This window comes from Schistocerca piceifrons, chromosome 4 (genome assembly GCF_021461385.2).
Source record: "Schistocerca piceifrons isolate TAMUIC-IGC-003096 chromosome 4, iqSchPice1.1, whole genome shotgun sequence".
Lineage (NCBI taxonomy): Eukaryota > Metazoa > Arthropoda > Insecta > Orthoptera > Acrididae > Schistocerca > Schistocerca piceifrons.
The window spans coordinates 786,924,431-786,985,378 of NC_060141.1; the positions used below are offsets into that span (position 1 = coordinate 786,924,431).

General features: G+C 43.7%; 1 protein-coding gene across 1 annotated transcript; it reads right to left on the reverse strand.

Moving 5' to 3' along the window:
- Positions 1-4,801: 4,801 nt before the first annotated feature.
- Positions 4,802-58,984, reverse strand: LOC124796169 (cilia- and flagella-associated protein 299-like). Its single transcript, XM_047260260.1, has 4 exons — positions 58,842-58,984; positions 30,464-30,641; positions 19,883-20,080; positions 4,802-4,984 (listed from the first exon to the last, which is right to left on the reverse strand). Exons 1-4 carry the CDS (start codon positions 58,982-58,984, stop codon positions 4,802-4,804), a joined length of 702 nt encoding a protein of 233 aa, XP_047116216.1.
- Positions 58,985-60,948: the final 1,964 nt, after the last annotated feature.

Genomic DNA, 60,948 nt, shown 5'->3' on the forward strand with positions numbered 1-60,948 from the left:
CAAAAACAACACCCAGCTGGTGCAAATGTGAACTATCATAATTTCTTATACACCTATAATTGATAGAATTGTTATGCTCCTTTGATGTAAATGTACTGTGGCTTATGTTACGACATATCACCAGACGTTTGTGGGAAGTAATCAGGCTACTATTCATGTAAAAAAATAACATATTTCTAGTGGTAAGGGGAGGATAGATTTGATGCGTTGAATTGTGTTTTTAACGCATTGAGGAGTATATACGAACGTAAGGGGTGATAGATTCATTTCGTAAACAGACGCAAGGGAAGGTTCAAATGGCTATGTTAATGTGTATTAAGAGGATGGTTAACACGGCTGTAACGAAATGTATACACAGAATGTGCCCTCATCGCCTCCCCTAAGCAGATCCTGACGATCTCCTTGTTGCACTATCGACTCTGATGTTGATTGCAGTACACCAACTGATATCGGTGATGTCTTTGCAGTCCTCTCGTATGCGCGAGCGCTGTTGATTGTCCCATAGTGCCAAACACCTGTGCTTTACAACATTGGTTTGAGTGAGTCATGGCAGGATGCAGCAATTTCCGGAAGCGCCGACTGGACGACTTAAACCTCATATAACTTCGTAGGACTGAGGAGAATCGAGACAGCTAGCTCGTGTGGATGTGGGTATAGGATAATTTTTTCGGGCGCTGTACACAAATAAACGATAAGTGCATTCTTGTCTGAAATGTGTACACGTTGCAGTGTAAAGTTACTGTGGCTTATGTTCGAGCACGTGCAAAGAGACTGGCTATGTGTCCTATCGCGAGGGAGGTGTAGATCTGATGTGGAAAATTTCAACACATCAGTAGCCGCAAAGGTATGAGAGAGATTTTACGTGGAAAATTATGTGCACTATTGATATTGGTATTTCAATGTGAGATTAGTTCCAGAACCAAAGCCATGAAGAGGAGACATTTCCAGTACGTCGATCAATGTCAGACAGCAGCAACAATCGCAATATTTAATTGTAGTTGCACTGATAAACATGTGCCTGGTTTCCAATTATTAGTGAGTCTAGAGACAGCCTTAGAAAGCATAGCGGCAAGCGAGCACGTCGGGGCTGGAAGCGGTATCCCAGCGCCAGTGACCGCCTTTGTTCCAGGCTGAGGCTTGCCCATCCATCTTCTGTACACCAATTCGGAGAGACCGAGAAAGCTCCTCGTGTGCTCCTGATTATGACGATTTGGCTCGCGGCTCCCACTGGACAGGTAAATAGTGAACTAATATCCAGTTTGGATTAGGTGGCCTTCGTGACCACCTGCGGCTCAAGTCAACCAGTCAAATTCCAATTATCATTTCATACATCGCTGCTTCCAGTCATGACGTCAAATAACAATAGGTTTGGATTACTTACTGAAAGTTCTCGTAAAAAACGTAGCACTATTGTTTATGCACGCAGACTGGTGTACAGTGTCGATCATTTTTATCTCGGGTAGCTTTAAACTCTCTGGCTGTGTGTGTGTGTGTGTGTGTGTGTGTGTGTGCACGCTCGCGCGGGCGCCCGTGCGCGTCAGCAGCAAATTTTTTAAATTCTTATATTAACTATTTAATTAATATTTCCTTCTAAAGCAACATTTGTGACGCCTTCAAGATATGATATTCCACATCATATTTAATAGCTCCTAAAGCAGTTCGAAGAGTGCATCACAAGAAAGTGTACCAGGATGGCTGGGGCAGTTTAGAGTCCACGGCGGAATGAAAAAGCACGGCAGTTGTTTAAATATTCCCTGCTAATTCCTGCATGTTCCGCAAAGCAAACTACAGCTTTATCTCTCTCTTGTATACAACGTTTAGTTTAAGTGTATTTCGAGTCAGCCTGCTACTAGTTTTGTGACATCATCAATTTATAGGCGTGTGAAATAGCTTCCGTGTCTGCCTCATATCCCCTATATCACGATCATGTGACCAGAAATTACTAACTACAGCAGTATTTCTGGATTCCCAGTCGGGCATTTGTTTGGGAAGGAGGGAGTCTAAGGTGCGCTGGTATCCAACAGGTTGGTTCATGCATACAAACTATTTGCGATGGTAAAGGGAGCTGAGAGGATGTGTGCTTTTGTTTCCTGGGATTAGTCACAGTCGCTCCCCAATGCCAGGAGGTTGCACAGGTGGCAAGACGCGAGAAAGTTTTCCAGATACGTTTAAGCGACCTGTAAAAAGGGTAATTACATGTTTCCTTATGGGATTGGAATGAAAAAGGGCCACAATTGTTTAAATATGCGACATACTGTGATCAACTTCCTGACAAATTCTTTAAATAAACTGTATTCCATACACCACCTTGTATCCAATAAATTGTTTAAACAATATACCACACATTGTCTAAATTGTTTAAACAATAATTCATACACTGCAGTCAATAAATCAATATTTTCAAGGGGAGGGGCAAGGAAAACTGAAGTATATCGACTCATTTAATTAGTCAGTCAAATTCATACTGTTGCAAGGGGGGAGAGGGCTATTAGATTAACCTGGAGCAGATCGTGAATACCAAAAGTGGCACGATTCAGCTATTTCCTGCCAATGTTTTTAATCGATTGGACTAATTAGTCAATTAATTTGAAACTACAGGTGGTGCCAGATTTCGGCTGTGTCGGAGGGGAGGTGGATGGGTAGGTGTGACATGGAAAACCACTTAACGAAACAACAGGTTAAGAATGAATTATCCCCTGGGGATCAAATGGTTCAAATGGCTCTGAGCACTATGGGACTCAACTGCTGAGGTCATTAGTCCCCTAGAACTTAGAACTAGTTAAACCTAACTAACCTAAGGACATCACAAACATCCATGCCCGAGGCAGGATTCGAACCTGCGACCGTAGCGGTCTTGCGATTCCAGACTGCAGCGCCTTTAACCGCACGGCCCCCTGGGGATCGTATCTGCTTAGCGGAACAATACTTTAAGGACCTGCCAAACAAAAGAGAAAGATAGTTTTGACCCTGAATGTATGCTTGCACTTGATATATACAACCTGCACCAACGATTTGTGGTTTAGCCCCTTACCGTTCTACTCGTGTAACCACTGCAAATATTTATGACGTTATTAAAAGCGATTTACATAGGTGGCCTGACACTTCGGCTTACCCAGATACAAGTCCGCATCTCGTGGTCGTGCGGTAGCGTTCTCGCTTCCCACGCCCGGGTTCCTGGGTTCGATTCCCGGCGGGGTCAGGGATTTTCTCTGCCTCGTGATGGCTGGGTGTTGTGTGCTGTCCTTAAGTTAGTTAGGTTTAAGTAGTTCTAAGTTCTAGGGGACTGATGACCGTAGCAGTTAAGTCCCATAGTGCTCAGAGCCATTTTTACCCAGATACAAACGTTAATCGCACATGTCAATTAAAAAAAGGAAACAGTGGAAGGTGGATTTTTGGGAGAGATTATTATAGAAATCACGGAACTGAGACTTGAAATGTATCTTGATGCTGAGAAATAAAACATAATGTGTAAGGAGAAGGGTGTGAAACCTTCATTAGCAAAAGAATTAAGCATTAATGATTACCCAAGAGTGTGTGTTAAATGATAGTAAAGACCTGACAATGCAATATGTAATTTCATCTAAGCAGCACTTGTTTCGACCAGATTTGTGCTGAAAAACATAGTTCACTTTGATTTTAGTTTATCTATAAAAATTATTCACGTTATTAAATGTAAGAAAAAGTTATAATAAATGTTATATTTAGAGTATTTTAGCTTTGTTTTTCTCATTCCCTCTGCTATAAACTACGTTGTTCATGCTTAATGCAAGCAAGTATTAGAGAAACAGAGAGAGAGAGGGAGAGAGAGAGAGAGAGAGATGGAGAGAGAGAGAGAGTGAGAGAGAGATGGTGTTTGACATAGCTTTTGTAGAGTTGGCCGGCCGCTGTGGTCTAGCGGTTCTAGGCGCTCAGTCCGGAACCGCGCGACTGCTACGGTCGCAGGTTCGAATCCTGCCTCGGGCATGGATGTGTGTGATGTCCTTAGGTTAGTTAGGTTTAAGTAGTTCTAAGTTCTAGGGGACTGATGACCACAGATGTTAAGTCCCATAGTACTCAGAGCCATTTGAGGCATTTTGTAGAGTTGACATTCATCGCGTCTTAGCAGCTGCGCTTGCTATCAAACAACACATTGATGGCTTGAGGAGCCCTCTCTCTCTCTCTCTCTCTCTCTCTCTCTATCTATCTATCTATCTAACTCTCCCTCACTCTCTCTCATTGCAGTCTCTGTTGCGCTAGCTCAAGGTCTCTCTCTGTGTCAACCTGCCAACAGCAAAATTGAAGTCCATGTTCAAATTGAGGTTTGATGTGTGTGTGCGTTTTGCTGACACATTTCAGATCTGGAAATATGACAAGTTACACCCTTTTTGTAATTTCTGTGTGTTAAATGCTTCTGAACAAAACAAAAATATCAGGTCGTTCAGATAATTTTTTTCACAGCCAGGTTGGCTGATTTTGGAGCTACATTGTGATTTGTTGCTTCGTTTTCATGGTGTGTAAATTACTGGATGCCTGGCAGTTTCGTTTTAATGGCCGGTAAATACTTCGTTGCTATTGGAGGAAAAAGAGGGGAAGGGGCTCATCAGTGTCAGTGTTTCTTGTAACGTCGACGATGTTGACAAAACTGGATTATGCTTAATGGACGTTCATTCAGATAGGGGATAAGGCACTTAGTCTATATCATTTATATTCTTTATTTAAAATACAGTCACAAAAATTTTACATGCATCTTGCACGAAGAACTATGTACGGAAATCACCAACTGCAGCAGAGCATAGTCAACAAATCACGAAGGCGCTTTACGTCAGCTGCGTCGTCGCACGGGGTGGTCGTAGAGCACGGCCTGCAGGAACTGCGGCGAGCTGACCGAGGTGCGCACCGTGTGCTGGCGGCCGCCCGGCGACGTGGAGGAGCGCGCGCCCACGCGCACCAGCTTGTGGTCGCCCGTGTGCTCGTACATCAGGCCCTCGCGCGGCTCCGTGATCGCCTGCCAACGGGACAAGGGCCGTGCAGGGACGCCGGCTGTCACCCTCACAGCTACACAGCCACACTCGCTGGTTTTTGCTCCAGCTCGTGCGACTGCTTATGCACATGAGTACCAACGGAGATACGCTCCTATCGGAGCACGGAAAATGTGGATATGTTACTGCTTATTTAAATTAAAAGACACTGACTGAAACGTGGGGTACCTGCTGCCTCATTCCACCTACCTCAGCATCTATTTTTTTAAACATGCAATTCACCTCAAACTCCCAAACGCTCATACACACACACACACTGGTCTGTCGCTGTAAACCACTCACATCCATCCATCCACAGTTGCCCTCTCTCACTCACAAGGGGAGGCCGCCAATTGTGAAATTCAGATTCGATACATACTGCGCATAATAAAAGCTCATGGCCAGAGGTGTAATGTGGCAAAGTACCAAGATGCACTTCTCAGCCGTTGTCGAGAAAATCGACAGTTAAAAGAAACCTTTGTGGTGAAATACTCTCTACGATTAATAATTTTCCACAGCGTCGTGGCGCAGCGGTAAGCGCTCGGGTTCGTAATCCGAAGGTCGCCGGATCGAATCTCGCGCCATGCAACCTTTTTTTTAATTAGTAGTTTTTTGTAATTCAAATATATATATATATATATAAATTATTAATGAATTGCTTATGCATGTTGGTGAAGGCGGATCGCTCTCCAATTGCACCGCCTCCATTTTTCCGTTTTTTTAACAGGGTGTATCAAACCTCCCGTCCGCACTGATTTTCGACGATGTTATAAGTTGCGCTAGGGACCGCATCTACCTTCTTTCGTAGTTAGCAGGCAACTACGCTGTTATGCGGTGGCTCGTTTCGGCCCATTCAACATCTGTCCTTCAAGTGTAACGAGCGAGTAACGGAGTTTATATTTCATACCTGCCACAGCAAATTTGTGTTCGTGGGGTCTCTATTCTAATTCGAACGTTTGACTTACGCTATACGTATTCGTTTCGGAATATCGCTGCTACGTCTTCCGTTAACTATACGTGGTTAACATTATGAAGACAATTAATAACATTTGTGAAATAAAACTTTGTAGTCGCCAGTTTTTCCACGACAAACGACTTTCAATAGCTTATTGTATGCATAATTGTTGCAACTGATTGCCGGGAATTATATATATATATATATATATATATATGTATATATATATATATATATATATATATATATATATGAATTACAAAAAACTAATAATAAAAAAAAGTTGCATGGCGCGAGATTCGATCCGGCGACCTTCGGATTACGAACCCGAGCGCTTACCGCTGCGCCTCGACGCTGTAGAAAATTATTAATGGTAGAGAGTATTTCACCGCAACGGTTTCTTTCAGCTGTCGATTTTCTCGACAACGGCTGAGAAGTGCATCTTGGCGCTTTGCCACATTACACCTCTGGCCATGAGCTTTCATTATGCGCAGTATGAATCGAATCTGAATTTCACAATTGGCGGCCTCCCCTTGTCAGTCATTCAGCCGAACTCACTGTCATTATTTCTTTGTGTCTCTCCTTCATTGTCTCCTGTGTCACAGCCACAGTCCCCTTTGTTGTATTCTACTACTACAGTCTCCTCTCACTCTCGCAGTCACTGTCTCCCTCCTGCTCCTTCTTACTGCTAATATCCCATTACTTCCTTCCTACTGCTGTTGCTTTTTCTCACAGACACTATCACTCTATTCCTCATCGTCATTATCATATACTCGATATCTGATTATTACTGGAAATCACCCACTTCCAATTTTCTCTCTACTCCTCCCTCCCCCTCCCCTGGCATTGTCTCCTTAACTCTGTTCCTAGCACTACTCTGCCACCACGTCCCTCTCTTTCTCTCACACTGTCACTGTCTCCGTCGGTCTTTCTATAACACGGCCACTGTCTACCATCTTCCAGAACTTATTACTTTTCCGTCTCTTCGCCACTGCCACTGTCTTCTTCTTTCTCAGCATAAAAAAGAGAGCATATGTTCACATACCCAAATTTTGGGAAAAATTTTAAAGGTGTTGAGGAAGGAATAATGAGGTCTTTTAAATAAACAAGAACATAGTCGCATTTTTCCTGCTCCGACAGGAGCACTATTCTGCTGGTTCCCCTCTTTTTCCCTGCTGTAGCAGAGCATACAACTCATAAGAAAATAAATTTATCAGTCATTAAAATTTAGATAATTTATTTATGTGAAGTTAAACTAACGCATATCCAATTTTACACGGCAGACCGGATTTTACGTGCAAAAAACTCCATGTGCTTCAGTACTACAACATAGGGTTCCCAGATGATAACGGGAACATTTTACAGCATATTTCTCCTTGCAAAGTCACTTTGTAAACTACGTTTTAGCCTCACACCGGATTTTAATGCGTATTTTACGTGTACAAGTAGAGTAGCTTTCAACCTCTGTGTCTCGGAAACAGATAAAGATATCAACAAAATTTTCAAAATTGTTCGAGATCGGGATCTTAGAAATACATCGCACAAAATTATAGCTGTGCATAGCCATCTAGGATCCACGGCTGGGTTTTGGTACCCAAACAATAAGTTTTGGGAGTGTTTCCCGACAACGGATAAAGGTTTTTCAAAAGGGAGAGCTGTTTCTTCTAGATAAATGCCTAGAGAACGAATCGTTAAAATTTGAGCGATTTTCTGTGGCCATTTATTATTTGGATTTCGCCTCATACCGTATTTTACGTGTAGAAGTAGGATAACTTTGAACCTCTATATTTTGGAAACGGGTAAAGAAATCATCAAAATTTTCCAGGTTGTTCGAGATCAAGATCTTAGGATTCTACTTTAAAAATTTCAGCCATTTGCTGTTTATAGCCGTCCTAGAATCCTCGGCTGGGTTTTGATCCGCTGGTGACGTCAAAAATGCAATTAAAGAAACCGAGCAACTGCCCACCAAATATTGGTGCCTCCGTAACTCTCATCAAGCCCACCGTAGACCATATCAAATTCTAAGATAACTAAACGATTTGCTCCATTGGCCTTAGCAGGAGGACCCTTTACTGTAGGATAGTGACACTAAGACGTTCCGTCTGTGGGTATACAGATGGCCCGTAGGCCAAGGCCTATCCAGAGCACATGACCCTACCTTTTTACCACCAGTAGCACCCGAAGTATGAGCACCGGAAAATCCCTTTTTATGACTGGCCTTTTGGGACATATCAGTCACGCAAGCTGTCGCATGCATACCGATGTACTATTCAGCGTTCATGTATACTGCAGTTAAAAAAACTTATGACTTTGGACACTTCTACCCTGCAAAGAGGATATTATACCTTCGTTCAAGTAATCCCAGTCAATTTAGCTTCTCCTCTCACGCCAGTAAAGGCTCGGCAGATATACTGTAATACAACCTGTAGCTTCCCTGTCAGTAAACAGTAGCACGTGTTAGTGAGTATCAATGGCAAATTGTGATTTCAGTGCTCGTTGTGAAGTGTAGAGTTCTCGAGTGTAGAAGAGTTAGCATTTTTAGCTGGGATAGAAATAACATTGTAACACACATGTACGCACTTACAGTTACTACACTACTGGCCATTAAAATTGCTACACCACGAAGATGACGTGCTACAGACGCGAAATTTAACCGACAGGAAGAAGATGCTGTCATATGCAAATGATTAGTTTTTCAGAGCATTCACACAAGGTTGGCGCCGGTGCCGACACCTACAACGTGTTGACATGAGGAAAGCTTACAACCGATTTCTCATACACAAACAGCAGTTGACCGGCGTTGCCTGGTGAAACGTCGTTGTGATACCTCGTGTAAGGAGGAGAAATGCGTACCATCACGTTTCCGACTTTGATAAAGGTCGGATTGTAGCCTATCGCGATTGTGGTTTATCGTATCGCGACGTTGCTGTTCGCGTTGGTCGAGATCCAATGACTGTTAGCAGAATATGGAATCGGTGGGTTCAGGAAGGTAATACGGAACGCCGTGCTGGATCCCAACGACCTCGCATCACTAGCAGTCGAGATCTTATCCGCATGGCTGTAACGGATCGTGCAGCCACGTCTCGACCCCTGAGCCAACAGATGGGGGCGTTTGCAAGACAACAACCATCTGCACCAACAGTTCGACGACGTTTGCAGCAGCATGGATTATCAGCTCGGAGACCATAGCTGCGGTTACCCTTGACGCTGCATCACAGACAGGAGCGTCTGCGATGGTGTACTCAACGACGAACCTGGGTGCACGAATGGCAAAACGTCATTTTTTCGGATGAATCCAGGTTCTGTTTACAGCATCATGATTGTCGCATCCATGTTTGACGACATCGTGGTGAGCGCACATTGGAAGCGTATATTCGTCATCGTCATACTGGCGTATCACCCGGCGTGATGGTATGGGGTGCCATTGGTTACACGTCCCGGTCACCTCTTGTTCGCATTGACGGCACTTTGAACAGTGGACGTTACATTTCAGATGTGTTACGACCCTTGGCTCTACCCTTCATTGCATCGCTGCGAAACCCTACATTTCAGCGCGATAATGCACGATCGCATGTTGCAGGTCCTGTACGGGCCTTTCTGGATATAGAAAATGTTCGACTGCTGCCCTGACCAGCACATTCTTCAGATCTCTCACCAACTGAAAACCTCTGGTCAATGGTGGCCGAGCAACACACTCGTCACAATACGCCAGTCACTACTCTTGATGAACTGTAGTATCATGTTGAAGCTACATGGGCAGCTGTACCTGTACACGCCATTAAAGCTCTGTTTGACTCAATGCCCAGGCGTATGAAGGCCGGTATTACGGCCAGAGGTCGTTGTTCTGGGTACTGATTTCTCAGGATCTATGCACCCAAATTGCGTGGAAATGTAATCACATGTCAGTTCTAATATAATATATTTGTCCAATGAATACCCGTTTATCATCTGCATTTCTTCTTGGTGTAATAATTTTAATGGACAGTAGTGTATATTCGCCTATGTTTGATCTCCTTATATCTGTTCTTTAAATATTTTGGAAATACTTGAGCTATATCTCCCACGGGGAGATACTTGATAAGTATTGATAAGGCCCAGGTAAACGAGAACAACGGTTTATTACGACAACAGTAGAGATATTTAATGACAAAGGAAAACCCTTTTCAGCAAAAATACTTCTCAGACACTTAACAGGCAAACGCCTGGAACACACAGCGAATAAACGTAGTGGGACGTGAAGACAATGCCACTGATAATCCCTGCTAAGAGCCGACGCATCAATTGGGCTAGAGCTCCGGTGAAGCGAACTGTAACGTGTCCGCTGTTCACTGAAAATAACAAGCCCGTCGTTGGCTTGACTGTGGCGCAGGATAACCGTTTGGTACGCTATTGCTGCGGTATGTTGTGTTTTCGGTGATGCTTTGCCTCACTTTGTGGATTTTCCTCTTGTGTGGATGGCTAATTGTTTTGGTGGCGGAGTAATGTTTTTGTACCTTACAATGACGGTATCACAATATCATTATACTACACGTTGAAGGTGTGGTGGTGGGAGACTTGAAGTCCCACGCCACCCTCTGATGGTGTAAGTTCAGAGTTGCTGATAAGGGTGACACAACTGCAAAGGTAGTTAGAGTGAGGGTCGCACCAAGGACTGCACAGAATGAGTGGCAATATTAAAACCCATACTACAAGTTACCATACTGGGGCGACGGGGCTATTGTTAGCCATGATCCAATCTGAGTCCTCGAGGATGGTCAGAGGAACAGGGTGGTGTTCCCAATTCCAGGGAGTCGTGGTGCCAATGTGTTGCAATCCATTGACTGTGTCGTGCAGGGCGCCGACTTCGTCGTAGAGGCGCCTCCCCTTCTCTGAATGGACGTCTTTAGAGGGATCATGTTGGTTTCCTCGTGTAAAGTAACAGTCCTCGTGAGTGGAGGGGCATGCAGGCTCCACCAAAGCATCTTATTCTGCAGGCACTGGAGGGTCTGCATCCAGAAGGCACTAATCATGGCCAAAGCACAAGAGCCATGGGGGAAGACTGGACAGCCGTCTGGTACATCTGGAGCTTGGTGCCTATGGTCAGTTCCCTGCTGTAGCAGGAAGGGAAGAATACATTTATCAGCTTCTGCCCCTTTTGGGTGACGTATTCTGCATATCGATGGAAGAGCAGTTTTTATCCATCTGCACAACTAGATATTTGGTATCAGGTGACCATGGGACCAGGATGCCTGCAGTAGTGATGTTTTGGTGTAGGATAGGGCCCCGTTTGGTGGAGCAGACAGCTGCATTTTTGGCAGCATTGAGGGCAACCTTGTCTTAAAGACGCCAGGTGGCTGTTGCGTCCACCTCCCTCTGGAGATGAGCAGTGAGCTAGTCAGTGTTGTGGTAGGTGGTATAGAGCGCCGTATCGTCGGCGTATTGCATCAGGTGGCAGTGAGGGATGACTGGCAAATCATTAACATAAATATTAAAGAGTATGGGAGTTACAACAGAGTCTTGAGGAATACCCATCAACATGTGATGTATGCTCGAGTGTTCCCCTTGCTCAGAAAACAAGAAGATTCCATCAAGGAGAAAATCATCCATGTTCTTGATAAATGTCCAGGATGGTCGTCTGTGTCAGCAGTTTGCACACGAGATTGTCTTCCTAAATCCTGTAGTAAGCATTCTGTAGGTCCAGGAAAATCGGTGGCGACGACATCTTGGAGCTAATGCCCTTGCTGATGTGTTCTGTTATCCTAAGGGCTTTAGTTCACCTGACAGGCGGGATGTGAAACAGCACTGTTCTAGACGGATCGTCCCAGCCGCTGCCAGAGGCTAGGGAATTCGGTTCAGGATCAAAGATTGGAGGACCTTCGCCACAGTATTCAGAAGGCTAGTGGGTCTGTTGTTGGTAGGCACTGTAGGATCCTTTGAGGGCTTGGGAATGGCAATGACTTTTTGCTGCTTCCACTGTGGGGGGAAAAGGCCAGTTGTGCCACAGCAGTTCATAATGTTGATGAATGAGAGTAGTGACTTGTGCAGGAGCCGACAGAGGCGTTCATTTTTTTAAAAAAATGGTTCAAATTGCTCTGAGCACTATGCGACTTAACTTCTGAGGTCATCATTCCCCTAGAACTTAGAACTAATTAAACCTAACTAACGTAAGAACATCACACACATCCATGTCCGAGGCAGGATTCGAACCTGCGACCGTAGTGGTCGCTCGGTTCCAGACTGTAGCGCCTAGAACTGCACGGCCACTGCGGCCGGCGGTGTTCATTTAAGATTCTGTCCAAACCGAGAGCTGACTACCAATGTTACCACTGGAGGATCCTTTGGACTTTTGCTGGGAACATAATGTGAGGGGCAGTAAGATGTGGTCAATGTCTGAAAGTGGTAATGGCCGCCAGAATATCGTGTTCATACTGGAGTTCACCAAGTGTAAGCTCCTGGACGAGCAGTTGATTCTGGGCTTCAAATACATTGGCCAGAGTTTCCACAACACGGAGGGCATCATAAGTGAAACCACCCACTGTGGAGATGGGATGGTTGGTTATCAGTACACGCCTCAGAGCTCAGACAACAGGCCATTCCGACTTATATTGGAGGAGAAAGGCGAAAATCTTCACCTCCCATTGTTCTGTTTTCCTATCGGAGAGGTGGTGGCAGAACTCACCCTGGAGATGCCTCACGCAATGCTCAACCCAAGGGTCATAAAACTGTTTCCTCTGCTTGCATAGTGTTTCGTCTGTATTGTAGTTCATTCAATGGAGGAGGCTAGGCATCCAGTGGCGTTAGAGCCCTAGGTGCAATGGAAGCAGAGGCCTTAATTGCCTTCTGGTTTTCCTTCGTTAGATAATCAACAGCACTAACCAGATTCACAAGCATTGTCAGCCTGAGGTTTTCCCCAGTGGTATTGCTGAGGACCCTGACAACTGTGTCACAATCGGTGATGTTCAAGGTAGAACAGATGTCCGAAGACATAGCTACATCAGTAAGGTGCAGGAACACCAAGTCATGATCAGATCCCAGTTCATGGAGTGTTTCCAACGAAAACTGCTCCACAATATTCTTGAAAATGGGCACATACAAGGCCATAGACTGACAGAGCCAGAGTACCTCCTGTTCGAGGAGGAGTCTGCCCTTGGGATTAGCGATGCGAAAATGGCAAGCTGTATGTATGGTATTGAGGTATGCCCTACTGATGAGTCTGGAAAGCGAGCTCAAAAAATAGCTCAATTGGCTCTACCATCTGAGGACATCAGTCCCTTAGACTTAGAACTACTTAAACCTAACTAACCTAAGGATATCACACACATCCGTTCCCGAGGCAGGATTCGAACCTGCGACTGTAGCAGTAGCGCGGTTCTGGACTGAAGCGCTTAGAGCCGCTCGGCCACAGCGGCCGGCTGAAAACGCGCAGAGTGAAGCTTCAAGAAGAGGCAGGTTGGGCTCAAGTTTGCACAACAAGTGTGATAGCTCCAAGGTGGGTACAGACAGTTGCCGACATGGCCTCTATATGTTCCAGTGGTTGGAGAGCCTCGTGACTGTGGGAGAGTGCCTTCTGGAGGAACACTGCCATGCCCCTATCTTGGTGATGGAGCCGGTCTGTGCGATAGCAAACCATGCTGCATAGACGAAAATTGTCCACCAGTTTGAGATATGTTCCCAATACAAGTAAAATTTCCCCATGATGGTCAGAGATGGAGGTGTTCAGTTCAGTTTTCACCTGTTTAATACCATTAGCATTAAAATACAGACAACTACAACCTGAGAGGGCTGGAGGTTGTGCAATGGGTGATCTGCCATTACAACAAAATCTGACTGAGCCCTTCAACCAGCGTGACGACCTTTGTGGGCCCATCCTGTGACTAACGTACCTTCTGACCTGTTTTACAAATTACTGACCTGATGTGGGGATTTTTGTTGTTCTGTCACCAGAAGCCTGATGAGTGTAGTAATTCATTGCCTTCGACTTCACGAAGTTGAGTACTATGGGTAGTTATCATTTGGGTCAAGCAGGTATTTCACATGGTCTTTCTGATAAACTGCCAGCAATTGGCGTGTAAAAGGGGCTGCAGTTCAGTTTAATATAACTCGTGGGATTGTAAATCATGATAGGAGGGATCTTCTCCTTCTTTGGTGGTGGTGGCGGTGGATTCTGAGCAGTGGGGTCGGGAGGGGGACGCATTGCCTGGTCCATGGCACCAACACATGCGGTTTCTACTTGGTAGGGAAGCATCCATATCCGAATCACAGCCACTGCGATGGGTTCGAGCGGATGACCATTTAGATTTTCGGGCGCAGGGGGGAAAGACAGGGGTGAAGATCCCAGAAGACTAGAGGGACCGACCAGCTGGTGTAGGAGAAACACCACCCAATGGTGCCTCCACATGGTGGTTGATTGTATCAGTGTCTGGAGCTTAAAAGACGTGACAGGCAGTGGATGAGAGGTCTATCACTAGGCAACCATGACAACTGTCAGATGATAAGGTGGAAGATCAGTCGCTCATGCAGTGCTGTGGACAAGACATGTATCGGTATCACTGTCAGTGATTACTGGTGACTTGTGGTGGGAGGTACGTTGCGCACAGTCCTTAGACCATTGGACGGTGTCAGTATTGGCAGCATGCCAGGATGGATGTCCGTCAGAAGACTTCACATTGCCGCGTGGAAGGGTGGCCGAAGTTTCGTCTAGCTGTGGATTCCTGTCCTTGTTCCTGTTCATGTTTTGTCGCGGCCCGACTGACAAAAGACATAAATCCTGTCGCCTATAAATTCCAGGGAGACTGGGACACATATGAATAACAACAGTGCCTTAGAAGGCAAAAGACAAATCAATGGCGACTCAGGAACTACGAATAGCAACGCTGAGTGGAACTCGTGACCTTAACACCAGGAAGAGCACATACTGGCAAGTAAACGAAGTCATGGCTCCAACCTGGCTGAACTGTGCCAACATGTGGACTTGCGCCATCCTGTACAGCTGGGGTCCAGAGGAATTCGTGCCAATCCGGTTCCGCACAAGTGACACAGCCGAGGCAATAGGGCCCTGACACGGAGGACCTCTGGTGACTCTTGCCCTACCGTCTGTAGTCCCTATTGTGATCGACGCAATACCTTGTACACATCCAACCATGTGATGCTTCAGTGACTGAAGGGTTGCCGATCGCTTTCTCCACTTTTCGATGCATAAATACAAAAGTGTGAAGATATCAAATGTAACAGAAGATTGTTAAACTTACAAGATTTCTGATCACACGCTGAATAGGCAGTTGAATCCCCAGTTACAATGCCCTGGCTAAGGCTGGCACACACGCCTGCAACATCAGTTTAGAAGTAGCAGTGTCAGTGACACGACATATCGAAACCACACTTACAAACAATACAAGAAATCAACGTGTGAGCAATGGAGGTGGTTACTAACCTTGTTAATTGCCACTGATTAAGAACTTGGATGGACGGAAAAATACACAGGGTCTCTCGCCTAAAAGTCGTCAGGCACATTTTCTCTGAAGTTCCCTAAGATATTTGCAATTTTGTTTCTGCATTGTATAGCTAAGTCAGCCAAAACCAATACTGCTCATCACTTTTCCCATGTGATGCTCAGATCCATCATAATTTAGGCACGTCTCACACTGTGAAAATGATTCTGAGATGCGAGATAATAAATCGCGCTCACGATCATCGCGCAGTTGCGCTACGCTTTGTTCTCTTCTTTCGAGAGAGCGTGAAGCAGCTGGGCGAACACGCTGCAAACTTAGACGAGATTATCTGCCAATGGACGCCTGCGAGGCGCAAGACTATATACGGCACTCACGATCGGCCCTCAGTCAGGACTCTGTTTGGGTAAAGGTTTTCGAGGTTGGAGACAGTGCGTGGCACTCACGATCAGTACTCAGTGAGACAACAGGTGGGATAGGGCAGGCAGAGACAGAAAAACAGTGCCAAGTTCGCCTAGACGCTGATCGACATCGACACCCGCTAAATAGAACGTCAAATTCGTCTAAGTATTCAGAAGAAAATCCAGAAATAATTGTGAGGCATGCTGAACTTCCTTTGGTTGATAAAAAAAGTGCATTTACAGATAATCGTATGACTGGTCCTAAACTGTACATTTTGTGAGGTTCTAAAATGGCAAAAAGAAGCGATGCGAATGTGTTGCTTGGGTGGAAAAGTGCATATTGGAATTTTTCGGAACCCCCTGAGATCTTGAAATCTCTGCTGGGTTGTGGCGGTAGTCAAAAGAGTTTTGGAAACGTTCTTGCGTACAATATGCGTTTCAAATGACATTTGGCGCGAAACAAAAAACGGAAGGAGCATTCATCCTTACCTTTAAGGTTCAGAACCTAATTTACCACCTTACTGGTGCTTAGCCGTCTTTCGTTTCTAATTAAGAAGAGGAGGCAAATATTTGGAATCAAAATTTCCCACAGCTTAAAAACCATCTGACTGCTCTGCTTCGAAACATGCTGCATCAAGTGAATCCATAAATCCACGGTTTTAAAGCTGCACTAGAGTCTCTTTCGCGAGGACAAAATAATTATTATAAATTTGTCTTTAATGAAGATAAACAACCATCTGCTCGACGTCGGTGCACTGCTTCGGTTTATCAAGAAGTGAGCGGCGTAACATATTATTGCGCTCCCAAGACGATCGCCTTCATGTAACACATCAGTCTTACGACGCCCTACAATATCTCTTAATTCATTTCCATGCAGCAGGTGGTTGTAATTTTGGATTGCATCAAATCAACCCTACCACAAGATTGTCGAATACAAACAAAAAAAATCACCCAACAATTTTATTTTCACCTAGTACATGTAAGACGAAATCGTTCTGTCTTCCTACAAGGATTTCGTGGACTGTTTAGCCTGTTTATCGTCGATACTTACTGCACGTAAACAACAACCAGAGAGGGCTAGGCAATGAAGATTATGTGCACTTGCGGGAGGCTAAATCACATTACTTCAAACGTTGCATACAGAGAATTTTTGTAAGCCAAAAGTAAATTCCACGTGTTGGAAGTGTCGGGCATACTACAGATAAATACCGGCACAACGTCAGCTTTCTCAGTTACTTGAAAAGTAATTTTATACCAGTGTGCATATTCAACACTACCAAAAGTATTTTATAGTGACTGTGCCGAACTTCTGTTTCGCAAAAGATCTTAAAATAATATCGTTCTCAGTAAAATCAAACCCAGTTCTTTTCTAAGAATAGAGAACGCAACAATAACAGCATTTTGAAAAAAGATTGTCGCAAATAGTTATTTACAATCTGTTTCTGTGAACTAAGGTTTTTGTGTTAATGTTCTTGTAATAGAAGTGTGATAAATCTTAACAGCATGATCACTGTAAAAGATGCCCTCCGAGAACTCGGTCGTTGGCTTCAAAGGTATCAGGGGTTGGTAGGAGATTTCCAACGCGTGGACAAGTTCGCGAATTTGTGTCCTCTATGCCTGAGATCCTTGAATTGGAGTGCATTAGTTGGGGACCGTTTTCGTACCTTCAAAAAGCGATGAACGAACAGTACAGCAGTTAACAGCCACAGATCTATGATGATTAAAATTCAAAAACTGAAGGAAAGGAGGGAAAACTAGAACGATGAAGCATCACCAGGTCATTCTCTCCTGGAAACACTGGCAGGAAAAGAAGTTACACCTGGCGTTTAAGTAACATAGATGGGCACATTCCAGTAGGATGCAATGTGCAGACACGTGTATTAGTGTTAGCCAAGCGAGGCGTACCGTATGTTGGACACTTCCCTTTACGGCTTCAAAGAAACAAATATATTTAACGGGAGGAAATCGTCTCATCGAAACTGTCGTTTCCCAAATTTGTCATCAGGAGGGGAGACATAGCGACCAGAATGTGCCTGTATCTGCATGCCGTGAGGAGTATTTCGCTGGACGGCGTGGGCTGATACGTGTCACACGTTGACGAAAGGGCGAAAGGACCCCACAATCAAGGAACAACAAAAGCACCGATAAGCAAGTGTGGCAGGATAAACATATATCACCCTGGCTCTTTAGTGCCCTGGTTGATGTCGTCGTTTGATTATTACTTAAAAATTCTTCACGAAATTCCGGTTAAAAATGCTCTGGAAGTTGGCGTCACGTGGCAACAACTCTTCCCTCCAGTCGTAGAACTGTCAAATGTCGCAAGTTGTTCTAAACTCACTTTAAGGTTTTCTGTAGTTTTCTCAAATTATTCGAGGAGAATGCTAGAGCACTTCCCTGAATAAAGCGACCGTGCTCCGCCTTGTACTTCGTCTCCAATGCCCTCGACATACCAGGAAATTAAAATTTTTCTTTCCCGATTACGAATGATGTGTAGCGTACCTCCCTATGCTAAAGACCGGTGTTTGGAGCTTCTGTAGAGTGCTCCCTTAACTACCTCGATAAAGTCGCTCCTTAGGTGTTACAGCTACATGTACGTCGTACTACGAAAGCCACCTAACGATGTGTGACGGCTGGTACTTCTGGAACCACTAGTTGCTGCTTCCCTTCCCTGTTCCACTCTCTAATGGCGTATGGGAAGAATTGTCCATGAGCCTCTGTATTGGCTCTAATTTCTCGAATTTTCTTACGTGGTCATTTCGTGACGTTTATGTCGGGAAGTAATATGTTGTCTGACTGATCCTGGAAACTGCTCTCTCGAAATTTCAACAGTAAACCTCAGTTGTAGCGCCTGCCACTGGTGTTTATTAAGCATTTATGTAACGCTCTCGCTCCGACTAAACGATCCCGTGACGAAACAGCTGCTCTTCATTGGATCTTGGCAGTCTCTTCTGTCAGCCGTAGGTGCTCACGTTCATGAGAATGGTTTATCTGGACTTTAATAAAAGATACCTCTACAGGAAATTGATTTTCCAAACATTAATTGCTGCAGAAAGAACTTACCACTAACTTGGGTTCGAATTCATCTTCGAAGAGCAAACGTACCTGCAGCGAAAGATTGTTTTCCTCTGGGTAGAGTGGAATTATTGAACAACCTAATGTGCATTTCCACACATCCACCAGTGTGCGCAAGTGGCTGGTAGAACACAACTAGCGCTTGATCTTAACACAAAGTAGCATCTACAGCACCATTCTGGCCTTCAGAGCTGACAGATTAGCTACTGAGACTCGAGTAGTGCTATCAGCGCTTGCCTGCGTCACTCCTGCAGCTGTTATATGTGTCGTAAACTGCGATTCGTTAGTATCCAGCAGGTTGTTGCACGGGAAATTGCTGTTGTGAGTGTGAACTATAGACCCAGTCATGACTCATATAAAAAAATGGTTCAAATGGCTCTGAGCACTATGCGACTTAATTACTGAGGTCATCAGTCGCCTAGAACTTAGAACTAATTAAACCTAACTAACCTAAGGACGTCACACACATCCACGCCCGAGGCAGGATTCGAACCTGCTACCGTAGCGGTCGCTCGGTTCCATACTGTAGCGCCCAGAACCGCACGGCCACTCCGGCCCGCGATGACTTATATAGTGAAACACTATTCACACGTACCAGTTTGAGAGATAAAGTAGACTCTTTCAAAGTACGAAACTCAATGGATCTTGGACTTGATAGTTCAATGTGAAACCCATGCATCCTAATTTTCGTGCAACGTATCGCAGAAATCCTACCAGCAGTCCTGCTGTTTATAGGTGATATAAGCTGTTTTGGAGGCTGGTTGTTTAATACGTAGGAACAAATACTCGCGATTACTGGAAAATATCGTTGATGGACAAAGGAGAAGATCTGTCAATAGGCTCAAAACTCGACACCACTTGCTTCTGTTGAATAGCGCATTTGGTGAATACTTAAGACACATTTGCCAATTATATCTCATCATTTAACAGCAGTACAGAAACCAAAAGACGCAGATTAAGTGATCTGCAGTGAATAGAATGTGACAATTGGAACCTCCACCCGCCACACATTTTCTGGCCGCTAAGTCGTACCGTGAAGTTGGGCGAGGAATTGGTCTTGGTAACGCGCGTGTGCCAGTTGAAGTATCCCAGGTCGGTGCAGCGCGGCCACAGCTTCTTGGCGCCGCTGAAGATGCGCAGCCAACTCTCTGAGGCGATGCGGTGGGCGAAGTCCACGTAGCCGGACACCTGGTGGCCCGCGCGGTCCACCAGCCGTATGAAGATGATCGTCTGCAGCACAGTGGAGGCTGTTCCTGCACGTCTGTGGTATGTTGTACTGGAAACCACACTGACCAGGCGCGTTGCTGTGGCCAAAGTGGTGTAGCAACTAGACGGGTTGCAAGTGCATGTCTAAGGAGCTGGAGCCATACCGACTGCAGTGCTATCCACAGACATCGAGCTGTGCCCAACGGAGCATCCACACAGCGAACATGACGGCCTAGTTAATCCGACTGATATTCCATTCTCTTACTCTGAATGCTTCATCGGCTTCTAAAACTATATTAGCGCACTGCACATGAAATTAGGCAGGCAAATACTATGCATCACAGCCTCTAGCGTTGATAACGGCCTCAATTCAGTGAGGAAGAGGGTTCAGAAGTTGCCTCAGGTATGCCATATCCAGCGGGAGCCACTCATTGATGATTCGATTCCTTAGTGTTTCCAAATTTGGGGATGTTGACTGCTGTGTTTCACTCGTTGTTACAAAAAAGCGCAAGACATTACTGAGGGATTAAGATCGGACGACTTAGCGCGACAGTCAAGGTGTCGTGGGGTTCCTGAGTGTCCGTAGACCAGGGACCTTGTAAATACAACTGTTGCCACGTTGGAAGACGGAAATGTACACAGCATATACATTCCAATGTGTAGAAGAAAGATCAACACATGGTTATCAGGAATGATCAACCATACATCCTGGTACATGTTCACGATAACCTGAATGATTGGATCCATGTCATGATATGACGAACATCCTCCACACTTTAGGTTAAATGTATCATTGGGTCATCGGTTCACTCGACAACTTGCATCCTTTGAAAAGGATCAAAATCGCCATTCCTCCGAACGCACTACACTCTTGCAGTCACCTAATGTCCAGTTTCTGTGTTTCTTTTGACCACTGAAGACATGCCGTTGCATGCACTGCTCTTAGCAATGACCTTTCGGGAGGTATCCGGCTCCATATGTAACCGACATCGGCTGTCGTCGGCTAAACTTACCACTCCTCTCAGGTGGTTGTCGGTTAGGACCGTTTTACGACCATTGTTCTTATGCTGTGTTACTTAGCTGCGAGTGATATGCCTCTCTTTCGTAGACACATTGTACAGCTCATGTTAATACACCTACTAATCAGACAACTTAATTCACTGTGTGGTGGTGGATACGTCGAAAAACGGTAGCACCTTTCTTCCAGTCTCCCACACAAGTGACAAGAATACAAACATGACTTGACAGGCTTGACTTATATCGATAGTGGAGTGTCACATGATCGCCTGCTACCACTTCTTAGTCATCTGCAGCGCTCCGAGTGACCTGTGTGCTCTTTTAAGGTGGTGGTTTATATTTTACGTTGAGAGCTTATCAACGTACCACTCATTTCGAACACGGCAAAATGAACTGTTCCAGGAAGTCTACATCGCGACCAAACAGCTGACATTACAGTGACACCAGAATGGGTGTAGTCGTCAGAAGAGGCTAGTGCACAGCGACAGGTGACTGCTGACTCTGCAAAAGATCCTACAGCACAGAAAGTTCATTAACTTGTCCATCCTTCATTGAGTCAATTCCCCGGGTCATATTTCAGCAACGTAGTCCTTGGTCATGTGTGATGAGGGATGTGAAAGCCTTCTACGAAGAACGACAGGTACCTGTACTTTTCTTGCCCGTACGCTCGCATGATATGTCGCCCATCGAATGAGATACGTCAAGGATATCGTTGGTCAGCGTCTTGCTCGACATGATTCCCCAGTGAAAAATCGTTGTTCCTTATGGACTCACATACCAATCACGCAGCGAATTTATCCTGGCCATCTCTGATGGTGCTACATGGTATTTAGACCGTCTACACGTGTGAACTAAATAACATATTGCAATCATTTATGTATTGCCGTGTAATTAATCTCTAGAACGTAAGCGAATTTCAGTTGCAAATATCCTTCTTAAACGTTGTAATTTTCTAAAACGGTAGGAGAATTACGATCAAGTGTTTCGAAATATTTGGAAATACATCAGTCACTGTATGAAGCCACTGAAGAATTCCATAACTTATATATTTCACTGCTCCAATGATTTACACCAAAAGAGGAACAAGTATATGTTCCTTGAAGCAACTCCGCAACAAAATATCCCATTTTAATGACATCTGGCAGTGTAGAGGTCAGAAAAGCGATCAGGTACAAGCATACTATAGCATTAAGCCAGGAAGTGAAAAGGGACATAATACTTACGAACCGTTCTGATTTCTCTCGGTTTCAGAGTACTCGAACATGCTGCAATAAGAAACTCCAGCGTCCTACCGACGTTGACGTTAACGTCGACATCATCAAAGGTAGTGCATCAACGCACTGAAGACACCTGAAAAAGGATCCTGTTATAGCTTTGTTGAGGAGATTATAATGACCTGCAGTTGTAGTAGTTTAGACGCGATAATACTGTCGGCCGAAAGGGGATTTCAAACCACTCCACCGTACGGAGAAAATGTTTCCTCTGTTTTAGGAACAATTTTATTTTATAAATTTTACATTTACTAGATCTCTATAGGTAGCAGAAGCAATTCGCTGCCTTAAGCAGTGCTGTAGAATGTAATGGCAGCGAGTAGGACGCTGGTTCTTTCGAAGGTAGTGGTGAGGAGTAGACCATACGGCGCGGTAGTCAATCATGCAAGTGGGGAGAAGTACGCAAGCCTCGAGAGCGAATCTTGCTTGACAGTCAATGCGTAGGAGTACCGCAAGTATTCTGAAGCGAAATTCACAATTTTCTTTATTAAATATTAGTCATTAAGATTCAAGTTTGGTATAGCAAATACTAGGAAGAGGAGCCTACGGGTCATCAGCGCTTTAATACCATAACATCGCTATGCAATAAACCAGTTAATTTAGTAGAAACTGAACATTGTTAAATTACTAAAGATGTACGAAGAGCTACAAAGTTTTACATATGAAGCAGGAGATATCGGCCTTGCAACAACGTCGCCAGTTGGTAATAGAATACACTGGGTTGGTACATAAGTTCGTAGCGTTTTTCCGTAACTTAATAAGCACAACACATACAAATTACAGAGACTTTTGTCTGCCTATTTTGGCATAACTTTACGATGCTCCGACTGTAGTAATCACATGGCTTTGAAGCGAAGAACTCGTCGAGGTTTGTTCAGAGCAAATTTTCATCCACAAATGAAGTTCCTTGAAGGTTGTTCAATAGAGAGAGGGAAAGGTGAAAATCTGGCGGCGCAAGACCACGTGAATATGGTGGGTGTGGAGTGACTTCCCAACCCAATTCATGCAATTTTTTTTTTTTTTTTTTGTAACTCTAGCAGAATTCAGGTGGGTGTTATCGTGGAGTAGCATCATTTCAAGCAGTCTTCCTTTTAGTTGTTCTCGGACTGCGAGTGCAAGACGTCTGAGTTGTTGACAATAGATGTCAGCAGTGATGGTTAAACTTGGGGAAGCAGTTCATACTGCACCACATCGTCACTGATCTACCAGATACATAACACTATCTTTTGGGAATGCACGTACATCTTTGTGTGGTGAGTTGCTGCTTTGTTTGGACTCAAAACATTCCTTTCTTCTAGAAAAGACGAAATTATATAGCGGTTACGGCGAAATAATATACAATTCGATGACGGAATGAAGAAAGTGGAACTATTGGAACTTGTGTCACAACGTAAGCCACGACACCCGACATACGTCGTAGATGAAGTTGCCAACAAACATGGACATTCTGTAATTAAATTACCTCCCTATCATTGCACTTTAGTGCTATAGAGCTAATATGGGCCCAAATCAAGGGGTACATAGCACGAGAAAACAAGACATTCAGGCTTTCAGAAGTGGAAAGACTTTTGCACGAAGCTGTTTCTAAAGTAACTGTGGAAAACAGGAGTAGTGTGGTAGTACATACAAAAGCTGTCATTCAGGAGGCATGGAAGAACGAATCCTTATTGGAAGATAGTGTTTCCGAATTAATTATTGCCGTCGGGGAGTCATCTGAAAGTTCTAGCGACACAGATATAAGCGGCGTTTTCCAGCTGTCGGACACAGAACACGTCGAGTGATGGTAAGCTGCAAAAAAAATTGTACCTTTTGGTGGTGTTGGTCTCGTTGTGTTGGTATTTTGAGTTTTGTGATTTTTTGCGAAATTCGTGACACAAGACGGAAATGTAACTAACGGCGGTATATGTGCTGCTTTCTCCCACCCCACGTAAGTTTTATCAGCACTTCAACGGTACGCACAATACTATTCTCGTCTTGGCGAAACTGTAGCACCCACCTACGTCCAACAAGCTCTAAAAATAAATTCAAACCTTTCCGAAACTTTTTCTCGCTTTGACGCCCCACGAAAAATGTAAAGGGAAAATGTTTGTCGCTTACTACCTTTCTTATGTTGATTAGAAAAAAGTTCCGCGTCAGACGTGAGATTTTAATTTATTACCTCACTATTACTGGCTGTATTGCTCAGAAAGTTTGCAAACATTATCGAAATATGCCACTGAAGACAACATTAAAATTTTGTTGTTGTACGACACATGGTTTAGGAGATATGGAATGATTAATATTGAGTAGTGTGAAAATTCAACTTTTCGTAAAAAGTTAAATATTTCTCTATTTCAGCAGCACAAAATTTTCACTAAGTTAAAAAAAAGTGTCAGAAGGTAGTCCTCGTATCACTCTACCATGTACAGTTGCCAAATTATAAAAAACATGACTTCCATTTTTTACAGCGGCAGCTGGCAACATTGCACGGCCGCTCAGCGAACTGTCAAGTACAAAGTAGTTTTAATCGCACTATAATGAGACTGCCTACACTACACTTGTCCGTCCTCTTTACTGCTGCGCGGTCTGGGATCCTTACCAGATAGGATTAATGGGGTACATCGAGAAAGTTCAACGAAGAGCAGCACGTTTTGTATTATCTCGAAATAGGGGAGAGCGTGTCACGGACATGATACAGGATTTGGTATGGACACTATTAAAACGAAGACGTTTTTCGTTGCGGCGGAATCTTGCCACGAAATTTTAGTCACAAACTTTCTCCTCCAAATCCGAAAATATTTTGTTGGCGCTGACCTAAATAAAGGGAAACGATGATCATAATAAAATAAGGGAAATCTGAGCTGGCACGTAAAGATGTAGGTGTTCGTATTTTCCGCGCGCTGTTCAACAGTGAAATAATACAGAATTATTGCGAAGGTGGTTCGATGAACTCTCTGCCAGGCACTTGAGTGTTATTTCCAGAGTATCGATGTAGATGTAGATCTACAAGAAATATTGTAATGTTTAAAGCCACTATCTATTCTGCGACTGCACGATACGTGTACCGCCTGTTACGATACGTCGCAGTTCGCTGCATGACCACCGTGGCGCGTCGAGCAGTCCCCTGTTCCATATGTCGGAGGACTACAACGCTGCGAATGGGGCTTTGAATTAGAAGTTATGAAATACTGGCCTCTCCTTCCCTCGCAGCTGAAAGTGGGTCCCATGTGCCATTGGATATTCAAGGGCCATTGAGCAGCATGTCGTAAATTACTATTGTGTACCCATTTCTAGTCCTCTGATTACAGCACCAGTTCGCAAGGGTATACCACAGAACTGCTTAAGCCCCTAAACAAGTCTGTATTTGCAATGAGAATGATATCAGATGTAGGAGACATAAATATATAAAACTTCCACACTTTGCTAACTTTCATTCTATTATATCATATGGGATCATATTCTGGGGCAATTCATCAAACCGAGCAAAAGGTTTTAGGGTGCAAAAGCGTGTGATAAGAATCATTTGTGGTGTAAATTCAAGAACATCATGTAGAAAACTGTTCAAGGAACTTTGTATTCTAACCACGGCTTCTCAGTATATTTATTCCTTAATGAAATTTGTTGCAAGTAATTTATCTGTATTTCCAACCACTAGCTCAATACATAGTATCATAAATAGAAATAAGAACAATCTACATAAAGACTTAAAATCACTTACCTTGGTCCAAAAAGGCGTTCAATATTCATGAACACACATTTTCAATAAATTGCCAGCAACCATTAAAAACTTGGTTTCAGATAAAGCACGGTTTAAACACAGTTTGAAAGACTTTTTGATAGGCAACTCCGTCTACTCAATAGATGAATATTTTAACAAGGACTGTTAAGCCAACAGATTTCAGTTTTGACAGCACTTGGTCACAACAGTCAAGATTAGGTTTTTATGTATGATAAATTTGTTAATAGTGCATACATAACAATGCTTCTTTCTGATGGCGTGTTAATTCTCTAAATATTGGCTGTTGCAGTTTACCAGATTGTATTCACCTATTTCGACAATCTCCTGACAAATGATCAGTGTAGTAAGTGTTATATTCAAATGTTTTATGTCTTTATGTTATACTTTTGACATGTTCCACATCCACGAGAATCATCTCATTTTTTGGGTCTATGGAACGAAAACTGAATCTGAATCTGATCTAATGTAATCTAATCTCTGGATATGTATCAAATTACTAGTTAACAGTAGATAAAGGAATACAAGATTTAATACAAGCGTTGAATCATAAAGTAGGCAGGGCCGAGGAAAAACAGCTGTGACGCGGTGAGAACGCTGCAGCCTGCTCCGGAGATATCGTCCCTTGCGTTCGGAGAAATTACCGCGGCAGTAGTTGCTGTTCCAATGGTTATGAATAGGAAGGAGTCGAGTTTTCGACTGTATACTGTGCATATTGCGTCTTGACCACTATAGCGCTCAAAATAATAGAAGCTTCCAGATTACGGTAGCATTCAATAAGTATACCGCCATCTGTAATGGATAAGCTGAAGAATGTTTCGTCGAAAGTGCAGCGTCTGCCAGTCAGTTCGCTAGCGGTTTGGAGCGTGGCACGTTAATGATTTTTGTTTTTCTTTAACATTTTTGTTATTTTCTATACAAATCTAAGAACATTAATACCTTTCGATTTTATAGTGGGCAGGATTTCACGCAAGGGCTGTGAAAGCAGAAATTCGTGGGGCTGGAACTGGCGATTTTGATTTATTTGTGAAACAATTAGACGCAATTTTACAGTTGTTAATTTCTAAGCAGTATGATGTAACATAATTGCAATTTAGTGGTTTAGAACATGCCCAGTCTGCAGCCGCACGTACGTCCGTCATTTTATAATCGATGAACCAAAAGTTCACTGATAAACTTTTAGGGGTTGCTCAACGATACCTTCTGAGTGTTTTGGTATAAGGGACCCTTAATCTCCGGTGACTAGCCACAGACTAATAATAAACGCATAATTAATTCAGTTCGTTACTGCAGTCATTCTGGTTTCTGTGAAGATACCTTCACAACAGTGAAGACGTCTGAAATCTTAAGTGACCAAACGTGCATCGCACGACTTAGAACACAGAGCAATGCTACAACCCTCTGACGAAACACTGTACTGCGTTGTGGTCGCCGTCGCTGCAGGAACAGCTTAGCATAGCGTCCATGTCTCGCTCTTCGAGAGCACTCAGTCAACCCAAACACGAGTTGAATATTGGCCAGCCTTTCGTCATTAGTAGTGCTGTGTATCACTGTGAACGTACAATGGATGCTGCAGGAAAAACAAACACAAGACAGAACTGGGTAGCACTGACAGGAAGGTCGAAGACGAAGAATAAAAGGTGTACTACAGTTGCCAAGACATGGTACCGTGAGCGAATGGAAACAAGACTCACAGCACATATCGTCGACATTTGCACTGTTGCGCACTAATTTCAGTGTAATATAGATACAAAGCTAACTGTGGTAAGAAACCAAACGATATGCCGTAACTCGTTAGAGTCATCGGAACCCTCGGTCTGTTATACAAGAATGCTCTGAAAGAGTGTCGGTGGAGTTCTGGTACACCGTACACAGAATGATACAAAAAAATAAAAAAAAGCTAACATGGCACATCGGGCCTACGACAAGGATCAGTAACCACACAGGAACCGTGGGTAGCAAACGCCACTAGAGGGCGCTATGGTCACTTGTGGGCTGGCATCGCCGGAAGTTGTTTCATGGGGCCGTACATTCTCCTGGAACCGACATGATGATCGTGATGGTCGCACGTATCTCGTATTCCTGCGACAGGTTCTGCCGGACATACTGAATGGTGTTCCCATGTCTATTCGTCGCCGCATTCGTTTTCCGCACGACGGAGCTCCCGCGCGTTTTAGCAGACAAATCAGGCGACATGTGCATGAACCTATCCCGGCCTTTGGATTGATCGCGGTGGGCGAGTCGCATGGGCTTCACGATCACGCGATCTGGCCCCAATCGATTTTTTCTTGCTGGGTTATCTGAAGGGCCTTCTTTATGAAACACCTGCTACATCGCCGGAGGACCTACCGGACAGGATTGCTGCAGCAGCAGGATATCTTCGACATACGACAGGTATCTTTGAGAGGGTGCGCCGTTCAATGCAGCGTCGATGTCAGCCGTGTCTCGATGCATCTGGACAAAACTTTGAGCTTCTCCTGCAACGGACGTCCATTTGCAGCATGTGGATAAATAGCAGCAACGCCATTTAGTAGCCCCCCGATGGCGTTTGCGACTCCGGGTTCGTATATGATTATTGATCCTTGCCGTATGCCCGATCTGCAATGTCAGTTTGTAAACGTTTTTTTTTAATTACCCTGATGGCCACATCGAGATTAATAATCAGCTGTGTAAGTACTTGTAGTTAAACTACAAGACTAATAAATGAAAACATAGCCTACAGTTCCTAAGTAAAGTGTTCCAAGACAAGTTTCATAAATTTCAATTCCCGTTTTATTAACTACTTCTGCTAGTATTTATCGACATAGACAGGGGGGGATGAGGAGACAGAAGTCAAGTGATACCTCCGAATATCGCGTCGGACGTCTTTTTGCCCGGCGTAGTGCGTTAACTCGACGTGACACGGACAAAAGTCGTTGGAAGTCCCCTGCAGAGATACTGGCCGTGCTGCCTCTACAGCGGTATATAATTACGAAAATGTTGCAGGTGCAGGACTTCGTGTACGAACTTGCCTCTGGATTATTTCACACAAATGTTCGATAGCATTCATGTCGAGCGATCTGGGTGGCCAATGCATTAGCTCCAATTGTTCAGAATGTGCTTCAAATCAATCGCGAACAATTGTGGCTCAATGACATGGCGCACTGACATCCATAAAAATTCCATCGTTTGAGAACATGAAGCCCATGAGTGGCTGCAAATGGTTTCCAAGCAGCCGAACACAACCATTTCCAGGTCCAGTTCGACCAGAGGGCCCAGTCTATTCCTAGTAAAGACAACGCACACCATTAGGGAGCCGCCACCAGTTGCACAGTGCCTTGTTGACAACTTGGGTCCATGGTTTCGTGGGTTTTGCGCCACACACGAATCCCACCATCACCTGTTACCAACTGTAACTGGGACTAATCTCGCCAGGCCACTGTTTCCCAGTCGTCTAGGGTCCAACCGATACGGTTACGAGCCCAGGAGACGCGCTGCAGGCGATGTCGTGCTTTTAGTAAAGGCACTCGCGTCGGTCGTCTGCTGCCACCGTCCATTAACGCCAAAACTTTGCCACACTGTCCTCACAGATATGTTCGTCGTACGTTCCACATTCATCTTTGCGGTTATTTCACGCAGTGTTGCTTGTCTGTTACAACTGACAACTCTACGCAAACGACACTACTCTCTGTCGTTAAGGGAAGGCCGTCGGTCATTACGTTGTCGGTGGTGAGAGGTAATTGGTATTGTCGCCACACTCTTGACATTGTGGATTTCGGAATATTCAATTAACGATCTCCGAAATGGAATGGTTGGTGCGTCTAGCTCCAAGTAACATTCCGCATTCAGTGTCTGTTAATTCCCGTCGAGTGGCCACGGTCACGTCGGACGCCTTTTCACGTGAATCACCCGAGTACAAATAACAGTTCCGCCAATGCACTGCCCGTACACACCTTCTGTAGGCGATACTAACACCAACTGTATATGTGCATATCGCTATTCCACGACTTTTGTCTCCTGAGTCTATGGACATTGCACGATATTTCTGCTAAAACAAAATGTCATTTTCAAACTTTACGACAAAATGCTGTTTAGAATACTGTTTGAAATTTCTGTGTAAATCGCCCGAGTGTGGCGCGGTCAACGGCAAGAAACGATTTCATGCAATGTTGCTAGCGATATCACCAAAGATGTGTCAACGTCTCCGGGGCCCTTCAATCCCATGTTTATCTCAACGACTGTCACTTGCTATTAACATCCTCAGTATAACACTCTTACATGACATTACACAGAAAAATAAATTAGAGCAAGAACTTTATATGTCTGCGTTATTTGGAATGATGATATGTAATGGAGCAAGCGCGAGATGTGCTGAAACCTGGCTGCAGGCGTAACAAATGAGTAGGTGTGTCAGTGCGGACTCACAGCGAGGTCGCCGCGGCGGTTGGCCCTCTCGCGGTCGGCGAGCGCGACGAGCAGCGGGTCGGAGATGGGCCCGGCCAGCATGGAGCAGTCGCGCTGCTCCAGCAGCGCCGGCGTCTGGAAGAGCGCGGCCGCGCGCCGCCGGTGCTCGAACTGCTCCCGCGACAGGGTGTTGGGGTTCCTGCGCAGCAGCCGTTGCCGGCCTCACACACCACCCGCCTCGTAGCCCTGCCCTCTTCCGCCACTTAGCACACTGCTACTCGTTACCTACCACTTCACTTCCATTTTCTGCACGCAATAGACCAGAATTTTCGCAGCAGTGGTCGACAAACTTTTTTACTCGAGAAAAAATACTGACATTCTGGGGCGACGCCGCGGACCGCACAGGTATCGGTCGTATTACTAAATAGTTACCTACATAAATTAGTATTTTATGAGCCCCTAATATACCACCTATAGTAAGCGAGCGGCAATTTGACCGCTGCCCACCAAGCACCGATCGTTAAAAGTCGGCACCTTTCGAAACATTTCGTGTCGACTGTTCTCTGTTTCACTTTGCTGCTCATCCACAGCGACGCCAAAGTTGTAACAACGTAGTTGCCTCACAACGTGTTGTGTTTTCTATGTGAGCGGGTGATTACCGGTAGCTGCTTAATAGCAGTAATTATATTTAAATGCATTATGCAACACGAGAAATGCTTATTAACTGTTTCTAAACTTATTTTTCTTCTACACCTTGCGTTGTATTACAACAGTATTAATTTCATATTCCTCGGCACATACATGTGCCGCATTCCAGCAAGATCGTCTATACAGTCTCGTCCACTGACAGCGACCGGGCCAATATCTGACGAAATAAGCAACAAACGAAAAAACTACAAAGAACGAAACTCGTCTAGCTTGAAGGGGGAAACCGGATGACGCTAAGGTTGGCCCCCTAGCTGGCGCTGCCATAGGTCAAACGGAAATCAACTGCGTTTTTTTTTTAAATAGGAACCCCCATTTTTACTATATATTCGTGTGGTACGTAAAATATGAATGTTACAGTTGGAGCACTATTTCGCTTTGTGATAGATGGTACTTTAATAGTCACAAACATATGGCTCACAATTTTAGACGAACAGTTGGTAACAGGTAGGTTTTTTAAATTAAAATACAGATCGTCGGTACGTTTGAACATTTTATTTCGCTTGTTCCAATGTGATACATGTACCTATGTGATTTATCATTTCTGAGAACGCATGCTGTTACAGCGTGATTTCCTGTAAATACCAGATTAATGCAATAAATGGTCAAAATGACGTTCGTCAACTTCAATGCATTTGGCAATGCCGGTATGTATAACGACATTCCTCTGAACAGCGAGTAGTTCGCCTTCCGTAATGGTCGCACATGCATCGACAATGCGATGGTGCATGTTGTCAGGCGTTGTCGGTGTATCACGATAGCAAATATCCTTCAACTTTGCCCATAGAAAGAAACCCGGGGACGTCAGATCCGCTGAACGTGCTGGCCATGGTATGGTGCTTCGACGACCAATCCACCTGTCATGAAATATGCTATTCGATACCGCTTCAACCGCTCGCGAGCTATGTGCCATCATGGTGTAAGTACATCGCCATTCTGTCAAGCAGTAAAACATCTTGTAGTAACATCGGTAGAACATACGTAGGAAATCAGCATACATTGCACAATTTACATTGCCATCGATAAAATGGGGGCCAATTATCCTTCCTCCCATAATGCCGCACCATACATTAACCCACCAAGGTCGCTGATGTTCCACTTGTCGCAGCCATCGTGGATTTTCCGTTGCCCTATAGTGCGTATTATGCTGGTTTACGTTACCGGTGTTGGTGAATGACACTTCGTCGCTAAATAGAACGCGTGCAAAAAATACGTCATCGTCCCGTAATTTCTCTTGTGCCCTGTGGCAGAACTGTACACGACGTTCAAAGTCGTCGCCATGTAATTCCTGGTGCATAGAAATATTGTACGAATGCAATGGATGTTGATGTAGCATTCTCAACACCGACGTTTTTGAGATTCCCGGCTCTCGCGCAATTTGTCTGCTACTGATGTGCGGATTAGCCGCGACAACAGTTACAGCACCTACTTGGGCATCATCATTTGTAGCAAATCGTGGTTGACGTTTCACATGTAGCTGAACACTTCCTGTTTCCTGAAGTAACATAACTATCGGGCGAACGGCCCGGACACTTGGACGATGTCGTCCAGGATACCGAGCAGCATACATAGCACACGCCCGTTGGGCATTTTGATCATAATAGACATACATCAACACTTATTTCGTGAGATATTTGGCCCGGTCACGATCAGTGGACCACTCTGTATAAATCACGAATCCGTGTTACTTCCGTATCAAAATTTATACCATAGCAGTACATCGGTAGGAGTCGCGCACGTCAGTGAGTTCTTACTACTGGAAGACAAACAATAAAACACTCTCCCTCTCACATCCTCTGATCTCGTAGTGGTAACGCCACTCCTCTGCCCCTGACATAAGCTGTCAATTTTATTCAGCTCATGTCCGAATTCACCAGCTTCAGTTAAAAGTAAGCACATCTTTAAAGTATTACTGTCTCTGTAATTATATTTGTTTGTTACTGGCCAGGAAAACTACGCTCGTAAGAACCTCTTAACGTTAGTTGAGGTTTTTGGATTCGGCTGTTAGTTGCTAGAAGCATTTTCTGTTCTTCATATACATAAACTGAGGATGAGTGCTCGCTACTGCCTGCATATTCGGGCTAGTCTCAAGGACTACTGTAGTGATTTGGATCGGGTTTTGACTACCAGATAAACTGATTCACGAGGAAGATTTGAGTGTATAATTTTATAAATATATCGTTAAATTGGATTGAAAACGATGCCATTGCCACATAACTGTACTGTCACCGCATCTGCAGACAACAGTGGAGCTTCAGCAGAATCTGAGTCTGATCTGGTGGTTTACCGGTAAAGCGCGTGCCTGAAAACCGAAAGCTCGCGGAATTTAATCCTATCGGACCACGGATTTTTCACTGTCTTATAACCTAGCATACATCTCTCAATGAAGCAGGAAATCGCCAGAGGCAGAATGAAGTTCGGATTCCATATCAAACTGTACAGTAGAATCGAAGTTGATGAAAGTAGTGGACTAGTGGTAAAGTGCATGCTTGGTAACGGAAGCGTCGTGGTATCGAATGCTTAAATAATTGATATGAAACTCATGATATTCAGTTAACTAACGTTGTTCTCTAACTTTTAATCATTACTCTATAGAGTGCCCCTTCAAATAAATTACGGCTTTCAAGTGGTCCGGTCGTTGATACTTTGCGTTACCAGTGCGAAACCGGGCCGGATCGCTAATACGAGTAAAATATGACTGAGACCTACTAAGGAGACTGCCTACACTAGGCTTGTCCGTCCTCTTTTAGAATACTGCTGCGCGGTGTGGCATCCTTACCAGATAGGATTGACGCAGTACATCGAAAAAGATCAAAGAAGGCCAGCATGTTTTGAATTATCGCGAAATATGGGAGAGAGTATCACTGAAGTGATACAGGATTTGGGCTGGACGTCATTAAAAGAAAGGCGTTTTTCGTTGTGACGGAATATTCTCACGAAATTCCAACACCAACTTTCTCCTCCGAATGAGAAAATATTTTGTTGACACCGACCTACATAGGGAGAAACTATCACCCTGATAAAATAAGGGAAATTACAGCTGGTACGGAAAGATGTAGGTATTCGTTCATTCCGCGCGCTATACGAGATTGTAATAATAGAAAATTATGTAGATGGTTTGATGAACCCTCTCCCAGGCACTTCAATGTGATTTGCTGAGTATCCAAGTAGATGTAGATAAAGATATAGATGAGATCCGCGAGCTGCACGGATATTTGATTTGAGGTACATGCGGCCCACGGACCACAATTTGACGACCACTGATTTACAGGCTTGCAGAGCAGTTGGTAAAAATGTGCAATGGTTATACTTTTCCTGGAGTGTTTCGACATGTATACTGACGGTATCGAAACCACAGCTGAAGGCAGAGTGGGTTCCGCATTCCTATGTCCATGGAGAGGATGCAAGAAATTGATTCCCCTCCCCAGTGAGATACCGGGTGATTATAATTAAAGTGCAGCAACTCACATACGTCGTATGGCAGCGAAACTTGGTACACATGGTAATGCGTTAACGTGGCACTGATTTATACTGGAAAAAATTAGTTCTAAATTTGGCTAGCAGCTGCAAATGTGGCGCTGCACACTGTTTGTACGACAGTGTGACATAAAACAGATCGATAATAAGTTGTCAGAGTGCAGGACAAGTAAAAGAGAAAAAGAAAAGGAAACTTCCCACGCCAAATTGTGGGTGCTTTGTTTTACATTAATCAACCGTGTATGTTTGATGTCATGTATGTATGAGTTCTGACCCAGTGCTTATGCGAAAGCGTACAACCATTGTTATAATAATTTTAGCTTATCCAAAGGGACAAACGAGATGTACATCATCATGTCGGTTAAATATGATAACAAAATGGTTTATCTACACCTTCAAAACATTTTTGTAATGAATATTGTGTTTCACGGCATTTTAATTATTACGTAATGGCATTTTCGTACTATTACTATTTTTGTATGTTTGACTCCTTAGTCTTAACGTAACAGTTTACATAAGTCACGAATGTTGTACTTCTAACTTCCCACGCCAGATGGTGGGTACTATGTTTTTCAATAACTGTGTTATACATTTCATGTTATTCATATATTATTCTCTTTCCTTTTCTTTTTCTCTTTTACTTGTCCTGCACTCTGACAACTTATTATCGATCTGTTTTATGTTTTGTAAGTTGTTTTTTTTAAAATACAATACGCCAGTGTATTTTAGATGTTTCCTTCCCCCTTCGTCTGTTATGTTTTTTACGTACCTTTTTAAATTTGAATTACTTCATGAGTCACAAATGCACAAGAGGTATTTTGTGTTAATATCTTGCAAAACAAGTAATATTAAGTCTTCACGTGACACATGTCACATAGTGGGCGTTCCAAGCCCTGTCACACGGAGGTCTGCTGTACAGGTGCATGTAAACAGCGGCCACAGTTTATGTGATCGCTCAAAGCTTGTGGTTATAGCTTGATACCAGTGCCTATCAATTTTAATTGTATATTACAGGTATGTTCCTAGCAACTGTCATGTTCATACGCAGGTGTAGTTGTGATTTTCGGTTTTATACTCTCTAGCCGGCCGGAGTGGCCGAGCGGTTCTAGGCTCTACAGTCTGGAACCGCGCGACCGCTACGGTCGCAGGTTCGAATCCTGCCTCGGACATGGATTTGTGTGATGTCCTTAGGTTAGTTAGGTTTAAGTAGTTCTAAGTTCTAGGCGACTGATGACGTTTGAAGTTAAGTCCCATAGTGCTCAGAGCCATTTGAACCATTTTTTATACTCTCTGATCGTTATGTGAAAACTTTTAACTTCTAGAACTGAGGATGGTCACTAAGTGACTGAAAATCGATTTTGCTGACAATAAAACAACAAAATGCGGCCAATGCTGATTTTCCTTCCAATTCTATCCACTATTTGGTCGTGGTGCACACAACACGCCATGGAGTCCCCAATCAATTAATCTATTGTTATACTAAGTGGTTTATGACCACATTGGGGTTGAGTTATAACCCCCTGGGGATAACCCATCCTTCTGAGAAACTGTCCACCCCACACCCTCCACCTCCTCCTCTCCCACCCAAATGCAATAGAGACGCCAGTCCTGGGACACCTTTTTTGTCACCCTTCCACAGTTCAGTTCTAAGCCACTTTTCTCCCTCATGGGAAATCTACATCTACATCCACACTCCGCAAGCCACCTGACGGTGTGTGGCGGAGGGTACCTTGAGTACCTCTATCGGTTCTCCCTTCTATTCCAGTCTCGTATTGTTCGCGGAAAGAAAGGCTGTCGGTATGCCTCTGTGTGGGCTCTAATCTCTCTGATTTTATCAAATGGTTCAAATGGCTCTGAGCACTATGGGACTCAACTGCTGAGGTCATTAGTCCCCTAGAACTTAGAACTAGTTAAACCTAACTAACCTAAGGACATCACAAACATCCATGCCCGAGGCAGGATTCGAACCTGCGACCGTAGCGGTCTTGCGGTTCCAGACTGCAGCGCCTAGAACCGCTTCGGCCGGCCTGATTTTACCCTCATGGTCTCTTCGCGAGATATATGTAGGAGGGAGCAATATACTGCTTGACTCTTCGGTGAAGGTATGTTCTCGAAACTTCAACAAAAGCCCATACCGAGCTACTGAGCGTCTCTCCTGCAGAGTCTTCCACTGGAGTTTATCTATCATCTCCGTAACGCTTTCGCAATTAGTAAATGATCCTATAACGAAGTGCGCTGCTCTCCGTTGGACCTTCTCTATCTCTTCTATCAACCCTATCTGGTACGGATCCCACACTGCTGAGCAGTATTCAAGCAGTGGGCGACAAGCGTACTGTAACCTACTTCCTTTGTTTTCGGAATCCCGCCAACCCTCCCCTCCTCTACCCAACTGCACCCTCCCACTTTCCCTCCCTTCCCTTCCACTTCTGAATTACTGGGAAAAAGACGCAGCCTGTACTTAGATGCTGGAGAGGATGGATGTCATGACGCTAAATTCAAATCAGTGTTAGTTACATTGCAGAACATATATTGTTTATTTATAAAACTCATTTTACATATTTTTTAATTAATCATTTTTTGAGAGACTAAATTCCTCCCCTCTCCTCCCCCACTTGTCAACTGGCGTAAAAAGGCTAGAGAGAAAGGCACTCCCTTTATTTTTGGTAGGAAATGTGTTCAGTTGACAAGATGTTGAGAGAGGAGCTTAATAAGTGTATTACCTGTACGTATACAACTGAGGATGTGTCCATAGCCTCCTACATAAAGAATGGAAGGAGGTGATAATGGATGAGTGTAGGGAGAATATTTTTCAGCAACTAATGGCGAATCAGTAGGATGTGTTGAGGATGATTTCGCAGCTCACCGAGACTATTGCAGTACTGCAGCTGTTCATATTTTTTGAAATGGCCTCTCAATCCACAGCACAGAAGATAACTTTGTTCTGTTGCATTACTCCAGGCTGAATGAACCAGAGGAGCTTGTCTTGATGCATGGGGCTCGACTGAGGACACTTAAAATGGGTTTCGTTCCACTGGGAACCAACAGGAACGCTGCATTCCTCCCTCCCCCATCTGCAAATTGGAGGGTACCAAAAGGAATGCTGAATCTAGTAAAGTAATCATGACGTCAGCGGGTGGGGCAGCTTCCCAGGTTCATGTCATAGTCAGTCAGTGGAAGAACCATGAAGTGCTAAAAGCAACTAAGATTAACACCCACCTCCGCCTCACACAAGAAACTTAAAATTAAGAGCTTGTGGTTTAGCTCCATGCCTTTGTTCAGCTCCATGTCTTTTGTGTGTGGAATACTCATTGTTTCTTCTTCTTCTTTGTTCAGTGAGCTCTGACGTGTCCAGGCCAGCAGGAACCACCGCCAGTTCATCCGGACCTGCAGCGATCTCCGGCCGATCATGACCACCAGCAGCAGCAGCAGCAGGACCGTGGGATACTGTAGCACACTTGACCAGCATGTTGAAGCGGGACAATGAGCTGCTATTACTCATCCCGCTCCTCGATTTGTGTAATGAAGACATCCATCCAGTACCTGACTCTCGGAAGAATTGTGCTAGGGACCCTATACCATACAGTGCAGGTCAATATTGGTCTCTGACACACACGCCATCCCGTAACATTCCAGTGTTACTGCAAGGAAGCGTGTTTATGTGGCAGATGAGAAGTTACCGATTTCTCCCGCTGCTCAACTGCTTTCACGTCAACTTATAATTTAACAGTTAGCTGTTCAAAGCGCTTAAATATTGGTATAAAAGCATCAGTGGACAGTGACTGGCGTGACTGGCGTGTTGTGTTAGAAATTGAAAATGGATTGAGAAGAGCTAAAGCTGGTTTACAGAGTTGGAATGGGATGAACTGCCGACGATTTAGAGCACTGCACTAATACGGTGCCAAAAGGAGAAGCTAAAGGAACACCATTCAGTTTGAGAGAAATACAAGCTGAATTCTGCGAACAAAAGAAAGTTTTATGTACTAAACTCTGCACAGGTCTGAAGATAAAGATGGAACCAGTTGATTTTTTTGATGTAGTGCACCCAATGTATGGCTGGTAAATAAAAATATGTCTGGTACAGCAAATCATGTTTATTTTTTTTCATACTGCTCATAATAATGTTATTGCTACCTGTATTCTCACTACAGTGTCTAGTACATGGCAGCAGCACCGAGCTGTCTGAATCACCTCGTCACCACAGTCAACGTCTCCAGTCATTGTTAAACTAAATGACAGATGGTACTTTCATGTGTATATATACTCTATGAGCATTGCAGCTCAGTTGGTGACATGTATATATATGTATATAAATACCTATTGCACTCCAAAAACTGACGTGTTGGTATGATGGCGGGGTGAGTGAAATGTCAGAACTTTGTTGTAAGTGACTGGTCCTGTGATGGTGTGGAAGAGGACCCGAAGCAGAATGGGATATTTCTACCTAGTAATACACAGGTGATAACTATAGCTCAACTGAGCTGCAACAAGACAAATGTTCTCATGTCACTGCTAACAGACCCGAATGGAATCTGCTTTGACTCGCATGTGTATTTTCAAAAACGTTATTTTGGCCCTAGTACCAGCTCCTGGAAAAGAAACTGCAAGAATTCGATAACGCACATGACATTTAGTCAAAGCAGTCAAGTCCCTCCTCCAGAAAAAGTAAAGCCAAACACCGTATTCATATTTGATGGTGTTGCTGTGGAAAATCAGGATCAAATTCGACGATATTTCTGTTTTGGTCGTCATATGGGCCTTGACGTATTTTATTTGAGTCAGATATATTCCAGAATACCGAAACAGCTGGTGAGGGATAATGCAAACCTCATCATAGCCTTCAAACAAGATACTGTGAATTTAAAGCACATTTACCATGCTCATGTAGAAACTGACATGTCACTCAATGAATCTGTAATGATATGTGGAGATTGCTGGAATCACACACAGTACAGGTTTCTTGTTATTGATAAATTATGAAAACTGTATAACATTAAGTATAGACGAAACTTGCGGGGGTTTCTTTATAAATAGCTATGAGAAAAAGTGATGAGTTGAAAAATGGTTCAAATGACTCTAAACACTATGGGACTTAACATCTGAGGTCATCAGTCCCCTAGACTTAGAACTACTTTAACCTCAATAACCTAAAGACATCACACATATCCATGCCCGAGGCACGATTCGAACCTGCGACTATAGCAGCAGCGCGGTTCTGGACTGAAGCGCCTGGAACCGCTCTGCCACAGCGGCCGGCTAGGTGAGTTCATTAGTTAACATCACAAAACAGATAAGTTTGCATGTATGTAAGGCACTCACCCCAAGAGACAGATGTGCACAGACAGAGAATGCGTCTGTAGATACATGGAAAATTTCAGCCACTCGAACACATATCGAGACTGAAACTGATTAACGACTTCGATCTAGGGTTAAGGAACTAGGGACATGCAGCCGGATGATTCTGAGAAAGGAGGTAGTCGACTTATCTGTGAAGTTTGATAGAATTTAAACGAATGTACACAACTTAACTGTAAAGATTGATAGAATTGGACGGAATGTTTTAAGGTGCACCCTGCAAAGGAGTCTACTTATTATTCAGGAAGATAACGACTAAATATAAGGTTATTGCGGCAAATTAGGTTGTTCGAGAGAAATTATGACTGCTAAAGTCAGTACATTTTTATCGAGAGCAGACACTGAGAGAAACCCTTAGCCAGTTACTGAATCTCTCGATGAACTCTTAGCGCATTTACACAATGACGACAGCGTTGCTGATTTCATTAACTGTCACAGTGGTGCTAGGATAGACAAAACATTTGGTGTCAGTGGTGAAAAACCGTACATGTTGGGCACCCAGCCTGTAAGTTTAAAAGAAAAAACCATACAGATAGGTGACAGGGAATTTCAGAGAACAACTGGCCTAATTAACCTCTTCTACTGAATCCCAGAAAAACAGTAAATTATTCACCCAAAAATATTGTGATAGGATGAAATACTGCAGTTGACTGGTGTACATCAGAAAGTGGGAAACTGGTGACGTGCGAAATACAGAACCATTACAAAACCTCTATTAGATGTTCGATACAGTATTGGTGATGGTATTGACATCCTGCAGAAAAGAGTAAGCAATCAATCCCACAGTATATATGCAACGACGGTCCCAGTGAGCTAAAAGATCGACTGCGGCTCATGGCATCAGCTGCTGCTGGTAATACTGCTTATTTGAAGCTCCAAGCTTAGAGAGAGGCTTATATTAAAAAATGTATGGTGACAGTATTTCAAGAGCTGCTCAAAGCAGCACACAAAACATACCCTCGTAGGCATGTTATGATTAAAGGTCTGCATGACTTATGGCAGACTAATCTTGTAGATAAGTGGAAGTATTCTTTCTCAAATAATGGATTCAAATATATTTAATGGTCATTGATACATACTCCTAATTTGCCTGGGAATTTTCTGTGAAAACAAAAATGGTGAGAGATGTCGCAGAGGTGTTTGAACATTTGTTGCTGAGAGTGACGAATCGATGCCTGGGCAACCTCCAAACTGATCATGCTGGAGAGTTTTACAATAGGTATTTCAAGACTGTGATCGATAGGTATGTAATACATCACTACTCAACATTCACCTACCTGAAGACAAGTATCATGAAATGTTCGAACAGAAAAATATAAACTCAAATATGGATGCATTTTAATCTTCACAGCTCATACAAATGGATGAATATCGTCGCAGAAATAGTTGCACAGTGTAATCCAACCAAGCATAGCAGAATAAAAATGAAACTAATCAAACAAACATAGAATAATAAAAATGAAAACAATCGACGCTCATGATAATGAACTACCGATAATGAATACTATCGTATTAAATTATTTTGTCCACATAAACTTAAATTTAATGTAGGTTTTTTTGAAAGATATCAAAAAGAGAAGACGTCATTTGAGAAGTCATACCTTTCAAACTGGTAGAATGAGATGCTCACAGTTTGAAAAATGCAGAGACCAGATCCCAGAACTTACATCTTAAAGGATAGAAATGGCACTGAAATTTCAGGATGCTTTTACAAAGAGGAAATACAGAAGAGTTCAGAACCACATGAGTTTCTCATAGAGCGTGGCATAAGGTGTTGAGGGAATACATCACCAGTTAAATGGCTTGTTTTTCCTGCAACCAAAGCTGCTGGACTGACGCTGACAATTTGCTGTATAATGGGGTACGCGGAGCAGAGTCAGCACAATAGCATAACACGCATGATAGGAGACACATTCTAGATGGTGGTGGTATTCTCGACAAACTTCCAGCTGAATTGCACATTCTGGGGCACAATTACTGTGGACCTGGTTTTATTTATTTATTTAATCGCATGGCTAGGGCACCCCATCGGGCAGGTCGTTCGTCGGGTTCCGGTCTTTCAATTTGACGCCACTTCGGCGACCTGCAGTCGATGAGGATGATAGGATGATAATGAGGACAGCGCAACACCCAGTCCCTAGGCGGAGAAAATTCCCCGACCCAGCCGGGAATCGAACCCGACCCCAGAGGACTGACAACCCGTCACGCTGACCATTCAGCTACCGGGAGCAGACTGTGGACCTCGTAAAAGGCTTCAAAAACGGTTGGCTGTTCGTGATAAGGGGATTAATCTGCTTGATGAGGCGTAAGCTCTCCTAGAACGTCATGTTGCGGATCGAATTTTATCTGATAAAGCCAGGGAAATATGGGCGGGAACGTATATTGGTATAGGGCAGCGCATTGTAGTATTTTTAGTCGAAAAAACCATGCGTAGTAAAATTAAGTTGGGCTTGGGTGTGAACTGTAAACAAGTAATTAACGGCGCACGTCGTGCACTGAATAACAAGAAGAAGAAGACAACGACGACGAAGAAGAAGAAGCCATGGCAGGTGTGTTTAAAGAGCTGTATCTTAACACCAATAAACGCAGGTAAAAGCGCCCTGAAGCATAAAGGACTGGTTAAAGCACCCCAGAATCTGCCAGTACCAAAGATATCGGGTGAAATTAGCCCCTTCCTCATTCCTGCCCTCCCACGTATCTCAGCGATGGGTTCACTGACTGGTGGTGCACAGCTATTGCCAGAACAGTCATGAACGCATAGAACTCTCTGGAGCAGCTAGAGAAAGCAAGAATACACAACCACATGATTGAAGCAGCAGCCATCGGGAAAGTACTATATCTGAAACCATACAAGAAAGGTCTTCATAAATAAAAGAAGCCCATTAGCTATCCTACCAAACAGATCCGTTACTAATACAGACCTGCTCAAGTATGTTAGAAAAAAAAATTCAGCATTCTAAGATTCCATGGTGTGTTTATGTGGGATACATAAATCTGGAGAATGAGGAACTGTAAATTTAGATTTTACTGTGGTACCAGGAACCAATTGGGTAGCGTATATTAAGAAAATAACATCTTCTATTTCGACTCATTTGGAGACCTACAGCCATCAGAAGAGATACACCGACAGAAGACGTGTGTTCTACAATTTTCATCGCCACCAACACTCTAATATTTACTTGTGTGGGCATCTGTGCATCATCTTCCTCCTAAAGTTTACGAAGATGGGTAAAGAAGGAGGTGCATTAAACATCCACTCATCAGTAGAATAATAGTCAGTATTACACGCAAATTACATCCTACCAATTGAATTAAGCTATAGGTAATGGATCATTGCACTGATTGGACTGGAGATATACAACAACATTCAGAATATCACTGAGGCTAACAATAAACTTCATTTCGCAATTAATGGTAGAACAGAAATTGTGGAAACAGAACCTGGTGCGTACGATACTGACGATTTAAATGATGTTTTAAAACGATTTGAAAAGGGTTTATGCTACGTGCAAACATCAATACACTTAAATCTGAAATAAAGACACTGAATACGGCGATTGACTTTCAGCAGGAAGGTTCAATAGGACGGCTACTGGATTTCACAAAGGGCAGGTTTTTACAGATCCTACCAGTCAGTAGTTATACATCCTGTCAGTATAACCCATGTTGAGTGTAACACTGCAACAAACTTTTATCTCAACAATAGATTGATTCATACAATATACGAATTCTTTCCATCAGCTGGAACAGGCTATAAAGTCTTTGAGACACCTACAAACGCTACCTACCTTCTAGTCACAGTTTAGACATTGGACTATGCAGAGCTGCATATTGTGAACCAAGATAACCAAGTGCGTGGCAAGGAAATCATTGTACAACTACATCTAACGTGGAACGAACAGCGACCTCGAATATGCAGCAATGTGTCAGGACCGGAAGCGGTGGCGACCTTCAACTGGCTACGATCTGCAGTGGACCCAACAAATCTCTCGACGATAATAAAGACCCCGTCTTGCTGGGAGACCACAAGCGGCGCAGCGACCTCAACCAACCGGCACATGTCGAAGGAAGAAGCGACGATCTTTAACTTGCTGGACCAGAAGTGCCAGTGACGACTTTCAAGTGGATTCGCAGCAGCTTCCCTGCGTCCTCATATTTTCAAAGACAGCAGGGGCAATGCAGAGTGCGGCACTTCACAACAGAACAGCAACGTGATAACACGTCCGAACTACGAGTTTCTTTCGGCTGATATACGAGTAACTAGTCCAGTGGAATACGACGAGTGCACTATATGCCAGGAATACTTCTCGGATAAACCTTATGCTTCAACCACATTTAATAAGGACAATAAAATTATGATTATCATCCAGCACTAAGGCGCTTTAATCCTTCCAAGAAGGAGTTTCATATATCTTGATGGGTCATTTGCGAAAAGGGACGGTACTGCTGCAGTGGCATCGAACCCTGCACGTAATGCTTTAGCGTTTCTGTTTCATGAGATACAATATGAACTTAATGGGGTCGGTTGGTCATACATGCAATGTAGGCATAGCATCTACTCTTAATGGGGTCGATTGATCATACATGCAATGTAGGCATAGCATCTACTCTTAACGGGGTCGATTGATCATACTTGCAATGTAGGCATAGCATCTACTCTTAAAACGTATTTCTCTGATTCTCCATCGGATCTGAATGATTTATAAAATTCTGGATGGTTTATTGAAGAGCCAGCGGGTAGAACAATGGAAGAGACCAAAAGATTTACAGCATGTATACCTCTAAAACTGCATATGGCATACTTTGAAGACATGTGGAGAATTGTTCTGAATCCTGACAGGAACTTATCCTTGCATGGAAAGCAACGGATAACAACTCATACATTTATAAAATTCCACACATCACTGTATCAGACAAGCAGCATTTGAAGCTTTTAAAAGTTCTGACTGCTGGTGTATTTCTATTGTTATCTTTAGCTTCACAGGTGGTTTTCGATTACCCAGTGCTATCAGCTGCAAGCAAATGTGGGCTATTAAAGCCTCTGCTCAACTGGAGACAGCCAGGTTAGTCGTACTTGCGTTTCAAACCAACAGAAGAGGGTATATAGCTAATTATTCCACAGAATTTGACAAACGCACGTTAAGAGTCTACCTACACTCTGAATTCTACCCATATTGTAATTTACACCAGCAGTGGAATGAAAATGTATACAGCCTAGCATATGACGTGTATGCTAGGTTCCGTCCTTCATATTATACTTATATCTGGACCTATAGATGTATGAACTGAACCTGAAGCTTTGGCAAATTTTCCAGAACACACTGAAACATGTAGTCTAGTTCTGACCGCTCACCAGTGTTGTGCAACGAGCTGTATACTTGAACAGGTGCTGAGTCATACCCAGAGCACCAGAGCATTTCATAATGGCATTCGAAGGTGCGAACACCATTGGACACACATCAATAATGCTGAGTGTAGACAGTTCATATTTGAAGAAGTTGCATTCATAGCGTACACAGAAGATGCCGGTATAACAGAGACATTCTCAGCAAACATTGCATCGCCAAGGTCTTTCAAGGATGTGAAGTATGCTAAAACTGGTTAACACGTTTCTACTACGGAATTCACTTGGATGTACCCTACAAAAATATGGTAACCTCACTTCAGTTAGTCGACCACACGAAGACAAGGAGAAAATCCCGTGGATGCGTCGAATCTTCAATCTCGTTGCTATCCAAGACGTGGAAGTCTACAGGTGTCCTGCTCTCCGTCGACTCAAGAAGAAAATGTGTGAAAATAGTGCTGTGTCTGTTTATGAAAATGTAAAATTACTTTTAAGACAGATTAATAATAAATGAATTTTCACCTCACAATCTTTGTATAATTTCCTTTCACCCCGCTCCCACCTTGATAGTATACAGCTTTGCCTAGATGCTACATCTGTGGTCTTCTTCAAGTAATGGTGATATAATTTTAGACATGTTTGCGATATATCTTGGGAAACGGACACTGTCACGTGCCTCCTCCTCCCATAAGCGCCCCCCCCCCCACCCCATAAGCCAACCATTCCAAATACTTTCTTATTATCCATGTTAAACTTCACCTTCATGTTCAAAACTAATGTTATTTGTGTCCCACACACCGTTTATATATACAGTTGGGATAGGTTTTTTGCAGATAACAACAACAAACACGTACGGTAACTCTCGTTTATTCAGTTGCCACAGATACAATTCGATTCTTCGGAAACAATTTCGTTCTTGAGGTACAGTTTTGTTCTTGAGATGCAATTTGGTTTTAATATTCCAATGCAGAGATATGTTTTTTACACAATAAAAAAATTCACTGGTAGTAATGTTTGCAATTTTCAGATATATAGCTCTACACTCACACTAACACAGAGATACAACAACAAGAACAATTCTGATGGACTGTGAACTGTGTATACATACATCTACAATTAAAAACTAATCAGAATTGGATGGCTTGTGGCAGGTAAAATTTAGAACTATTCTATTTACATGATGTGCAAGGTGAGTATATATATTTCTGCCATACAATTTTTTTGTCGATGCAGGTGGTGTACAGATAATTTACAAGTACTACTTTTGTTCACGAACATGGTGCACAGATACCTTCTTACATGGTATATATTTACAAGTGTATACAGTACAGATTCCCCACAGATATGGTCTACGTAAATAAATAAAGAAATATTTACATGACACACGCACCCCCCCCCCCCCCACACACACACACACATACACACACACGTATGCAGACGCATGCACACAATAACTTACACTATGATAAAAGGGTCATATTATTCTGCAACATTTACACCCAATCTCCATCTCCCCCTCACATTCAATCAGAGTCCCCCAACCCCCTCTCTCTCTCAACAAGTGAATAATGTGTGTCCACGAATAACCCTTTTATCATCATGAGGTGATAGGCCGATTTTAGATTCCAGCACAATGTAAACGTTGTGTCCTCTCGATCAAATACTACTTTGCTGCACCATATGCTGCAGCTGCAGCGAAGCTCCTCGAGTACTATTGTACAGTTCGCTTCTCAACTTGTGACCCATTCGTTTCATCTTTCTTTAGAGTGATAACCTTCTTGTTCTGTGGAACAATACCATAATGATTGTCGGCCGTGTATGAATACGTGTCAAATTCTTCACTGTGGCTCCTCATTGCTTCATATGGATTTTTTTTTTTTTTTTGGGGCCAACTCGAAAGTTCTACTACCACTTCCACATAAGGATTAGTTTTCACTAAAGTGAAGTCTCGCAGGATGTGGGTACTGCGATGTTTGCGTACGTCTGGTTAATGTTAACCAATAATACGCGCTCATCTGGAGATAGATTGGGTCGAAAATCCAGCAAAGGGTAGCGGTTTGAAGGGCAGAGGAGGGAAACAAGTGCCAAGGCAAACGCCATGGGAAGAAAACCTCTGCGACACTTAGGTCGAGTAGTAAGAGCAGTAGAGGGTGTTTTGCTGACTTCTTCAGGTCATACAAGCGTAAGTTATTGTAATAGCGTGTATCGTGCAAGAGGATACCGTGTCAGTGCCATTGGTCGCTATAATAACTAAGGAGTCTGGTGCAGCAGCGCAGTGCATTGCATTGCCTTGAGACCTCTGCGGCGCCGTGTAGTCAGTGATTTGGCACAGCATTATCAGGCTGGTGCTGAACGGCGGCACTGTGTGATCAAAGGGAGCTGCCGCCCCGTGGCTGCTCGCTCGGGCTTGCGTCCGCTACACGGGAAGACGTCCCTGCAGTGGCGCTCACAACGCCTTATGGGTGGCTAAATAGCGAACTAACTAGTATGCTGGTTGAGTAGCGGCAGAACAGGAATTTTTACGACGTACTACTTTGTATGTGTAGGCCAGTTTATGGCTTTCTTTCACTATCAGTTTCAGCAATGTGTAATTGAGGCCATTTTCATCGATATTTCTTCTGAAGATACCCTGTTTTATCACAATTCATTGATGTTTTCCGATGTGTGTGCTTTTATACCTGCACATATGAAATTTTTATATCTGTAGCAAGCACGGAATTATTAGAACAGGCTCTTTTTTGTCGCAGTATTCCAGATGTGTTCCTGCGTCTAGTTCCAATTTTTCCGCATTACGCGGTGGGTTACAAAGCGTTTTTCGGTGTGTAGGCGAGATTATGTTTTTTTTTGTTTCAGTTATCAATTTTTGAGCATTTTTCTATCTGTGGGCGAGTGCTTCTTCATGATAGCGTTATTCTATTGTTCCATCAATTTTAAGCAGTTGTCTTTGAATTTCCGACAGCAAGGCTGTAGGGTGATTGTCAGCTCGGTTTCCCCGCCAAAACAAAGAAAATTCTTCCAGATGCGGTTAAAGCACAATTTCCTGCCAGCAATGGCCCATACACCAAAGCGAGCAATTCTGGTTCATTCAGTCTGGGTTAGTCCATAGGACGAAGTTGTCTCCAGCCCTGTGGATCGACTGGCCATTTCGAAAAAAACACGGACAGCTCCAGCACAGGTAATAGTCTCTATGAGTTGTGAAATGCATCCCCAACCTATCCCACTGTATCACCATTATTTGCTGAAAAATATTCCCCCTACACTCATCCATTATCACCTCTTTCCATTCCTCATGTAGCAGGCTATGGATGCAGTCCTCAGCTGTATGCTTACAAGCAATACACTTATTAAACTCATCTCTCAACATCTTGTCAACTGAACACATTTGCCACCAAAAATGAAGACAGAACCATCCTCTCCTGCTTTTCCCCCACCAACTCACAACTGGGTGAGGAAAGTAGAAGAGCCCTCTCTTTCACAGACTGAGTGAATAAAGAATATGCAAACTTAATTTTATTAATAAACAATATACCGAGCGAGGTGGCGCAGTGGTTATCACACTGGACTCGCATTCGGGAGGATGACAGTTCAATCCCGCGTCCGGCGATCCTGATATGAGTTTTCCATGATTTCCCTAGATCACTTCAGGCAAATGCCAGGATGGTTCCTTTGAAAGGACACAGCCGATTTCCTTCCCCATCCTTCCTTCATCCGAACTCTAATGACCTCGTTGTCGACAGGACGTTAAACTCTATTCTCCTCCTCCTCCTCCTCCTCCAACAAACAATATATCTTCTGCAATATAATTGACACTGATCTGCATTTTGCATTGTGAGATCCTTCCTCTCCAGCTGCTCGACACAGATTGCATCTTTTTCCCACCAGTTCATAAGTGGGGGAGAGGAGGGAATGGCTGGGGAATTTCCCAGGAGGGGAAAAGAGGCTCAGAACTGAACTGGGGAGGGGTGACAAAACCAGTGTCTCAGGATCGGTATTCAATTTCCAAACGGATGGAGGAGGAGAAGGTAGAGTGGCTGGGGTGGATAGTTTCTCAGAATGATGGGTTATCCCCAGGGGCTCATAAATCAACCTCCATATGTTCATAAACCAATTAGCATAACAATAGGTTAATTGGGGGAGGGGAGAAGTGGAGAGAACCACTTAGCAGCACAAAAGGTTAAGGGACACCTGGGTTGAGGAAGGGTGGGGGTTAGAGGAAGAACCACTTAGCAGAACAGTAGGTTAAGTGGAAGGCGAGGGGATGGGATGGTTTAATTTATCAATTTAATTAATTATCAATTTGATATCAAAAGTGTAGAATCTGCTGTACCCCATTATTGGCATGTTATAACGGTGGAAGGTATTGATGAGATTGCTGTTGCTGTAACTTTCCATGCAGTATGTCAACTGGGTAGTACTAGTGTAATGTAACAAGAATTGTCCATCCCAGGGTCTGTTCTACCAAAAGTTTTACAGTCTGTTTCACACTGGTACTTGTACAAGATCCAGATGGTGCAACAACTGAAACCTCATGATCTGCAGCAACAGTCAAAATGGTTCAAATGGCTCTGAGCACTATGGGACTTACCTTCTGAGGTCATCAGTCTCCTAGAACTTAGAACTACTTAAACCTAACTAACCTAAGGACATCACACACATCCATTCCCGAGGCAGGATTCGAACCTGCGACCGTAGCGGTCGCGCGGTTCCAGACTGTAGCTCCTAGAACCGCTCGGCCACCACGGCCGGCAGCAACATTCTGAATATGTTCTTAAGTTCCTGGTATGGGCAGAAGTTGATCATGTGTGTCCAGCGAAATATTCTGTGAAGTGTCAAGGCACGTTTTATACCACATCATGCAGTGAACAGAGCACTGCCGAAACTGGGGTACTGTTAAACCACATGTTGAGCATGAAGAGCCATTGCACCCACTATATGTGATTGTGAATTGAGGATTCACAGGCACCTTTATTTCTGGTACATTCTTCTTTGAAGAGAATATACCCAGAGGGGCTGTCAGATGTGATATCTGGTTATCAAGACTTGCTTGTACAGCATGTGATCCCTGCTTTGGAAGAGCATAACTGTATGGAAGCCACTGTTTTCATGCAAGATCGGACAACACATGTCGCTCGCACAGTGAAAGATCTGTTTAATGCAACTTTTCACGATTGTGTTATCTCCAATCCAGTGCATGGACTACAAGATCGCCTGATCTGAATCCAAGTGACTTTTGGCTCTGGGGATATTTAAAAGAACACTTCTCCCAGGGTCACTTTCTGTATCTACCTGATCTGAGGACCAGTGTACAGGAACACATTACTCATATTCCACTGGAACTTCTGCGAGCAACAGTTGATCATGTCGTTTCACGGATGCAGCGTCTGGTTCTCATACTGAACCAAATGTGTAAGCGGTGGTTAACAATAGAATCAACATTATGCCTTTGTCACATGTTTGACCTTTCCTGTCCACGTCTCGTTCGTAGTACATTATATATGGAAACATTTCTATATATCCTTCTTGCATTTACACCGCCAGATTTGCATCTGCTGGCCAAAATTAGAATTAATTTTTTCCCAGCGTAAACCGGTTCCACACATTAGCATATTATCAAGTTTCGCTGCCATACGATATTTACAGCCCACACTGGACCTCTGTGAGTAGCTGCACCTTAATTATAACCACACACTAAATAGATTTCTTTTTTCGTAGAAGCCACAGCTGTATATGCAGCTTTACGTTGCTTGCAGAGCCTCGCATTAAAAAAACAATTTGATTTTAACGTATTACAAACGCTTGCTCCACGATGTACCAGCCCTTCTCAATAAACCTAATCCACTGGTAATGCACATTATAAAATGCACCAAAATAAACGAAAATTTAGAGAAGAAGGTGAACTAGATATAGATCAAGAGACACCGTACCATTAAAAATAATGGAATGGTCGATCACTTACTAACGTCTCATTTAAAAATATTTTATTACCACCTAAAGACTACGTTATATAGAAGAAAAATACGGCAATGGGAAGACGAATATCAACCATCGATACCTAGTAATGGGAAATATTGTGAACAAATACAGCCAAACATTCCCTCAAAGCTCCGAGTCCACGCAACAGAGACAAATAAAAAGTTTATAAGGTCTGTAATTTCCATCATACGCAACCATCGCTCATTCCTCAGCCACCTTCACCGAATTAAAAGAACGTGATTAACCTTATTGTTAATCTGATTGCTTATCAGCTGGAGATTTAAATTACGTACTCTTCGAATGTAAACTGTATGCAAACCATCACACTGATTTCCTGCTACAGTTAATCAGATCTCATCAACCATTACCTTCTCATATAGGCAGCTCTACTTCATCAAAATACACAGTCCAGTCACATCAGTGTGACCACATGTGAGAAGCCTGAATAACCACCTTTTGTGGCGTGGAACGCTGCGAGGCTTACAAGAGGAGAGTCAGAGAGGTTCTGGAAGGTACAAGAGAGGGATGTGGAGCCATACCGACTCCAGTGCGTGGCCAACTGCGCTAGGTTTCTGGGATGAGCATCCACGGAACGAACTGTCAGATGGAGGTGGCCCCGCAGATTCTCGATTGACTTTAAATACGAGGCGTCTGGTACTCAGAGGAGTACGGTACACTCATCCTGGTGCCCTTCAAATCACGCACGTACGACGTCTGTTAGAAAAGCATGTCACCTTAGGCCACGAAAAAAACTGGCTTACTTGAAGCTCTCGTGTCCTGACACAGGATAAAGGGAAGTTAAGGGATTGTGTTCACTCAGCAATTTCCCAGCGGTGAGAAGCAAATGCAGAAAGACAAATTCCCAGTGAAGGCAGGTTGATGACTTGGATCAGTGCCAAACAATGTCACATGTCATCTACGAGAGACGCGGTTTTTGGGACTCGATAGGATGCTTGTAGAAGAAGACTCATGGAATTCAGGGGCCTGATTAACACTGTTAATTTTCGATCAGACTAGGTGCTACACTGAAGGCTAATTCCAAACATTATAAAAAGCAAAGGAGGCACTTGGTTGCACAACAGAAATCAGTGTCAGAGGTCACGGGTCAGGTGCTAACAGAAGTAGCTAACACTAGCAGCATGTTAAGTACAAACTAGAGAGCAGCACTCCAAGTGAAAAAAAACAGACATGTCGCAGCTTACCGAGGCTTGCCAAGAGCAACAGAGAGTCGGCGCCCCAGCGGTCTGACTCAGAACTTCTTCCGGGTTTTTAAAGAATCGTGGCGGCGCACCATTTCTCCCTTCCTACAGTCGACTCGCCAGTCCACGGACACTTAACAAGTTCTGGCCGCTCTGGCGAGTCGTTCTGCATCTCCAGGGCGTCTCTGGCCAACCACATTTAGATTTTTCCCCTACTCTTGCTCTGTAGGCAGGGATTCTTGTGGATTTTACATTAACAAACTCCAAGTTTGGATCAACAGCGTTCACCTGAAGGCTAAATGTCATTGCCACTCTTACTACGGCCAGCAGCAACACTGTTATACGTCACTCGGCCCCGCCCCCCGCCCTCCTGTGTGTGGGGACTGCTGTAGCAGCACTCTAATCTGTGTAAAGCCACTGACGCTGCAGTTCTCACGAGCAAGTATCAAGCTTGCTGCCTCTGCTAAGACGGTCCTTTTCGTTGCCATCTTCTACAATGACGACTTACGACAGCGTCTAGGCGGTGGTGAAATTATCAGTTAATTCTCTGAAGTGAAACTTCTCCCCTGGGACAGAAGCACAGAGCGTCTCCAATTTATACGGCTCTAGAGTTATTATTTATCTCCAGTAACCTAAACGCTATCACTTTTGCCTGCTCTCTGCATTTTATCTCTGATTTCCTACCTTGGAGTGCCCTTGATGCCTCCAAAGAGCCTTAAGCGTAACGGTGTATACGTCATTATGTTGTCAGCATGTGACAAAGCATTGGATACATAATCACCTTGAAAGCCGTTCCGCTGGAACTCCACACACTTGCTCCAGTGCTGCCGCCATTGTTGGAAGCATGCCGAAAAATCCTCTTTCGCAATTGACTTTAGCTCGTCAGTCGTTGCTGCCATAATGTCCACCCTTGTGTGAAATCGCGTTCCTTTCAATGGCGCCAAAGGTTTGGGGAACAGCCAGAAGTCGCAGGGGGCCATATTAGGAGAGTAAGGAGCTTGCTAAAGCACAGAAATATGTTTTTTCGCCAAAAAAAGTCTGAATCGAGTGCGAGGAATGCGCTGGAGCATTGTCTGATGGAGGCACCAATTTCCTGTTGACAGGAAGTCCGGTTTCTTACGCTGCACAGCTTTACGTAAGCGACGGAGGACATCCCTACAGGACTCTCTGGTGATTGTTTGACCCTGTGGCGTGTAATCGTGGTGTACCGCACCGCGGAATCAAAGAAAGCAGTCAGCATCACTTTGACGTTTCTGCGCACTTGGTGAGCTTACTTTGGTCTTGGTGACGAGGAATGCTTACTCTGTGATGACTGTGATTTGGTTTGTACAGTGGTTATGACGTTCACCAAGTCAGGGTCACTGTATGTGGTGTCCAGCATGGTCCTATGAGACTTCAAAACGAAGTAACTTTTGTTCTGCCGTCAGCAGCTTCAGTACGGAATTCGCGAACACTCTCTTCGTGGCCAAATTTTCGGTCACAGAGGAATGTGCCGAAAAAATGGTCATGCCCATCTCTTCCGAAATTTCTCTGATAGTCACACGATGGTACCGCATTACCACAATGTTCATTTTAGCAATGACCTGGTCATTTTGGCATTTGATGGCCGACTGGAGCTTGGCTTGCTTTCCACCGATGTGCAGTCATCTTAAAACCAAAATCTGTGTGATGCCCACAGCATCGTCACCGAAAGCCGTTGAATCTTCCGAATACTTTCCTCCTGGCTTTCACCCAATTTGTGGCAAAATTTGACGCAGTAGCGCTGCTTCAGTCGTTCTGTCATTTCCATTGCAATGAAAAACCGACGCAAGCATTATACACTACCTCGCTCAACTGCTGCTTGCCAGCAACTGACGCTATCGACAAGCGGGAAAAATTCACGTATGTGCACGAAGCTTCAGGATCAGCTCATGCAAGGGCGCTATATTTAAACCCATCAGATGTTCGGAAAAATAAAGTCGGACACCTTTGAAACAGACCTCATACACTGCGAGCTGTGTGACACGTTGCACTGTCCTACATCTACATCTACATTTATATACCGCACAACGGTGTGTGGCGGAGGGTACTTTACGTGCCACTGTCATTACCTCCCTTTCCTGTTCCAGTCGCGTATGGTTCGCGGAAAGAACGACTGCCGCAAAGCCTCCGTGCGCGCTCGAATCTCTCTAATTTTACATTCGTGATCTCCCCTCTCGAAACCTGGCCAGCAAGCTACACCGCGATGCAGAGCGCCTCTCCTGCAGAGTCTGCCACTTGAGTTTGCTAAACATCTCCGTAACGCTATAACGCTTACCAAATATCCCAGTGACGAAACACGCCGCTCTTCTTTGGATCTTCTCCATCTTCTGCGTCAACCCGACCTGGTACGGATCCCACACTGATGAGCAATACTCCAGTATAGGTCGAACGAGTGTTTTGTAAGCCACCTCCTTTGTTGATGGACTACATTTTCTAAGGACTCTCCCAATGAATCTCAACCTGGTACCCACCTTACCAATAATTAATTTTATATGATCATTCCACTTCAAATCGTTCCGCACGCATACTCCCAGATATTTTACAGAAGTAACTGCTACCAGTGTTTGTTCCGCTATCATATAATCATACAATAAAGGATCCTTCTTTCTATGTATTCGCAATACATTACATTTATCTATATTAAGGGTCAGTTGCCACTCCCTGCACCAAGTGCCTATCCGCTGCAGATATTCCTGCATTTCGCTACAATTTTCGAATGCTGCAACTTCTCTGTATACTACAGCATCATCCGCGAAAAGCCGCATGGAACTTCCGACACTATCTACTAGGTCATTTATATATATTGTGAAAAGCAATGGAAATGTCGTGTGGCTAGGGCCTCCCGTCGGGTAGACCGTTCGCCTGGTGCAAGTCTTTCGATTTGACGCCACTTCGGCGACCTGCGCGTCGATGGGGATGAAATGATGGTGATTAGCACAACACAACACCCAGTCCCTGAGCGGAGAAAATCTCCGACCCAGCCGGGAATCGAACCCGGGCCCTTAGGATTGACAGTCTGTCACGCTGACCACTCAGCTACCGGGGCGGACGTGAAAAGCAATGGTCCCATAACACTGCCCTGTGGCACGCCAGAGGTTACTTTAACGTCTGTAGACGTCTCTCCATTAAGAACAACATGCTCTGTTCTGTTTGCTAACAACTCTCCAATCCAGCCACACAGCTGGTCTGATATTCCGTAGGCTCTTACTTTGTTTATCAGGGGACAGTGCGGAACTGTATCGAACGCCTTCCGGAAGTCAAGGAAAATAGCATCTTCCTGGGAGCCTGTATCTAATATTTTCTGGGTCTCATGAACAAATAAAGCGAATTGGGTCTCACACGATCGCTGTTTCGGGAATCCATGTTGATTCCCACAGAGTAGATTCTGGCTTTCCAAAAACGACATGATACTCGAGCAAAAAACATCTTCTAAAATTCTACAACAGATCGACGTCAGAGATATGGGTCTATAGTTTTGCGCGTCTGCTCGACGACCCTTCTTGAAAACTGCGACTACCTGTGCTCTTTTCCAATCATTTGGAACCTTCCGTTCCTCTAGAGACTGGAAAGGAAATTATGTTAGTTTAAATAAGAGAAAATGACGGAATGTGAAGTGAATTAAAAGTATCCCTTTTTTCTTCATTTTTATGCAACCACATTTTGGCGCGGGGTGCTGAGAGAAACGTTCGTCCGTCAATGGAAGTGCGCTTTATGTGCCCAACTTCCTGCTATAACACACACTTTCGTCTGTAAACAAGAAACTATCGGCGTATGGACTGAATATTTCGCTAATCACATAAGGATAGTACAACGACCGAGCCACAAAATGGAGTAACTGCGACTGAGTTGTGGCGTCATACATATTGCAGTATACAGCTAGCACTCAGGCACTGTATTCTAGGAAATTCCTCTAGTTATTAAAGAAATCTCTTTCCCAAACATGCAAGTAACTGTGTCCTGTCCTTTGCGTCTCAAAATAGCAACACATATGACTATAACGACAATGATGCTGCAGCACACACATTCATAGAAAAGGACTTTGGTGGGTGTTTTCACTTTACAACATAGGTTGTACTTCGGAAATCTATGGATAATAATTGTGATATTGAATTCATATCGTGTTGTGAGGCTTATAGATTCGTGGAGTATCGAGATGTGCACAGAATGATCACTTTCTGTTTCTCAGATGAGATGAATGATGTTAATGTGTTATTACTCTTGCATATTTCGTCGAACTCCACGTTCAGGTGAAACACGTACACTCTGCATAGTAACTAAGCAATGCAAAAGTTCAGAATTATACGGAACTCAGCGTTTCAGAAACTGCCATTAGTGTTCTTCAAAGGCATCGTATGGCCTGTCTTCAAAATACCTATAATGAGTATTTTACCCTGCGGATGAAGCGTGTTCCAGACCGGGACCGTAACCCAGAACCTTAGCTTCTGCAGGCAACTCTTACCTGCTGAGCTATCTAGGCTCCGCAAAGCTGTGAGGGTGGGTCGTCACTCGTCCCGTGAAGAGTGCTGCCCGCAGAAAGTAACGTTGTGGGTAAGACACCCAGTACGGTACAAAGTTGTAGTCTGCCGTACACAACACACAATATCTGCATATTCAGCACTTTTAAATCGTTAGAAGCCACTTGTACAATTAAATACGTGATGCTGAAGTCTGACAGTCTCGCAATCACTCACAGTAACAAATTTTCAATAAGCAACAGCCAACTGGGACTTACACAACGCTGTTTAATAACAGCAAAAATAAAGAGGTCAGGGGCGCAAGGCGAAAAGGCATATTTGGGCAGCGTAGTAAGCGCGAGGTACTAGCGAAAAAAACAGGAACATTTAATACGTTTTGTCTCTGGAATTCGAAATTGAGTGAATCGCTACGTGAACATTTTTGCTCCTTATAACTATTTCTGTTTCCTTCCACAATACTGACCTTCGTTGCTAGGAAATACTGTGTACAGCCAATGTCTAGTTCTCTATTGAAAATCCACCTCTCAGGTGTTTTATCAACACCGACAGGAAAAGTAGCGGCATAGTTGAAAGCACTAGTAGAGAGCTTCGCGCTTGTCGGTGTGCGAGAGCTGCTATATTCCAATCAAGGGTTTAACAACGAAGTAAAAACCTCACGAAGTCTCCTTCACGCCCTGCCGACTACAGTGAAGTACGATTACTACGGCACGCAGCTCACACATCAGCTCACTGCCGCATTTAATCGCCATCTGCGCTCCCAGCCACTGGGTCAGCGCAGCTGCAGCCGCAGCGTTCATCCATCCTGAGACCCCAACAGCAAAAAGTCGAATTGTTAATAACGATGGTAAGCTTGCAGACAGTATAAATTCAAATTTCATTTAGCACTATTTTCAAGGCCAGTTAAATAAAATACAGCAAAACTGCGCAATACGCTGCACAAAGGATCAAGAGGAAAGCGCAAGAAACGAGAGAGAACTAGCAGCAGGAAAACATGTCGCAAACATAGCATATTTTAGGTATGTGAATACATGTCATGTATAAGCATATAGTCGATATTTCAAGAGAAGACAGCTAAGTTGTGATCTGTTTATCTTTCCGTGCACCTCATAAAAGCGGCACAGAAACTCCGGCAGACTCAGGCTTAGATATTCCCAAAATCTGGCGCATCGGTAGCGACAGATTTTTTTTTTTCCAAAAATATCCCGAAGGTCTTAAGAACAATCTATTTTTCGCTGCTTTTTCACGGTTTTACGCGTCCATGTTTCTCTACAGAAATCATGGCAACTAAAAATATTTTTTACAGAGCATACGAACGACAAGACCGCCTGAGCACGACTGGAAGAACAAAGGCAGAAGGAAGGAAGATGATCAGTGGTTATTAGAGACGGAGCACGGATTAGGAAAGCATAGGGAAGGAAACCCATTCCGACATTTGCCTTAAGCGACTTAGGGAAATCACGGACAACCTATATCTGGATGGCCGAATGGGAATTTAAACTGTCGTATTCCAATGTGCTAACCACTGCACCATCTCCCACAGTTCGGGACAAAGAAAGTTACTGTCCAATTCTATTTGAAACACGAGCTACACGAGTGTAGCACTGAATATGGCGATTGACATGAACAGAGAAGTTTTTAAGTGTTTTACCGTTCCTCACTGTGCAACGCTAGAATAACGGCGAAATAACTGGTAGAGCCTTTACAGTGACGTCATATCTGGTGTAGCGCACTGCGTACGACGACGAGTCGTTAGGCATGCAAAGCGGGCGTTGTCTGCATTGTGTTTCAAGCTACGATGAGCACACTGTTGCAGACGGTGCTCAGACTGTCGGCGCCTTGTGATCGGAGCTCACCTGTATCCCAGTTCCGCGATGGTGCGGGCCGCCTCCCTGGAGCGCAGGTACAGCAGGTCGTGCGCCGTCACCAGCGAGTCCAGGTAGTCCTCGTACGTGAGGAACTGCAGCAGCCACTGGTCCGTCGCCGGCTGCTTAGACATGGCGCTGCTCTAAGCCACGCTTCTGCACACACCAACAGAGGCGCTACAGTGCTCAAGACGAAAAATCGGTTAATACGAAACACTACTGCGTTCCCGTCGAGGTACTGCGTCTTTTCACTTTTTTTCCTTGGATACGAAACAAAATTTGTTTATCGCGAAAGATTTCGCTTCTCAGACGAACAAATACACTGATAAGCCAAAATATTATGATCAATGACCACCGCGAAGTTTAATGCCGGCTGGGGCGCAGCGGATAAGTGAAGGGATAAGGAGAGTATTAAAGAGTTTTACAGAAAGGGCTTAATCGATAAAATTTTGATACGGAACGCAAGTCTGGAAATGTACCGTTTGGATGTAAGACAAGTTTGAAAATCGGATCACAATTAAATCTTCGGCTCAATTCTAGTGTCTGATTCCACACATTGGTTCTTAGCAATGACGTCATACCTAAGGCAAAGACGCTACATGGAGGCAATCTTTGAAAGCAACTGATCATATTCGTATACAAACGAATGTAGCATACGACAAAAATACAATCACAGTTCAAATGATTAATTACTAAGTCTTGCGAAAGATATTCGTAAACAAAGGAATGTAGCGTACGATTGTGGTGTCAACGCCAGACACCACACTTGCTAGGTGGTAGCCTTTAAATCGGCCGCGGTCCGTTGGTATACGTCGGACCCGCGTGTCACCACTGTCAGTGATTGCAGACCGAGCGCCACCACACGGCAGGTCTAGAGAGACTTCCCAGCACTCGCCCCAGTTGTACAGCCGACTTTGCTAGGACAGGTTCACTGACAAATACGCTCTTATTTGCCGAGACGACAGTTAGCATAGCCTTCAGCTGCGTTATTTGCTACGACCTAGCAAGGCGCCATTACCAGTTTATATTGAGATTGTTATTAATGTATCAACAAGAGCGATGTTCTCCAATTATGGATTAAAGTTAAGTATTCAATCAACTACGTTCTTTATTTATTAGACTCAACTCCTTTAATTGTTCCAGACCTCACGCCAGTCTGCGTGAGCTAAGACGCGTGCATTTCGGCCTCCTCTAGCAACACGGTGTTGGCTCTTCTGCCAATACATCAACGATAAAATTATAGTTCACAGATTATTTATTAGGCACGGACTATATCGAAACGAACTGAAGATAACGGGAATAAATACGAACAAAACAAAAGAGAAACATATATGTGTGAAATAAATTACTATCGTAATTTATACGAGTAAAGTGCGCACAACCTTTAAATTCAATTACAGTATAACACATGGTGCAGTCACATTATTATAAAATAGCGTTAATTTTTTATGATAATTATTGAATCTAATGGGACTACCGTGGGAATGTGGGAATTTTGTGCGGGAAGAAACTAAAATGTAACACAACAACGGAAAAATGAAATAAATAGTAACGTATATAAAGCAGTAGCATAAAATGTGAAAAACCGACACAAAAATCCTAAAAAGCCAGCTCACAAATAAAAAAACAACTCAGAAAAAGCAGGAAATAATGGAATCGGACACTAGAACTGACCTATATACATTAATTCTAATTATCGATTTTATTATTTGTTACTTGTGCGTAGCAGTTAAGAGATAAATTAAAAGTGCAGAAAACCTATTACACTGAAATGCACAAACTTCCTGGGAAAACGTTCTAAATAATTAACCAAGCAATGGTTGAAATTGGTAACTAGAATTGACCTATATATGAGTTCAATTTTACTTACCGAATCCAACCATTCGATGGTTCATAATTTTGGACGTGTTTGCAGTGAGTGTGTAAACCCAGTTTTTGTAGAATTTCTACAGTTCTTGTTGATCTCTGAACTACTGCGAAAAAGTAACGAATATTATAGGTACCGATTCTAAGTTTTCTCTGTTTTTCAAAGTAGTGAAAATAGGAATATCAAATGTAGAAATCCTACAACACTGTAGTGCACACACTTATTGAAAAA

Coding starts and splice junctions, on each gene's coding strand:
- LOC124796169 (XM_047260260.1), bottom strand. CDS start 58,984: ATGTCTAAGCAGCCGGCGACGGACCAGTGGCTGCTGCAGTTCCTCACG. Junction 30,642..58,841: donor ATCGCGGAACTGGGATACAG/GTGAGCTCCGAT, acceptor GCTGCTGCGCAG/GAACCCCAACACCCTGTCGC. Junction 20,081..30,463: donor ACCGCCGCGGCGACCTCGCT/GTGAGTCCGCAC, acceptor ACTGTGCTGCAG/ACGATCATCTTCATACGGCT.